The 72,089-nt window shown below is 37.1% G+C and overlaps 2 protein-coding genes across 2 annotated transcripts; one reads left to right on the top strand and one right to left on the bottom strand.

Moving 5' to 3' along the window:
- Positions 1 to 22,267: 22,267 nt before the first annotated feature.
- Positions 22,268 to 23,500, bottom strand: LOC141690697 (putative 2-oxoglutarate-dependent dioxygenase AOP1). Its single transcript, XM_074495472.1, has 3 exons — positions 23,130 to 23,500; positions 22,710 to 23,031; positions 22,268 to 22,507 (listed from the first exon to the last, which is right to left on the bottom strand). Exons 1-3 carry the CDS (start codon positions 23,498 to 23,500, stop codon positions 22,268 to 22,270), a joined length of 933 nt encoding a protein of 310 aa, XP_074351573.1.
- A 3,847-nt stretch (positions 23,501 to 27,347) lies between these two features.
- Positions 27,348 to 30,010, top strand: LOC141693879 (squamosa promoter-binding-like protein 8). Its single transcript, XM_074499070.1, has 4 exons — positions 27,348 to 27,572; positions 27,938 to 28,654; positions 29,187 to 29,338; positions 29,583 to 30,010. The coding sequence occupies exons 2-4, from the start codon at positions 28,047 to 28,049 to the stop codon at positions 29,717 to 29,719; spliced, it is 897 nt and encodes a 298-aa protein (XP_074355171.1). The 5' UTR covers positions 27,348 to 27,572; positions 27,938 to 28,046; the 3' UTR covers positions 29,720 to 30,010.
- Positions 30,011 to 72,089: the final 42,079 nt, after the last annotated feature.

Raw genomic sequence — 72,089 nt, 5'->3', positions numbered from 1 at the left:
AAGTTATATAACGATTTTTTAAAACAAACCGTTGTAAGGTCTATTATAATTAAAATAGAAACTTTAGTACGAGACTAAACACAAGTTACAAGTACCGGTCAAAACACCAGTTAACTGTTTAAATAACAAACCAAACACATTTATTTTTTTTTCAAAATTTTCTCATATCACTAAAACATATAGGTCTTAACATCCGTACGGTTGGATCATTCATAAACTTTTTTAAAAAAATAGAAACTTTAGTACGAGACTAAACACAAGTTACAAGTACCGGTCAAAACACCGGTTGACTTTTAAAATAACAAACCAAACACATTTATTTTTTTTTCAAAATTTTCTCATATCACTAAAACATATAGTTCTTAACATCCGTACGGTTGGATCATTCATAAACTTTTTAAAAAAAATAGAAACTTTAGTACGAGACTAAACACAAGTTACAAGTACCGGTCAAAACACCGGTTGACTTTTAAAATAACAAACCAAACACATTTATTTTTTTATCAAATTTTTCTCATATCACTACAACATATAGTTCTTAACATCCGTACGGTTGGATCATTCATAAACTTTTTTAAAAAATAGAAACTTTAGTACGAGACTAAACACAAGTTACAAGTACTGGTCAAAATACCGGTTAACTGTTAAAATAACAAACCAAACACATTTATTTTTTTATCAAATTTTTCTCATATCACTACAACATATAGTTCTTAACATCCGTACGGTTGGATCATTCATAAACTTTTTTAAAAAATAGAAACTTTAGTACGAGACTAAACACAAGTTACACGTACCGGTCAAAATACCGGTTAACTGTTAAAATAACAAACCAAACACATTTATTTTTTTTTCAAAATTTTCTCATATCACTACAACATATAGTTCTTAACATCCGTACGGTTGGATCATTCATAAACTTTTTTAAAAAATAGAAACTTTAGTACGAGACTAAACACAAGTTACACGTACCGGTCAAAATACCGGTTAACTGTTAAAATAACAAACCAAACACATTTATTTTTTTTTCAAAATTTTCTCATATCACTACAACATATAGTTCTTAACATCCGTACGGTTGGATCATTCATAAACTTTTTAAAAAAAATAGAAACTTTAGTACGAGACTAAACACAAGTTACAAGTACCGGTCAAAACACCGGTTGACTTTTAAAATAACAAACCAAACACATTTATTTTTTTATCAAATTTTTCTCATATCACTACAACATATAGTTCTTAACATCCGTACGGTTGGATCATTCATAAACTTTTTTAAAAAATAGAAACTTTAGTACGAGACTAAACACAAGTTACAAGTACCGGTCAAAATACCGGTTAACTGTTAAAATAACAAACCAAACACATTTATTTTTTTATCAAATTTTTCTCATATCACTACAACATATAGTTCTTAACATCCGTACGGTTGGATCATTCATAAACTTTTTTAAAAAATAGAAACTTTAGTACGAGACTAAACACAAGTTACACGTACCGGTCAAAATACCGGTTAACTGTTAAAATAACAAACCAAACACATTTATTTTTTTTTCAAAATTTTCTCATATCACTACAACATATAGTTCTTAACATCCGTACGGTTGGATCATTCATAAACTTTTTTAAAAAATAGAAACTTTAGTACGAGACTAAACACAAGTTACACGTACCGGTCAAAATACCGGTTAACTGTTAAAATAACAAACCAAACACATTTATTTTTTTTTCAAAATTTTCTCATATCACTACAACATATAGTTCTTAACATCCGTACGGTTGGATCATTCATAAACTTTTTAAAAAAAATAGAAACTTTAGTACGAGACTAAACACAAGTTACAAGTACCGGTCAAAACACCGGTTGACTTTTAAAATAACAAACCAAACACATTTATTTTTTTATCAAATTTTTCTCATATCACTAAAACATATAGTTCTTAACATCCGTACGGTTGGATCATTCATAAACTTTTTTAAAAAAATAGAAACTTTAGTACGAGACTAAACACAAGTTACACGTACTTATAATACTATTTTATTAGAATACTTTTTTGCTGGGTAATTATGTTTCTTACAATACTATTTTATGTAAATCTGTTGTCTGAATGTGTTTAAGACAAGAGTTTAAAATTTTTGAATTTCAGCCCACAATTTTTTATACCATTTTCTAATTTACTTTTTACTTTATTTGTTTTGCTGGCAACATTATATACCGTTGGATTAAAGTAGTTTAGCTGGAGTGCATCTGAGCCGTTAAATTATTTCACTTCCCTCTTCTTTTTTCACTCCCCACTCCAATTCCCTCTCATTCTCCATTTTCTCTTTTCTTTCCTCTCAGAGCTCTCACAAGTCACGATACAGGTTCAATCTCCCTCTCTCCTCCTCTCTCTCTCTCTATCTCTCTATCTCTCTATCTCTCTCTCCCCCTCTCTCTCCCTCTCTTTAAATTGAACATCGATATGGGTATTGATTTGCATGCTCTTATTTTTGTGATTTAGGTATGAAGGTAGTGTACTATAACTGATGTTTTTTGATTTATACTTGGGGCTTATTTATGATCTGGGTTTATATTTTATTTTAAATTGAACATCGATTGGGGTATTGATATGCATGCACTTATTTTTGTGATTTGGGTATGATGGTAGTGTAGTATAACTGATGTTTTTTTATTTATACTTGGGGCTTATTTATGATTTGGGTTTATTTTTTATGCCTTGAATGTGATGTTTTTTGGGATTATGAAATCTGATTAGGGTTTATTTAATAAGTTAATGTGTTTATATTTTGGGTTGTAAAAGTTGTAGATTTAGGTTTATTTCTCTGAAGTGATGTTTTTTTTTGGGTTGTGAAAGTGGTAGATTAGGCTTAATTTTTTTTGGCTGTGAAAGTTTAGGAAAGTGATGTGTTAGATTGTGTTGCCGTATGACTGTCTTACTGAGGGGAATCACGAGTTTGCCTATACTTGATTGCTTATCAACTATCAATATGTATTATGTGCATAATGCAGAAGAAATGAAAACGTTTTAGGTGCATTAATAGAGATGCCACATGAGTGTCCTTAGAACCTCCATTAATATAATTGTAATCAACTGATATTCATGTAGTTTTTTGGCTTTGTGTGAAGCAATTAGATTAAACTTAATGTTTTAAGTGTAGATTAATTATGGCGCCTTCAAGAAAAACAAAATCCGATCCTCGTAGAACTAGTGAAAACCTTATCAAGGCACTAAAAAAGAACAAGGCAGATGTAAAGAAAAAGACAGAGGATCCAAAAATGAGCAAGGCGGTTAAGTCCACACCTGTGAAGAACAAGACAGAGGAACGAAAAATGAGCAAGCCGATTCAGCCTGAACCTATGAAGAACAAAACAGAGGAACTAAAAATAAAGGCAGGGGCGCTAGAAAAGAACAAGGCGGTGTCTGAACCTGTGAAGGAAAAGCCAGTGGAGTCTTGCCTTCGGAATTCATCCCCTGAATCAGTAAAGAAGAATGGAATTTCTAAGAATCTAAAAAGCAAATTATCTAAAAAAAGGAAACGAGTGGAAGAAACAGCAACCAAACAAGAGGGACTTAAGCTTCTAAAACGCGGAGCAGTTACGATGCATAGGATTGTTAGGCGTAAGATGCTGGGAATTAAGCTTGAGGTACTATTTAATAAAAAGGGTGAGCCATATGGGGATGCTGCTAAAGAAATGCAGTCTTATATTGGGGTTCTTGCCAGAACAAAAGCCCCGATATGGTATGACAGTTGGTTACGTGTTCCGGTAGAAAGAAAAAACAAGATTTGGGATTGTGTGCAGGTAAAAGAAGTTGCATCTACAAAACCAACTAAGAATTTTACTTGTGTTAAATTATGACTACCAATTGTAGTTAACACACATGTGATAATAAAATTGTTTATTTATGTACGTAGATGGCATACATTGTACCACCATCAGCACGAAAGCTTGTTCTGCAATCGGCATGCCAGAAATGGAGGGAGTTTAAAAGCCGTTTAACAACTGAATATATCATTCCTAATAAAGATCAACCTGAGTTGTTAAAGTTTCCTCCGGCTGACTACTCCTTTATTGAGAAGGCACACTGGGATATTTTTCTTTCAGGCCGTCTAACTGATGAATTTTTAGTGAGTTTTTTCTTTAATCTTTTTTATTTTATAAAATTCCCACGTAGCATAAGTAAATAGCGAAAGAAACTATGCTGCTAACATTTATGTGTTTTTTTCTCCAAGGACATCCACGAAAAACAGAAACTAAGGAGGAGTCTTAATTTATATCCACATTGTATTTCTCGAAAGGGCTATTCTAACCTAGAGCATGAAATGGTTAGTTATCATGAAACATATTTCTTTCACGCGTACATCATATAATTTTTTTCAATTCTTTTGTTTCAATTTTATTGTATAATATTTTAAACATGTTCATACAGATGGAGACTCAAGCTGACCCTGAAATGGAGATAGATAGATCAGATAGCTGGATTCGTGCAAGGAAAGATAAAGATGGAAACTTCAAGTCAGAAGCAGTTAAAGAAATTGCTCAGGCGATTGTAAGTTTTTATTTCTGTTGTTAATATATTCTTTTATCACCAAATATCTGTTTTGTTGGTTAATTACTTCTAGTATTTATCAAATTTTTAGGGGAAAATGAAACAAAGAGTTAGTGAAGGGGAGGTGACTGTGGAAGGCAGTGATGATATCTTGACCAAGGTGCTTGGTAGCCCTGAACACAGAGGACGGGTGCGTGGACAAGGGCGCTTTGTGAAGCAGTCTACATACTTTCATCTTCCAAGGCAGAAGAAGACATGTAGGACAATAGAGGAGAGGATTCAAGAGGGTATTCAGAAATTTATGAAAGAAGAGACAGAAAGGATAGTTGAAAAGCGAGATGCCTTTTGGGCTGCAGAGTTTCAAAAGCTGAAAGCTGGTATAGGAGGGAAGCTTATTGAAACTGGGTTAAGTCCAAATATTGGATCTCAACAAGGAAGTTGTTCCAAGGGAGCACATGACATTCTGAAGGACTTTGATTTGCAAGGTGTAAAGAAAAAACTGGATCTCATTCAAAATGTGGGTATCGGTAAGGAAACACATATTGAAGAACATATTCAGGAGAAACCTTTGGTGGATGGCGAAGAACATATTCAGGAACATGGCGAGGCTCTCAAGGTTGTTGATGTTGAGGATAATCAAATGTTGGTTGAGGATGTGTGTCTGGAACCTAATAATGAGGATGTGTTGGAGGTTAAAGGATGCACAGAGTGGGAATTAGCAATTGGCTCCCCGACAAATATCGTTGCTTATGCAACAGTCGATACTAAGTGTCAGGTTCTTCATGGGAAACAACTGGAAAAAGAAAATGTACGGGTCTCAATCACTCGTGTACTCCAAGGATCTGAAAAGATTCCCTTACCAATCCAAGATGAGATCGTGACGGTGGAACAAGCTGTGGGAACATATATTGCATGGCCGAGAAACCTCATAATGGAAGTGAAGACAAGCGCCGCTGCAGTGAAAGGAAGTCCAAAGGTTAAATTTTCTCTATATATATACGCAAGTATATTTTTAAACTTAGTAATCTAATTTTTACAATATCAGGTCTATATATAGGTAAGTTTTTGTGATATTGTTTCTCATGTTTAGGTTGAATAATTGTTTGGTTCAGTTTTATATATAATAATTTTTTCCCCTTATTTCAGTGTTGATTTTGTGGTGGTTGTCACATATTTATTTTTGTTAAAATGTTGGAAATAGGTTTGATAATTAAATTAATAATGATGCAATTTTTAATTTGTTACGTATTAATGAATTAAATCTGTTTATATTATAATTCTTTTGAAACTTATGTTGTTTTTTAAAAGTAAAGAATAAAAACATAATTTAGATTTTCAATTACTTAACATGTCAACTTTCTTTAACTTTGCATTCTCTATTTTCTTTTTATATTTTCAATTCAGGGAGGCAAGAAAACTACTGGGAAAAAATGGAAGAAGGTAAAAGATTGTGTCCCGGAACCAGAGTATGTATTGGACATGGGTGCGAATTATCCCCCTGTTTTGAAACGTCTGTGGCTTTGGGCAAAAAATGCCCTAGCTGATGGACAAGTAAACTCTTTTTATCTATGCCAAGAAGCTTTTGGAGTAACCGCTAAGAAGGCGCTGTTTTTATCGGATGTGCACGCTTTGTGCTCTGGGGGTGAGATATCAGGGTCCACCATTTGCATTTTTATCAAGTAAGCATTTTTCTAAAGTTTTGTTGCCTTTATGAATACTTATTGAGTTTTTTTTTGAATTTTTCATAATCTGTATCTCCAATTTTTAACAGTTTATTGCAAGAGAATTTGAAAAAGCGCAAGATGGTTGACATGATAACGTTTGTTGATCCTGGGATGATAGGCGCACTTGGTTGTGGTAGTCCAGGAGAGAGGTCAAAATCCTTATCTATCAGATTCAGGAACGCTAAACCAGGACAAATTTTCCTGCTACCATATAATGCTGTGTTAGTACCTGTTATAATAAATAATATATTCCTTACTTAAAGATTGTTTTTTGTATATCATCATCTCTGTATGTTATTGTAAATTTTGTTGTTCATAAATTATCAGGAATCATTGGACGCTCACTGCTGTAAATCCAGATTCACAAACTGTTTATCACATGGACCCATTGAAGCGCAGGATTGCAACTGAAGAATGGACAGAAGTGATTGACAAGTGAGTACAATATTAAAATTTTATTTCAACTACAATCACTTTAATAATTAAATACAAATATGACTTACAATTGATCTATATTATATTTTCGTAGTGCCATCAAACTCTACCAGGAAAAAGCAAAGAAGTTCTTAAAGAAGAAAATATCTTGGGAGAATCTGGGGGTAAATATAGTATATTTTATCAATTTCTCTATTCTACAAGAATAGTGTAGCTAGACATATATAAAGTTTTTAATGTTCTCCAGGGGGTACCTGTCCAAACTGGGAGCAAAGATTGTGGTTTGTTTATAATGGGTTACATGAAAGAGATTTGTGCCGATATGGAATTAAAATTTCATGAGAAGGTAATGTTATAGTTATCTTTCTTTTTTCTATATCCAAGTGTATTGTGGTAAATAAATGTGATTTTTAGATCCATGTTTCAGTGGCTACGCAGAAGCAACCTAAGTTATGGCATGAAAGAACTGAACGAGATAAAGACTGAATGGGCAAAGTACTTCATGAAGAAGCATGCCACTTGAACTTGCATACAGTGCTGCTGGGTATTTTGAGTTGTGAACATATTTTGTGTTGAAATTTGGGAGTTCTAGTCATGGTAGTTAACTCTATTTAAACGTTGTTTCTAATTACTGGCGTTTTTGTGGATATGTTCACCTGAAAATATTTTGCTTTCTACTTGAATGGTCTTGTTTTGTTTAAGATAAAACTTGGTTATAAGTTAGTTCTTGGTTGCAATGGTTAAATATTGGTTTAGTGGATTCATGTAATGGAGGGTTGGTTGATTGTTGGTGTAATAGAAGGATTGATGGTTGATTGTTGGTGTAATGGTGACAATTTGCTTGTAATCTGAATGATAGTTTGGGTTTTAATTTTTATGGCATGTTCATTTTATAATGTTGTTGTGTTTAATTTTAATTTGAAAAACCATTGTTTGAGGAGCTTTTAGCCAATAAAGTTATACAATAACCATATTATATTGTGTCTCACACAACACTTATAAAGACCAAGCTCATCATGTTTTATAACATATAACAATGCTATTTAAAACTAAACATTGTTAAAAGAAGATTCACACAATAAAAAACCATTGTCTGAACAAAACTAACTATTATCCATTGTCCAACAATGCTATTAAGAATAAAAAGAATTATGCCTTGAAGACCACACAACACTTTCTACATTAAAATATAAGTGCAAAACATAATCATACAATACCAAGTGATAAAAAAATGTTGTATAAAGCAATTCCAACAATACAAATTTAAAATAAAGGTGTTGTCTGTATGGTTGTAAGACAACAAAATTTTATCTTTTGAAAATTGTGTGTTAAGGTGGAGGACAATAAATAATAAGGGTTGTGTGTTATGTTCTACTCCTAAACTTTTAGTAAGAACATACACAACGTTTTCAAGAGAACTTGTCTAAGTATACTTGTTACAACAGAATATATAGAAAATACTTGTTTGTTATGGTTGTAATACAACGGTGGTTATCGTTTGAATTGTGTGTTAAGGTAGAGGACAATATATATATCTGAATAAAGGTTGTGTGTTATGTTCTATTCTAAAACTCTTAGTGACCACATACACAACCTTTTTAACATTACTTATCTAATAAATCTTCTTACAACAGAATTTATGGAAAGACGTTGTTTGTTCTGGTTGTAATACAACGGGGACTCATTGTTGGTCGTTGTCTTCGATGACTCACACAACTGTTTCTAATCGTTGTCTGATCCATGTAAGAGACGGCGGCTCAATAGACAACGGGTTTTCAGGGAATCAGATAACGGGTTAAAACACTTGTCTGAGCCAGTTTTCCTTGTAGTGTTGGGACCTAACATAGGTTTATTCTTTGTAGCAAATCTTGGAGACAAATCTTTGTAGCTTGTTAGCTTACAAGTTAAACTACAAGGTTAGCTTCCTTAGCACACTATTTTGCTAGCTAGCTTGTTCATCCTATGGTTAGCTCACTATTTGATGAAGTAGCCATGGTTACTTCCTTACCATGGTTTAGTTAATGCGTTACGTTTATTTAATCATTTATTCGTTTGTTCGGTTACTTAAACGTTCTCCTAATACTTACTCGTAAATGGTTCGCGATGTAATTCCTTTCGTATTTATTCCTTATATTTTTATTTATCCTACTTGAATATAAATCCGTAGGATTTTAATCTCGTAATTATATTATGATTCCCGTAATCCTCGATAAGTCGTAAATACGGTCATTTTTCAAAGTTCGTTTTCTTCGAAAACTAATAGCGTTTACATACACTCATTTGGTACGTATAGTCGTAATATCAATTCCGAAACTCATTTTCTCATGCACTACATAGTGTGGGCTCAAAAGTTTTTCCCGTCTGTCAGGGTTAGTATTCATTAAACGTTTTACAAGGTATCAAAAATTCGAGTTATTACAGTCTTCCCCTCTAACAAGGATTCCGTCCCGGAATCAATTAAAAAAATAAGTGGGGATATCTATTCCTCATGGCGTCTTCAAGTTCCTAAGTTGATTCCTCAATATTTTGATTTCTCCGTAAGATCCTGACTAGCTTCACAGTTTTGTTCCTCTGCACTTGTTCTTTCTGGTCCATTATCCTTATCGGCTGCTCGATGTAGGTCAGGTCTGGTTGTAAATCTACCTGCTCGTACTCTATTACATGTCGTGCATCTGCATGGTACTTCCTTAACATGGACACGTGGAACATGTTGTGTACTTGTTGCAAATTAGGAGGCAACGCGAGCTCGTAAGCTAGAGGTCCTATTCTCCTCAAAATTTCAAAGGATCCTATGAATCTGGGACTCAGCTTCCCTTTCTTTCCAAATCTCATCACTCCTTTCCACGGAGATACCTTCAATAGCACAGAATCTCCTACTTCATACTCCCTATCTTTCCTGGTCTAGTCGGCATACTTTTTTTGTCTGTCCTGGGCTGCTACCAGTCTTATTATGATGAGTCCTACCATTTCTCTGGTCTGCTGGACTAACTTTGGTCCTAATATCTTGTGTTCTCCAACTTCATCCCAACACAGGGGAGATCGACATCTCCTTCCGTAAAGAGCTTCATACGGAGGCATTCCTATACTAGCGTGATAGCTATTGTTGTAAGCAAATTCGATCAGGGGTAAGTGGTCATCCTAATTTCCTTTGAAATTAATGGCACATACTCGTAGCATATCTTCCAGGGTCTGAATAGTCCTTTCGCTTTGTCCATCAGTCTGGGGGTGGTAAGCGGTACTCATGTTTAGCCTGGTGCCTACGCATTCCTGGAAGCTTCTCCAAAATCGGGAATTAAACCTTGGGTCTCTATCTGACACTATGGCTACAGGAAGCCGTGTCTTACTACAATTTCCTTCAAGTAAATATCTACCAACTTGTCTACGGTGTATCTTTCGTTGATAGGTAGGAAGTGTGCGGACTTGGTCAATCTATCTATGATAACCTATATGGCATCATGATTGGTCTTTGTTCTTGGTAAGCCTGTCACAAAATCCATGGCTATATGCTCTCATTTCCATTCCGGAATTTCTAGGGGTCGTAATAGTCCACTAGGTCACTGATGTTCAGCCTTCACTCTCTGGCATGTCAAGCACTTGCTGACCCACTCTGCTACTTCTCTCTTCATGTTAGGCCACCAATAATATTCCTTAAGGTCGTGGTACATTTTCGTACTTCCTGGGTGGATTGAATATCTAGAGTTGTGCCCTTCGTGCAGCAGCTCATCCTTTAACTCTTGCACATTTGGAATCCAAATTCGGGACACATACCTCATGATCCCTTTCTCATCCTTCTTGCATCTTACTTCTTCACCAGTCAAGGTTCCTCTTTCTTCATTCATCTTCTTTTCCTGACATATTCGTATCTTTTCAGTCAGCTCTGGCACTAGCTTAATCTCAAATAATCCTTCCGTTCCCCTACCGGTCATCCTCACGTCAATTTCCGTCTTCTCAAATTCCTTAATCAACTCCTCCGATGTCATTATCATCTTGAGTCTTTCCTTCCTACTAAGGGCGTCAGCCACCACATTGGCTTTACCCGGGCGATACAAAATTTCACAGTCGTAGTCTTTTATCAACTCTAACCATCTCCTCTATCTCGTGTTCAGTTCCTTCTGAGTAAAAATATATTTGAGGCTTTTATGGTCAGTGTAGATCTCACATTTCTCACCGTATAGGTAGTGTCTCCAAATTTTCAGGGCAAACACTATGGCTGCTAATTCTAGATCATGTGTAGGGTATCTGCTCTCATATTCCTTCAATTGCCGAGAGGCATACGCTATAACTTTGCCGTGCTGCATCAGTACACATCCTAATCCTTTAAGCGATGCGCCGCTGTATATCACAAACTCTCCCTTTCCATCGGGAAGAGCGAGCACTGGTGCTGACACCAGCCTCCATTTCAGTTCTTGAAAACTCTCCTCACATTTCTCTGTCCATACAAACTTTTCTGTCTTCCGGGTAAGTCTAGTCAGTGGAACGGCTATCTTAGCAAAATCTTGCACGAATCTTCGGTAATATCCTGCTAAACCCACAAAACTCCTAACCTCCGTTGGGGTAGTTGATCTTTCCCAATTGGATACCGCCTCTATCTTGGCAGGGTCAACAAAAACTCCTTTGCTACTCACCACATGTCCTAAAAACTGGACTTCTCTCAACCAAAACTTGCATTTTGAAAACTTGGCATACAATTTCTCATTCCTCAAAATTTCTAAGACTATCTTCAAATTTTCTGCGTGTTCTTGCTCTGTCTTTGAGTAGATCAGAATATCATCGATAAAAACTATCACACATATATCCAGGTACTTTTTGAACACTCTGTTCATCAAATCCATAAAGGCTGCGGGTGCATTGGTTAACCCAAACGACATAACTATGAACTTATAATGTCCATACCTAGTGCGAAAAGCAGTCTTCGGTATATCTTCCGGTTTGATTTTCAACTGGTGATATCCTGTTCTTAAATCTATTTTGGAAAAATGTACAACTCCTTTGAGTTGATCGAATAGGTCATCAATTCTGGGAAGAGGGTACCTATTCTTAACAGTTAGCTTATTCAGCTCTCGATAGTCTATGCATAATCTCATGCTGCCATCCTTTTTCTTTACGAACAGTACTGGCGCTCCCCATGGCGACACACTGGGCCCTATCATTCCATTATCTAACAACTATTGCAGTTGAGAAGCTAGTTCTTTCATCTCAACTGGGGCTAGCCTATATGGGGCCTTGGATACGGGTGCCGTCCCTGGTGCTAACTCTATAGCGAACTCTATTTCTCGGTCAGGTGGTAATCCTGGTAAGTTTTCTGAAAACACATCCTCAAATTTGTTTACTATGGGTATATCCTGCATATTAGGGACTTCCTTCTTGGTATCTATCACATAAGCCAAATAAGCTTCGTTACCTTTCCTTAACAATCTTTTTGCCTGAAGCATGGTTAGAAATTTCTGGTTCTGTCGTTGACCTTTAAACACTACTTCTTTTTCATTCTGCACTCTTATCTTTACTTTCATCCGTTCATAATCTATTTGCGCCCCGTTACTGGATAACCAATCCATTCCTAAGATTACATCAAATTCTCCTAACGCGAATGGGATTAGGTCAACCTCGAAGATCTTCCCTTCTAATTTCAACTTGCACTTAGGGTGTACTTGATTTACAGGAATTATTTCTTTGTTTGATATTTCCACTCATAAGATCTCAAGTAAGGGTATGGCATTAAGTTTTAACTTTTTAGCAAAATCTTGAGATATAAAAGACTTGGTTGCTCCAGAATCAAATAGGACATTTGCATGTTCGGAATTTAACAAAAGGGTACCTGCTATCACGTCAGTGTTTCGGACAGCATCCTGAACAGTCATGTTGAAGGTCCTAGCAGCTGGGGGTCGGTTGGATGCAGCTTTGCTCATCCCTGAGGCTGGGGGCTTCAACGTTGGGCAATCTTTCCTCATGTGTCCTTCCTTTCCACATTGGAAACACGTTACATTGGGTCGGGTGCAACTGTTGGCAAGGTATCCGATTTGGTCACACCGGTAACATCTCAGAGGGGCTCTTATCTGGGTACACACTCCAAGGTGCCTCTTCTTACAGGTTTGACACTCTGGTATTGGGGCACGTGGTTGGCTATGAAATGTTGCCCTAGATTGTCCGTCGCCCTGGCCAACGTTCTCACTCGGGGCCTTTCTAAATCTGGGGCCTCGTGCAGGTTGGGACACCGCTCCCCTGATGAACCTGCTCGGAAGGCTCCTGTTCCCGTTTCCTATTTCTTGGCTTCCTATCTTCCTCTTCCTATTTTCCTTCTCCTTCACACTCTGCTCACTGCCAGCTTCAACAATCGAGGCTTTCTATACTAAGGTGGCATAGTCTGTAAGCTCTAACACTGCTACTCGGTTCTGTATCCACTGTTTCAGACCAAGCTGAAACCTTCACGCTTTCTTTTCTTCGGTATTCACAAACTCAGGCACAAAACTTGACAACTCAGTGAATTTGGCCTCATATTCTGCCACAGTCATTTTATCATGTTTCAACTCCAGAAACCTAATCTCTATCTGGGTTTCTATAAACCTAGGGAAATACTTGTCTAAGAACAGTCGGGTAAATCTATCCCATGGAATCACAGCATCAGTTTCTAGGTTTCATTTGGACTCCCACTAGTAGTTAGCTTCTCCTTTCAGCATGTAAGAAGCAAAAATGGTCTTATATCATTCCTCAACACCTAGTATCTCGAAAGATTTTTCTATTTCTTTGAGCCAGGTCCGTGCTTCAACGGGGTCGGCAGATCTTAGAAACTCTAGGGGTTTGAGAGATTTGAAGGCTCTAAAGGCAGTAGCTGCAATCTGTTGGGCAGTATGTGGTTGTGGTGGAATAGGCTGCTGGTTCGGATTTGCTCTTAGCAGTTCCATAAATTCGTTCATGGGATTCTCTCCCTGATGGGTATCCTCAACCTCTTCTTCTACATATTCTTCCTCATCATATTCATTATAGTCTAAGTCTTCTTCACTTTCCTCATTCACTATAGGGTCAGGTTCACCTTGTTGTTGGTTAACAGATTCTGCGGGCTGTACCCTGGTTCCTCTTCTACGGGGTGGCATTGTTCTGATAATGAAAATTGGTCAACATAATTGTAATTATAACAGTTGGGGTTATTTTATTCATATGTAAGCATGTCATTTATTATCTAGCAGGTTTTATAAAGTGCAATAATATAGACATCATTTCTTAATAACTGCTTAGATATATATTAATAAGATCTCCCATTTATATCTTGGGGATGAAATAACTAGCCGAGTTCATACATGCCTGATTATAATCTATCACTACTAGTTCTGAATACTGAAATGAAAATACATAAGTCGTGTACCCTGAAGGGCTAGGAACGCTATCTACTACTAGCTATCGTATCAAAATTGGTGATAAGTCACCCAGCCTTCTTTAAGGTCTATATCTAGTCACTAGTCTCTCAGTCACTATCACTGCGAGTAAGGTCACACACCCTCCTCATCGCTCCTGCAATCATCAGCTCTGCATCAACTACCGGGATGTATCCTCTCAAAACTGTCATCCTCATCTGAACCCTGGTACGGAGCTCGATCCCATCGATCTCTCTCCGGGCTATGGCTGGGGAAGCAGCTCTGAAATCTCCTGGGTATCCTAGTCGGGTGGCTCTCTCAGCTGTCAGTGCCTGGCATAACTCCGCAATGCAAGCAGATGTCGCAGTGATCTCAGTGTTAAGCTGACCCACTATCCAGTCGTGTACGGCTACATGCATGGTCGTCGGTGGTGGTAGAGGTGAATCTGGGTCACTAGAGGATATGTTATGAACCTCATGGAACTGTGCGCGTATCGCCTCCTCCTCATCATCATCAGTATAGGACATAGGGCTCTGGATCCCTGGGGGTGGTGTAGGAGAGCGAATAGCCTGGTGAGGGTACATCTCTACATCTCTCCAGACTACGCCATTAGCTTTGGGGACAGGAAGTTCAGTCTCCTCCTCTAGGACATCCTCAGTAGGGTCATCATTTGAATCATCAATGGGTGGGCTCTCTGGCTCGGGAATAGGGTCACGCTCAGGAATCATGACATCATCAACCAGATCAACCTCCCTCCTAGGCTCCACTGGTACCTGACACAATAGGCAAGGTGTTACTAACTTAGAGTTGGAATTCCCTTGAGGGTAAAATGGTCAAGACTACCCATGTAGCCCGACGACGAACTCGACTTGAGCTCTAATTGATTATTTTATTATTCTTATGTCTACGTATTTTATGTCTTATCGTTTCCAAGATTTGATAACCTAAGGCTCTGATACCATTTCTGTGGCGCCCCAAAACCTGGGGTCAGGAGTCTCAGAAGCCACACTATCTAAACTCACACAACTCACACTACAATATGTAAATACTCACACTTCACGACCCCACAATTATCACACACACACTTACAGGTTATTGTCTTGGAAACGAACCATCATAACTAGAGTAATTGTTAATCATCAAGTGATATTTATTACAACCCAAAAGTAATTAATCTTACCGGGGAGTGACCTTTATGTAAGGCTAGTCCGCCGGCCAAATATACGTTTCTTATAATTTACCTTACATAAGTCATACTTATAAATAAGCTGAACTATAAACAACTGAAAACTAATCCAGCTTATTCTAACTACCTGTGGTACAACACCAAACAATCTACGGAACAGCTGGCCATTTCCTACCCGTTTCCTGTTGTGGTTTTCATGGCAGGCATCTTGATTCACTGTTGTGTTGTGTCAATTTAAGAAAATAAGTGTGAGCTATAATGCCCAGCATAATAATGTACAGTATGGAAATGACTGTATGATAACATCATATATGATAATTATGTTTTATTCGAAAATAGTTTTCCTTGGTGATACACACCTTCTTATGAAAACAATCATTTAAAGGATTTTAATATCCTGCGAGTAATCCCAGCACCTAGGCTTGGGTTACGGTATTGCATCACAATTCCAATTGGAAGAATTAGGACATTCGTTGGAGCCACCGCATACGATGATCAGTCGTACTGCGATAAAAGTAACCTTTTCTACTAGTAGAAGGATGATTCCCTTTTTGTTATCGGTTATCACCCTGGCCGCATTCGGGCCTTTTCTGTGTCCATCCCTCTCAGGTACACACTACGTAGATCCATAGGTACAAATTTTATCGTCTCCTACGGAACCAGTAGTCTAACCAATACACAAAGTACTTGGATTCTACCCCTCCCTTGTCCTTTAGGAAATCCTATCATATCTCAAGAACTCGAACCACATCGAAGTTCCTCCAAGTGTTTTGCTTGTTGATAGCTTTACTGTATATATATATATGTACTTCCGAAAGTTTCGGAGGAAGTACTAAGGATGTGAGTTGACCGTTGTCAACAGATAATCAATAAGGGGGAAAAGTTTCTCCTTGAAACTATATTCAAAATTTTAATAAGTCGGGATAACATTCATCGACGATTTGAAATTATTCGAATGATATTCCGAAATCAGTAAGTATGTTTTAAATCAGGATCTATGATTTTTAAATCAATAATAAACCCTTTAATAAAGAATTAAATGATAATCGATAATAATCAAACCTCGAATGAGTTTACTCTCTAAAAGATTTATTTAAAATAATATTCCTCAACTAGTTTGTGTTTACATAATTAATAATCTATAAAGATTAATCGTGTTTGAAATAAATTAACGTTGGAGTATACTACTCCCATAATAAAGGAATAAGTATATTATCTTTATTATCCGAACAATAAAATATAGTTGAGGGAATATGATCGTTGGGAAATCGTTTTAATAAAAGTTTGAGGTATTTTAATGTTTCGTAAGTGGACGATGAGTCCCTTTTAAACCGTACTACTATAGACTTATAACTGTCATATAATATCTCCGGAATGATTCCCGGGTTTTATTTTAAATCCCGACCGACTCTCGGTCTTATATAATATGTCACGCTTAAAGCAGAATAAACATTTCACGATATATACAATATCGCTATATTATGCGAAAATTCAACAACTACGTATCATGGCAAACATGGTATTTATGCGATGATAGTAAAACAATCCTTTCACAACACAATAGTAAAAATGGAGTTGGGTTTGTAAACTTGCCTGGGTATCTCGAGGTGGAGGATGCTCTAGGTTCCGCTCGAAAATCTATAACCATAAACACATTTCATTTTGTTAGGTTCCGTTCTAATTTACGGTAACTCGCACTCATGCGCTACTTATTATACACCCTCTCAACTCATACTACCCTTAACATTCCTTTAAGTCATAATCATATTATGGTCACTTCATTTTTCTAAGTATCGTAGGTTCATTCTCATTATCGTCGTCGGCTCCGCTTATGGATTCTTACGGTTTCTACTCGCGCGGTCTCGTCTCTGACATTTTTATAAAATTGAGAAATCATTATTTTCATTTGAAATTTTTATGGCAGTTATGAAACTCAATATTTTACTCTCTGTAAAAATTTCATAATTTATAAACACATTTAAGTCTAACCTTTATATTTTCATAGTTCATAATTCGTAGCAGTTTTTGTCGCGTAAATCACTTTTACTAAGACGACAATAACTTTTGATCCGTAAATCGGAATCAAGCGATTCAAGTGCCTAAACGATCCTTATAACATTTTCTATGACAAAGGTTATTTTTAAATAATCTATAGTTTACAACTTCGGGACTTTCTACAGAAACTTAAAGTTACGATTTGTTGGTTTTAACGAAGTTATATTTACGATCGGAGTTTCGTTTATGCCCTAACTAGTAACACAACCACCAACAATCATCATATCATCATCAACACACAAACTCCTCTCAAGAACATCATGTTCTTGAGGCAACAACAACCAACCTTAAATCTACTTAACTTAATCATCAAGATTTCATCAATAACACTCATTACACTAGGTTTACTACCACATACTAAATGGATCTTAAAAATGAATCTTAAATAAAGTTAGGCCAAAGATTTTTACCTTTCTTGAAACTTGAGATGTGTTCTTGAGGATGGTGGAGGCTTGGAAGTGCTTGGTATGATTTTTAGAACCTAAAACCACCATTGAAATCAAGAAACCAAAGAGAGGTTACTATTCATACTATTCACTAGTGAGTTTCTTGAATTTATTCCGCCCATCAAACCTTGATAAAAAGAGATGAAATAATTTTCTTACCTTAGTTTAGTTTCTAGGAGGCTTGGGAATTAATTGGGTGATTTTATAAGAGCTTGAACTTGGAGTTTGGAATTTGAATTCCTCATTTTTCTTCAATATAGCCGAATGGAGCTTGTGGGGGGGGGGTATTTATACTATTTTGGTTGCTTCTCTTGGATGCTTTGGATAGGTTGCTTCTCTTGGATGCTTTGGATAGGTTGCTTCTAGGAATGTGAGTTGATATCTTGCACTTGATTTTATTCTTCCTAGTATAGCATTCTAGGTTTATTCTTTGTAGCAAATCTTGGAGACAGATCTTTGTAGCTTGCTAGCTTACAAGTTAAACTACAAGGTTAGCTTCCTTAGCACACTATTTTGCTAGCTAGCTTGTTCATCCTATGGTTAGCTCACTATTTGATGAAGTGACCATGGTTACTTCCTTACCATGGTTTAGTTAGTGCGTTATGTTTATTTAATCGTTTATGCGTTCGCTTGGTTACTTAAACGTTCTCCGTAATACTTACTCGTAAATGGTTCGCGATGTAATTCCTTTCGTATTTATTCCTTATATTTTTATTTATCCTACTTGAATATAAATCTGTAGGATTTTAATCTCGTAATTATATTGTGATTCCCGTAATCCTCGATAAGTCATAAATACGGTCGTTTTTCAAAGTTCGTTTTCTTCGAAAACTAATAGCGCTACATACACTCATTTGGTACGTATAGTCGTAATATCAATTCTGAAACTTATTTTCTCATGCACTGCATAGTGTGGGCTCAAAAATTTTTCCCGTCTGTCAAGGTTACTATTCATTAAATATTTTACAAGGTATCAAAAATTTGAGTTATTACAGTGTTGAGCTTATGACATCAAATCCTGGTACAACAGTTAAAATAGGTGTTAACAGAGTGAATGAAATTTCAGTGTTTAAAAGAATATACATTTATTTCCAGTCATTGAAAGATGGTTTTAAAGATGGTTGCAGAAAGATCATAGGACTAGATGGATGTTTTCTCAAAAGCTATGTTAAGGAGGAAATTTTAGCTGCAATTGGTAGGGATGGAAATAATGGAATGTTTCCCATTGCATGGGCTGTGGTTGATGTTGAATGCACATAAACATGTGAATGGTTTGTCAAACTATTGAAGGATGATCCAGAGCTGCAAAATGGAGCATGTTATACTTTAATGACTGGTCAGTAGAAGGTATATTATAATCACTTGGCTTACTTACTTTTTTTATTATCTTATGAAGTACTGTATAATGACATTGTAATGATAATTATTTGCAGGGATTGAAGCATGCTATAGACAACATCCTCCCAATGGCAGAACATAGGTGTTGTGCAAGGCACATATATGCAAATTGGAAAAAAAAATCACCCTGGAACAGCTCTGAAAAATTTATTCTGGATGGCTGCCAAGTCACATACTGTTGAAGAGTTCAACATACACATTTATGAGATTAAAGGTATATCTCCTCTTGCACACTATGATTTGTTGAAGACAGAGCCCAGATATTGGAGTAGATCTTGTTTTGATACAGTTACAAAGTGTGATATGGTAGATAATAACTTATTAGAGTGCTTTAATAGTTAGATTGTGGAGGCAAGGTATAAGTCTATTTTAGAGTTATTAGATGATATTAGGTTGCAGGTGATGTAGAGGATTTATAGAAAGAGAGATTGGATGCAAGGTGTTGAAATTGATTTATGTCCTAGGATAGTGAAAAAGCTAAATTACAGCATTGAAGGGACTAGATTTTGTAAATCAACATGGGCTGGTGGTGATGGGTGTGAAGTAAGAGACATTGATGGGGGTCAATGGGTGGTGAATATGGTTTAAGGCACATGCACTTGCAGAATGTGGGAATTGAGTGGCATTCATTGCACTCATGCATGTCAAACACTGCAAAGTATGAACCAAAAACCATAAGATAAACTTGATGTCAGTTATCAAAAATCCAAGTATATTCAAGCATATTCACACCTGATAAAACCTATGAAGGGTGTACTTTATTGGCCAAAAACTGGATTCCCTGACATAAAGCCACTAAAAGCAAGAAGGATGCCTGGGAGGCCAAAAAAACAAAAAAGGAGAGAACAAGGTGAGGAGGGAGCAGGCCAAAAATTGGGGAAAAGGGAGTGTTGATGCACTGTAGTCAGTGTTTGAATACTGGTCATAATAAAATAACTTGTAAAGCAACTGTTGAGGAGATTTCTGAGATACAGACAGTTATAGCTGAAGCTAAGAAAGCACAGAGTGATACATCAAAGGCACAAGCAATAGCTAATGTAAATTTGGTGTTTTTTGTTTTTTTAAAGTTAACTTATAAGTTCAGCTTTGAAGTTAACTTATTCATGTCTTGCAGAGGGCTAAAAGAGCAACAAGTCAAAAAACAAAATCTACAAATGAAGGCCAAGCATCAGCTCAAGGTCAACAACAACCAAAGAGGAAGATGGGAGGGCCAACAAATGCAAGAAATGTGCAGGTTGTCGAACCACCCCCAAAGGTACAACCAGTTGGTGTTGGTGTATACACAAGTGCTAGAGATGGGAATACATACTTCTCAACTATTGGTGGATCTACTCTTAAAGTTTCAAGTTCAAATCCAACACCAGTTAGAAATGCACCAGTTCAAGGTCCTAAGCCACCACCTCCAACTACTCCAGTGTCAAGTTCACAAACACCAGTTCCATCCTTGAAGACTTTCAATAGGAGGTATAAAAAATACAGAGTTTCAGCAGCCATGAGCTAATTTTAGTCTCTAGTATTGTTTGCACAAAACTTTTGGTTTACTTTCAATTATGTTTGTGTAATTTAGGTGCTGCAATCTAGGTGTGAGGAACACATCTGTTTATTTCTATTTTGGACATGTATGAATGATCTGTTTTGGACAAGTAATGCAAGCATCACTTTCATGTTTATTTCTATTTCAATTCTTTTATTTCAATTTTGATTCAATTGGGTGCATAAGAAGGTTACAAATTCAAATAGGATCAAAAAATGAAAATTTTCAGTTAAGCTTATCATTACAAAATGCATTACAAATTCATTCATAAGCATGAACTCAAAAGTTCAGTTAAGCATATCATTACAAACTCATTTGGTTAGAGTAAATACAAATCCACATAGGATCAAAAAAATGAAAAATTTAATCATTGTCAACTGAAAATCAAGCTTTTTAATATGTAAATTCTTCATTTTTAACTGGGTTTTCACTTTTCCTACCTCCATTTTCTTGACAACTTCAATTTCTCCAATTTTGGCTTCCAACATAGCTACCTTCATATTTACAAAGTTCTCACTTTGTGCTTCCAGAACTGAATGATCTTCATCATACCACTGGAAAAACCACAATACTTATCTTTATCCTTTTAAAGTGGACACCCGAAAAACCTCCACCCTCGACTATTTAGTTTTTGAGACGTCCAAAGTGGAGATTCAAATCCGCATTTGCAAACGAATGGTGCTTACGAAACCAGCCTCGACTTCATTGTACTGCTACCTCCGTTTAATTTCATCTTAGTCGACCTGTCAAGTTTTTTTTCCCCAATTTATGTTATGAACCCTAATCCAACATATAGAGATTGTTAGGTGTATATATATGTATTTAAACTTGGGTAACGGCTCTTTTCTGATTTATTTTCTTTTTATTTTCATTTTTTAGCTCTCTCTGTTAGTATGTACAAATAAGCTGATGACATGTCAAAAAGGGAATGCCACGTATGCACGAATCTGACAGATTCTGACAAATTCCGACAAATTATGACGTCTGTCAGATATCACTTAACGGAAGGACTTGATGCAAACAATTGGAAACATTTAAGAAACCGGTTTGTGGAATTTTTTGTTCAGGGACCTATCGAATAAAATATGAATAGTTTAGGAAACTATCAATTTATTTTCCCCTAAAAAAATGAGTTTTATTGAAAGAAAATTAACGGGAACAAAAGATAATAAAGGGGTTGAGGTTTTCTACCGGAGAAAACCAGTGAAAATCCCCACGATTTATTTAAAAATGGACAAACCCTGGAAAAGAAGAAGTGAGGAGGTAGGCGGCTAGATAAAAATTGTTTAGAATTCTTCTTTTTAATAATGATGTTAACTAAGTTTAATTCTTAACCATGCTAGTTTAGTCCAACAAAACTGCAACCATACTATTCAAATTTTTTTGGTTAATTAATTTCACGCGCAGGGGACAAGAAGCTTGCTCGTCTACACAATGATAGTGCGAAATTTTATACTCTTCGAGTAAAATAACTGATCGCTTAAGCATCAATATGGGTGTTTGCATAAGCTGCTTAAAATTGTAGTGAATACTGAATGTACATTGCAGGTCCACTAACACAAAACAAAATCGAAAATGTACAAAGAGCCAGTTTCAAAGGCGATAAGCGTTCATAGTACACTCTGTCTTATGGTCGTCATCCTTGGCATAGAAATCCAGTAAATCATAATGATGAAATGGCTTATACTGTCGAGGGTGTTCATCGTCGACAAGTTCTTCCGGTGCTTGTATTATTCCATTCACGAATGAGAATAGCCCCATTGAATATCTTTCTTTTTCACCTCTGATGATCACTTGATGGAATGCAGAGTGTATTTTGTCATTGCTCCAGGCCTGCTCCAACAAAAAAAAAAAAGAGAAGCTAAAATAAATCTGACAGTAGATAGTGATCAGCTGTGATAAATTATGTTCATACAAATAAGACCTTAGACTTGAAAACCTGATTTGTATTGCAGATTCATATGGACTCGAACGAAACATGGAAATAGTATATTTCTAGTAATATCAAATATGCGAAAGGAAGATGATGACTTACCAACAATGCATCGCCAGCCATTACTAAGTAACAGTATGCTGGAATTCTAATGGGAATCCATTCATTAGCCTTAGTTTTTATTTCTATACCACCGACTTGATCCTCGTGGAGTATTGTTATGAAACTCTTATCAGTATGTTCATGAGCACCTACATTACTCTCATCCTTCCCTGGTAGCCTATATCTCATCATTCGTAGAAGATAAGTCATTGATTTAAGATAGGACTCGTAGTGTTTCTCGACACCATAGCTTTCAAATACCATCCGAGCCACCATTTGTTCTAGTTCTGATAGTCGATTTGCATGCAGATGCATGGTTTTACTGTATTATATACAATATCAACAAAACAAAATTGGATTAGTTCTGAATTTTAAAAAGTTACAAGAGGAAGAAACAGTTATTTCATTCTGTGGTTATACCAGAAATGGTCATTCCCAGAAGGAAACATAATATTGCTAAAACTCAGAATTCCATGAGAAGTTGTTGCATTATTTATCCCCAAGCTTTCATAAAGAGGAATCATCGGTAGTTTAAGATAACCATAGTAAATGTTGTCAGAAACATTCTTAATCTTGGTTTCTAATGGGAGGTCAAACAATTCCCTTGATGCACGAAAAACATCTTTGTTCATCTGCATATTTATCTTATCGAAAACAGCAACAAAACAACCATACTCTTCAAGCGCATGCCGAACTTCATTGCTTGTCAAGAGCCAACAACTTGAGCCAGGACAAAGGTTGTCCTTGGTGAAATTAATGATCGGAAGCTGTGGCTTTGCCTGGGGATCCATGGATCAAAAAATTCGCTAATTTTAAGTTGCTAATCAGTTTCGATAAGTCAGACTTTACTGTGAGCTCATATTTAAACGTTTTTCCCAGATATGCTTGTCCACTATCTACAGACAGATCCAACCAAAACAATATGTTAATTTTGGTTGGGAAAAAACGAAGAAACTCTGGTTTATATCTATCCAAGTAGAAAATATTTGGAAATTTTCGTAGGAAACTCCGCTAGCTACTACATATGGCATATAACTGTTATGATAAACAACATTGTTTTTTTTTTGAAAAGAACAACACTGTTATTATGCTTTGAATACTTAAATGTATGTGAATTTTTCTTTCTGGCTTGAAAGGACGGCAGGCGGCTGTAAAATGTATTCAATCTCGAACACTTTCTTGCACAAACAGGACCTTGACGCATGTGATTATTAAGTTTCAAAGAGTTATAAAGATGGAAAATTCAATCTGAATCTTAATAATCCTTTACACCAGCGAGACCTTAACATATTATGCTTGTTTTAATAGGCTTCCTTGATTCCGAATCCTCTGAGGTTTTAAATTGTACCTTAGCATATATCCGTTTTTCTGTGTAACAAAAGATTGTTGCAATCTAAGTATAAATTTCATAGTCTTCCTGATCCCGTGGATAAATATTTGAAATGCTTTGATATATATTCAATTTCAATATATAAAATGTTGCTCTTGCCTATGTCGGTAAATGAGACGAGATGCTCATTAGCAATTCAATGTTCGACTGATTAAACTCGACTCAAGCTCCATTTCTGTATAGACAAGTCTGAGTTTAAAAATTATTTAGAGCTCGATTTGAAGACGATACAATAGATTTAGAAATATTAGTCTGGAAGTTTTATATAAATAGAAAGAATTGATCACATTTGGCGATCATTGCGCCAAATGTGGAATTTATTTAATTCGGGGACCGATAGAAAGGTTTTGGCGTTGCAGAAAAACGTAGTCTATGATCATCTGGAAAGCACACAAAAATCGAATTGTTGTCTCAATGTGTTGTATGGTGGGGCTGAAATTTTACAATCATTTTTGTTTCGCAACATTAAAATGGAGGGGAGAAATTGACAAGGCAAAGAAAACAGGTTGTATGTAATGCAGAAGCATTACCAGGCTGTTTTTACCGGACTTGTATTAGTTCACTTTCGATGTAGCTGTTGTTTTGCATGTATGCGTTTAATTATTACCTAGCAAGGACCATATTTTTTGATATGGCATTGGAGAATGGAGTCACATGTTGAATTAAACTGTTCATGGTGAGTGACACCCACCCAGTTTCACCCGGAAGCAGAGTTTCGATTCTCGGTTCCTCAACCCCAGTAGGGGGTAATACTTGTCCTCCGACATGATTAATTTAGTAGAATCTTGCGGTACTCAAATCAAATGATATGAAAACAAATGTCGTCTGTCGCAAAGCCAGATCAAGAGGTGTACATATATTGCAACACTATAAATGAATGAAATTCTAATTACTGGTATTTTTAGATCAATGGAATCGTTTTTGTATCATTTTCAATTTTTTTGCAAATCTGGTATTTATGTATCGAACCGTGTCTGAAATTGCAGGTCAAGATGAAAATACTACGAGTACAATGGTTTCCGAAATTGTTACATACTTACAAAATATCATGTATTAGCCTTGTATTTTTTAAATGAAAATAAACTCCCTCCATTTACACCAATTAAACTATTTCATACATACTGCCACATTAGCTAGGATTATATATATTATTTTTTTTCAATACTTGTTTAAAATATAGTTTTATTATATGTTTTTAAATTATTTTTAATTTAAACTAAGGTTTTATGTTTAAACTTTTATTTAAAAAAAATTGAAAAAAATATTATGAAACTATATTTTATAGCGGTCTCGAAATACGTGCAAACAGTGCACGTATATATTTCAATGGGACGGATGTAGTATTACTTAATAACAATTTTTTGTACTTTTTTTTTTCTTGTTGCAATACTCATACTAAATTACGATAACAAAAATGTACTATCCAGAACTAGAAGTGTTCAAAATCATCCAATTACCAACAGCTTTAATAAAAATAAATATATATTTGGTGTATCGGAATAATTGAAGAGAGCATAATAAAAGAGAAGGCATTAAATCACATGGGGGGGAGAGGTAGAGAAGATGTGTCTGACAAACACCAGACAGTTCGTACAATTAGGAGTCAACCTCCATGTCAGCCCCCCTTGCTTCTCTCTCTTTACAGTTTACACCCCCCCCCCCCCTCCTATCCAGACCATTATCAATTTCTCATCATCTCACAGGATGATGCGGATACAGTCATTGGGTCATTACTCTTACACGTCTATGCATATTCATGCTCAGTTAATGTTCATCTTTCTGTTGTTTTAAAATAAGTTCAATATAAAGTGGAAGGTGATGCTGCCACAAAAACTAGATTAAATGACGCTGATCCACAGGTCAAGGCCCGGGGGATGTCAAAAATTTCGACTGCTACATTTTTTTGCTGAGCTACAACGAATAGTCACCTGTTGCCGAATAAAATATAAACCCTGCCAAGGGTTTATGATAGATTATCTAAATGAGGAGTAGCTGCCATTTATTTAAGTACAATTCAGTTCATATTTTTCAGCTTTAATTTCTTGCATCTCACTTGCATGTCAAGAGTTGCCACAACACTTTTGCTTGAGTTCTTGTATATTTCTCAAATACTAGTGTCCTCAGCTCAGCCAGTACAAACTTAAAATGTACGTGTTCTCCAAAAGTACAACCAAATCTAAACCTTTGTTACTTGTTGGTACTTAAAACTTTTGCTGTGAAGTACTCTTGTTCGTGCAATAGCTTCATAGTTTGATTCAAAAAAACAAATTAAGTAAATAAGATAAATGCTATAACAAGATAAATAACAACATTATCAATCAATCATCACTACTACAAAAAACCTACCATTTTTTGATGAAAATCGATCAACGTTTATGGTCGGGCAAAACAGACTGTATTTTGATGGAACTCGACTGAACGGATGATCGGTTTTGACTCTGTTTCTTGAAGTGTTGTATAACGCTTATTTTTGAGTTTGCACAGCAATTATTCTGTTTTGTCCGCTTCTAATTTAGATCAAGGGAATGAATCATGAAAATTCTTTATATTAAATTATAGGTGCATACAATGTATATCCAAAATAATGTAACAAACTGTAAATCTAGATTATATTGTGAATTAGGTTTCAAGAACATAAGGAGTGGCTAGGACCAGGGGTGGGAAAAAAAAGTCAAACCGACCGGACCGGATCAAACCGCTTTTTACGGTTTTTCGGCGGTACGACTTGGTCTAGGTTTGGTGTGAATAAAAACTTTTACGATTCGACCTGGTTTTCATCTCCAAACCGGACCCTTAAGGTCGAACCGGACCATTTCAATATATATTAATATATTTATTATAACTATATACCATTTTTATGTGTATATATATATATATTAATTACTTAAGTTTATTTTATACTTTAGATATATTTTCAAATTAATATCTTCAAATTTGTATTTTACATGTAATATTTGTATTCTAAATTTTTAAAAATAAATAAATTTTATAATTATGTATTTAGTTAGGTTTCAAACCGTTACCGACCGGACCGTACCGTTAACTTGCGGTCTGGTCTGGTCCGAAATTTCAAACAGTCCGGTCCGGTTTGATATTCTATAAAACCGTTATATATGGTCCGGTCCGATTTGATCGTAAAAAACCGATCAAACCGACCGTTGCACACCCCTAGCTAGGAGGGTAAAAAGGTAACATTCATTCTATAAATGGTTAAACACAAATTGTTTTAATATCTCTGACCAATGAAAAGTATTGAAAACTCATTAATCAGTTCCTTCTCAGCTCTCACCTATATTCTGAGATACAGTGTGTTGTAACTTGTGAGTGATGCCATGCTATAAATAGAGAGCAGGGAGTGAGAGAAAGACAGTGAAGGAAAGCTAGAGTAGCTACTAGCTATGTTTGCAGCCAACCCCTTAGTAGATCTGTAAAGTAGCTGTTAGATGCTGATCACCTGTTCCTCCAGTGATTTGGTAAGTTTTATAATGTACAGAACCTATCTCTATCTCTCCATGTTTGCAACTATACCTTAAGTATACACTGTACACACACATACTAACTCCTCACTGCTAATGCCACCCTCAAATTCACAATTCACCCACGTACTAACTCTCCTTCTCTATATTGTGTAAATACATTAGTGACTCGGGTACTCAAATTTAGAAGGTCCTAGTGAGTAAAGTGTATACTTAAGTTGGTCAAAATCAGTTTTGGGTAAAGTGTATACTTAAGCTAGTTTAGTTTTTGCAGCTTTTTCTTTGCACTTAATTTTATAAAATTTTATAGTAGCATGTACAAATGTCTATATCTTGATCCGAGTCTTCTTTCTTGATTTCAGATATTGCAGCACTTGGAAATGGAAATACACTATTACTAGTAGTACTTCTCTGATCTCTTTCTTTCTGCAGCAAGATACTAACAAGCCTACACATTTCATCAAAACCAAAATGTTAGACTATGAATGGGGCAACCCATCAAATATGATGGTAAATGGAGATGACCCACCCGACCAAGATTCGGGTCAAAACCCGCAACTCTATAATCATTACACTCAAAATCTCAACCAACATTTCATAAACTCTAATCATAACCATGAAAGTAACTATGAAAACCACCACCAATATTTTCACTACCCAACAACCCATAACACTCATTTACAATCCCACTATGACCCGAACTCTTACGGGTCATACCCGAACCCGGATCCGAGAATGGGATCGCTTGACCCGGTTCATGACCCGACCGGGTTCATGACTGTGCCAAAAAGTGAACCGGCCGGTTTTGAGTATAATCCTAGTAGGATTGGGCTAAATTTAGGTGGCCGGACTTATTTTTCTTCGACCGAGGATGACTTTGTGAACCGGTTGTACCACCGGTCCAGTATGATTGAACCCGGTTCAATGAATGTTCCGCGATGTCAAGCAGCAGGATGTAATGCTAATCTTACACATGCAAAGCACTACCACCGCAGGCATAAGGTATGCGAGTTTCACTCAAAGGCAGCCACCGTGATTGCGGCCGGGTTGACACAGCGGTTCTGCCAACAGTGTAGCCGGTTCGTTACGAATTAGCTTAAAAACCCTCCCCATGCACTTAAATTTAACTCTAAACTCCATGGTATTACACCTAAGTTTAAAAATGCGCATCAATATCTCAGTATCATGAAAATGAGCATCTAAACTCCATGGAGTTTAACGAGTACTTGGATGTTAAGAATGTGCACTTGAAAAATCGGCTGATTACTCTGATTTTGTAGAGTAGAACAAATTTCCGAATTTTATAACCTTGCTTAGTGTACTGTGTATGTTTGATTGAAGTCATTTGTATTTTAGATTGTGACAATAATGCCTTTGGAACTATCTTACAATGGTACCTGATAATTTTTGGGTTGATTCGTACGTGGGATGATCCATAAGTTTCTGCATTCGTGTTAACAAACTGCACTTATGTATGTTATTGCTTCTTATAGTAAAACCAATTATCACAAAAAATATATATATATTATACTGTACTGTGCACATTTATTTATACTAATTCTTACTTTGTTCATTCTAAATATTGACATTTGCAATTGGAAAATGTAACAGATTTCATCTGCTGACCGAATTCGACAATGGCAAAAGAAGCTGTCGGAAAAGATTAGCTGATCACAACCGTAGAAGGCGAAAAACTCAGCAAAAAGACGATCAAGATAATAAGTTGCAGCTCCAAATGAGTTCATCATCTGAAAACCTTACAAGTAGATAATTTCTGAATCACATCTACATTAATTTGAAATAGTCGTTTGTAATGTGTTTGTCGTTTCTAAATGCATAAAGATTTTCACATGTTATGTCCATCTCCTAATTCCTAAATACAATTTCGGTAGTTTAATATGATATAGTACATTTTTAGCCTTGTAATTAATCACAGGAGTGCTACTTAAAAATTTAGGTCTGCAGCTAAATTATGCAAATTAAACATGTTCTTGTTAATGGTTGTAGGATCTCCACCAGATTCCGGTGTGCATTCATCTTCATCAGTGACCATTGCAATATCGCCGCCACGGGCTTCATTTGACAAATTCCGGCAAAGATCTGACTATCAGGCCTCTAGTTCTTCAACAAACTCTTTGTTTTAGACAAATGTGTGAATTCAATCAATATTTCTTCAAGAGGAGGAACCGATTCAATATCGGCTTATCGTATTTCGTAATTGTTATATAGGATCCATTAGGTCAATGGTGTATTTGATCACTAGATTGAAGTAACAAATGTTAGCAATAATTAGCTATTTCATGGTAAAAAAATCAAAGAAAATTTAACTTTGTGTGTTAGTTATTTAGGGTTTGAAGTGAGGCAGGCTCATGCATGTAAGGTCTATTATATTTCCATTCTCAGCATTTGCAGTTGAATTATTTGCTTTTGTCTTCTCCGTTGATATTTTTTTTCTCTTTCGACATTAAAGTTAAAATTTAAGTTGATAAGATAATTTACTATGAAAATGATCATTTTATTTAATTAGGATTAAAAACAATCTTAAGCAAGATATACTTGAGTTTCGTTGATCGTTGATTATACATCCACGCACATGCTACAATATTTATTAAAGAAAATAATGAAGTTGAAATTATATGACATGTTAATATCCGCAAATCCAATTAATTATTATGATTTTAAAAAATCATCAAAGTTACCTGATGTGCAGATTAAAGGAATAACTGCAAGTGAGAAAGGAGACCGTAGCTTCCTTATTTGAGAAAAAGGATCAAGAAATCAAGCTGTCTCCTGTCCGGAGGCTATTTTTGATGAAACGTAATTATTGCTATTTGTGGGTCCCAGTAGTTATCTCTTAATACTGTTTGGCTGTATACATGTTATATAGATGATGATTGATGAGAGAGAGGGAATGAATGAGTGATAGAGATCTTCCGAGCTCTGATCTAACCACTGTGACATGATGTATCTGTGTCTTGTATCCTGTTGTGCACAATTCTATCAACATTCAAAATACTTCCCATGGCTACCTCCTTCCCGTTGATTTCTCTACGTTTGCTTTTTGCACCCATTTCAATGTTCAAATATCGTGTAGTTACATAATATTTTTTTAAATTTTTTTTTCTAAATAAAATTTTATTCAAGAAAAAAAATTCAAAAAAATATTATGCAACTATAAGATATTTGAACATTGAAAAGCGTACCAAAAAGTGATGTAGATAATTCAATGGAACAGAGGGACTAGTACTTTAGTACATTGATCTAAACTCCAACATTGGGCAAGATTTTTTACCTAAATTTCGACCGACACAAATCTCTATTATTCCAAGTTCAAATTCATATATTAATAATTTATTCTTTTAATATAATATATTATTATTTTAATGTGTAATTCACATACTTATTAATTCAATTGATCCAGAATGAATAAGATCATAATAACTTCAAACTTAATAAATTTATTAAATTAGAAAAACATTACAATTAAACAAGAAAAATAAATAAAATTTTAATATTATATTTAATCAACTAAAAGAAAAATAACAAATATTAAACTACTCCGAATTAGTATATTACTCCCACAAATGCTCGATTAATCTGTCTCGAAGAATAATATGAGTTTCTTTATTTTTTTTATTTTTCGATATCATTCAAGAAATTGTGGAAATCGAGCATTGTTGAATTAAAACAATTCATGATTTTTAATATATTTTTGTTAACTAACTATTGTATATATGAGTGAAAATTAAAAAAATATAATAAAAAACTACTTAATATATATATACATATAATAACATTCCATCAACACATGAATATATAAATAATAAAAAGTTAATATTTTATTACTAAAAAGATTTAGACCGGTGAATAGTATCGACCCAAATTCAAATTTAGGCTGATATTATCTACTGACCTAAATTAAAACAGAGTAATAGGTCATTGTTGAGTAGATTCAAATTTAGGCCAATACAACTCTTGGAGATAGATGGCACAAGAGCATGTCAAATAGAGTATAGTCATTCATGTTCTTAACTTTGATTTTAAGGGGTGAGATAAAAACACCCACTTCAGTGATGTTTAATAATTTCTTGTACATTTCTTATTTTTGAGGAACATTTTTATGTTTTTAAGGATCAGTTAACTTATTTTTTATAATAATATATAAAACTGATAGGGAAGAAAATAAGACATGGATATGTAATTAATGTTGCATTAATTATATCAGAATTAGGTTGAAAGTAAGGCCCATTTGAGAGGGCCCAAAACCCTGAATGTTAATTAATTGCGTAAGTAATTAATAAGGGATAAGTTAGCTGATAAGATGAGTCATACTTAGAGATGCACAAAAAGGTCGAGCCCGAAAATCTGGCACGGCCCGATCCGGCCAAAACCCGGTCAAGCCCGGTCCGGTCTCGGCCCGGGCTTCAGGCCTCGACGGGCCCTATATTTTTAGGCAAAGCCCGGCCCGGCCCGGCCTGGCTAAAAGCCCGGGCTTCGGCCCGTCCCAACCCGATTAAAAGCCCGAAAAAGCCCGGTTATAATCTGATTATTCTAATATATTTTCTTATATATTTATAAATTCACATTTACTATAAATATAAATAATAATTTAAACACATATATATTTACATATTTGTGATTAATAATATTATTTATGTTATTCCCTAACAATACAACAAGAATTACAGGGGGGGTTGAATGTAATTCTGGCTTCTTTTTAAGATTTACGAAAAATGGTTCTAACTCAATAATATATATGTGTTTGATTTGCAAAGTGCGGAATGAAAGAATTATATAAATCAAGACACAAGTAATAAAAACACAAGTCTTTAAAATTTTCTGGTGGATTTGAATGTATCCACTAGATATATATATATATATATATATATATATCGAGAGAACTTTGTGTAGCTCAAATAAGCTCACAGCTGCTTACAAGTATGAACAATTAAAACTTGCAGAGAAATGCTAAAGGATACAACTTACAAATGTTTCTCTGAGAATGTATTTTTTTTAGTCTAGTTAGTTGTTGTTCTACTTGCTGCACTTGGTTTATATATCACCAAGTTTACATAGCAAAAAGACAAGATAATAAAATAAAACTATCAAGTCTAACTCTATGCTACTCCATTACTCTATTCCAGTATATTTGAAAACCTTCATAGCTTGCATGAAAATGGTAATGCTTCTTCGTTCTCATTTTCCTGCTAAACAGGCTGCCACATTCCTTTTGCAAACACCCAACACATGTGACTGTGTTATCACTGTCAACAGATGTTTGAATTGATTATCCGTTGGGTACATGCTTGTTATCCGTCGGGTTGCCTTGTTGATCATCCGTCGGGTAGCTTTATTAATCATCCGTCGGGTAGCCATTTATCACTTGACTCCATTTCTTTGTGTATAATTACAAGACATCTTATATTTACATTTAATCAACCTATTCTGCACATCTACTAGCAGTCTCCATGACTCATAAGCTACTACAGAAACTTTACAAAGTTATTTTCAGAAATGTGCTACATGACTTATTGTTACATAAGCTACTCACCCGATGAATATCAATTAGTCATCCGTCGGGTCTATATTGAATCATCCGTCGGGACTATAATTGATCATCCGTCAGGTGCTACAAAATTCACTAAATTGAATCAATAAGGTGTTTTGTTTAGCGTATCATCAGGTACACAACATATTCCTAACAATTTATATACTTCATTGTATAAATAATGAAAGAAGATATAATAAGTACACTATATATATTTGGATATCATTGTTCTCATAACAATGATAAAACATATTACTCTATAAACATGTTTTTTTTCGAATTTAAATATTTTCAACGAAGTAATGTTTTCATAAAATATTCCATGTAAACTAATACATTTTTATGATGATCTAGTTGCTAACACATGTGTTCTTCGGAATCTCTAATAATACTCGATCCGATTTAAATTAGAAAAAAGCCCGGCCCGATCCGATCTGGCCCCAAAAAAAGCCCGTTTAGGCCCGCCTCGAGGGCCCAAACGGGCTCTGACATTTTCGGAAAGCCCAGCCCGGCCCCCTCCGGTCAAAGTCAAAGCCCGAAAAGCCCGGTTCGGTCAAAGCTCGGGCTTTTTAAGGCCCGGTCAAAACCCGGCCCGGTGGGCCTTTTGTGCATCTCTAGTCCTAGTGGAGAAATAAATCCTTGTAGATTGGCTTCCAAGGAACCTGGTGGGATAAGAAATCAGATTCCTACCTCTTAGGACTCCAAAGTCCTTTCTAATTCTGAGACTTGCCCACCAAATCTCATAACCCAAGTCCAATTCAAGGACTCCCAACATCTATATAAGGGGTCTCACCCCACAGATCAAAACTACATTTTTTGACTTGATCCTTGACATACAGCAAGTTACGTAGGCATCTTGTTAAGGCCGATCGAGTCACGAAACACAAGGGCAGTCAAATAGAGCCTCGAAGCTCACGTTCCCTAGTAATAAATATAACAATTATTATACCTTAGTTTTTGATCCATAACATTTGGCGTCGTCTATGGGAAAGCACAACAACAACCATGGCGAGAACACGGAGAGGAAGCAGCGCCCTAGAAGGAGGAACACCAGCGGGGACAACCTAAACGATTTCGTCAACCGTGGAGGTACCTTCGCATTCAACCTATGCCGCCACCCAAAGAGGAGCCCAGGTAGAGGCAACTGAACCTCAACCCCAAGGGACGATACCCCCGGCTCCTCAAGGTATGAATCCCCAACTTCAACAGCTACATACACCTGTGAATTCTCGATCCGTTGGGTATGAGTATTCAACTGTTGTGACCACTAACCCTCCTTATGGGATGCCCTTTTACCCCGAGGTTGGAGGAAGTGGACATGCTGGACGGAGTGAAGCACGAGGGCGAACACCCCCTACATACAAGGTTTGGCTCCTATCCCAGGGAATCAGGAATTTTCTGGTTCTTATACTGAGAGAGAATCTGAATCTTCAGATGATGAAGTGGCCCCAAGAAGGAGACGTGCTGGCAAAGAGCCGATGCCTGATGGTAACCAACGTCCCAGGAGTATCCGAGGGGTGAATCCCCAAGAAGTGCAGGAGAGAATCAAGGCTCACGAGGCTGAGATTCAAAGGCAGAAGCGTGACTTGGAGGCGCACCAGGCTCCGAGACTCCCACTACCACCTAGGGGAGAAATCCTCCTCCAATCATAGACCTGGATGGTTCGTCACAAAGAAGGGATGTAGTCCCAAGAGCTGATCCAAACAATCTTCTTCCCCTTGGAGATCCTGATGATCCTACTCCACCATTCACTGAAGAGATAATGAATGCCCATATCTCAAGGAATTTCAATATGCCCACTATCAAAGCTTATGATGGCACTGGAGATCTCGATAATCATGTTAGGACATTCTCTAATGCACTGTTGTTGCAGCCCGTGAATGTCGCTATTAAGTGCCGGGCCTTTCCTCAAATCCTGTCGGGAATGGCTCAAAGATGGTATAGTCGTTTGCCCCCGAACTCTATTAGGTCCTTCAGAGAATTAAGTCAGGCTTTTATTAAGCAGTTAATCAGCGGGAGAGTGTATGAGAAAAGTTCTGCATCCCTCATGAGCATTGTACAGGTAGCGAAGGAATCCTTGAGAGACTACCTGAATTGTTTCACAAAGGAAGCTTTAAAAGTCCCGGACCTTGATGACAAGTTAGCTATGATAGCCCTGCAACATGGAACTAGGGATGATTTCTTCAAGATGTCCTTGGCCAAGCGCCCCCCTGAAAGCATGTTGCAGCTCCAAGATAGGGCCGGGAAGTACATCAAAGTGGAGGAGAGCATGAGGAAGACAGTAGTAAGTAACGAGCCCACTGGAGGCAAGAAGCGGAAAACTAATCTGGAATATATCGCTAAGGACAAGTATCCTAGAACCGAGCAAAACCCTGATTCAATCCCAAAGAAGGGAGGACATGGGCAAACGTTCACTGAATACGGTAAGCTGAATGCTCCTAGAAGCAAGATCTTAATGGAAATCGAGAAAGATCGAGATATTCGTTTGCCTAAACCCTTGAAGGCTGATCCGGCCAAGCTAGATAAGAGCAAGTATTGTAGATTTCACAAAGATGTTGGTCATGACACCGGTGAGTGTAGACAACTGAAAGATGAAATAGAGTTCCTCATTCAAAAAGGAAGATTGAACAAGTATACTGGGGAAGGAGGAGATAGGAATAACAATGGGAGAAAGAACTTTGAAGATCTTTGGAGGGACCAAGACGATCAGGGGTGGAATCCCCAACCTAGGGGACCGGTTATAAATGCAATCTTTAGAGGACCGCGACCCCGAGGGCCTGTGATAAACATAATTTTTGGAGGACCAACTGCTGCCGGATTATCCAGGAACTCCAGGAAATCATATATCAGGGAGGTTATGCATATTATGGGGGAAGCCCCGAAGAGGGCCAGGACATGAGTAACTATGGTATTTGATGATTCTGACTTGGAGGGTGTGAAATTTCCTCATGATGACCTGCTGGTTATAACACCAATAATAGAGAACAACCCGGTGAAGAGGGTCCTTGTAGATAATGGTGCTTCAGTGGATATCTTGCTCCATGACACCTTTTTAAGGATGGATTATAATGATTCCCAATTGACCCCAACCGACATGCCGATATATGGATTTGCGGGAGTAGAGTGTCCCGTGGAAGGGATAATTAAGTTGCCAACAACCATAGGTCAGGAACCAAGGCAAGCAACGCAGATGTTGGACTTTATGGTGGTGAATGCTAGTTCAACTTACAACGCTATCATGGGAAGAACAGGGATACATGCCTTCAAGGCAGTCCCTTCTTCCTACCATTCAGTTATGAAGTTTCCCACCCGGAATGGGATTGGAGTAGAGAGAGGAGATCAAAAAATGGCTAGAAGTTGTTATGTGGCCTCTCTTAGGGAAGATGGAGTCGGGGGGGGGAGTTCTGCCTATTGAAGATCTGGATATTCGTGAGAATGATGAGAATAGAGGGAAGCCAGCAGAAGACTTGGTTTCGATTCCTTTAGCTCCCGAGGATCCTGAGAAAGTAACTTTCGTTGGAGCCACACTAGAGTAGCCCTTTTGAGGGAAGTTGGTGAAATTCTTGCAAGAAAATAGTGATGTGTTTGCATGGTCGGCAGCTGATATGCCAGGTATAGACCCGGAGCTGATCACTCACAAGCTGAATGTGGATCCAAGTCGGAAGATAGTGAAGCAAAAGAAAAGAAGTTTTGCTCTATAGAGGCAAAAAGCTATAAAATAAGAAGTAGAGAAGCTCTTAGAGGCTGGTTTCATCGAGGAGATACAATTTCCAGAATGGTTAGCAAACCCTGTAATGGTAAAGAAAGCTAATGGGAAATGGAGGATGTGTGTGGATTTCAATGATTTGAATGATGCATCCCCCAAGGATTGTTTCCCGTTGCCAAGGATAGATATTTTGATAGATGCTACTGCTGGACATGAGATGCTGAGCTTCATGGATGGGTTTAGTGGATACAATCAAATCAAGATGCACAATGACGACATCCCAAAGGTATCATTCATCACTGACTTTGGTGTTTATTGTTATCTTGTTATGACATTTGGTCTCAAGAATGCGGGAGCCACCTATCAAAGGTTGGTAAATAAGATTTTTAAGGACCTTATTGGCAAGACCATGGAAGTTTATGTCGATGACATTTTAGTCAAGAGTCTAGTAAAGACTGATTATATAACCCATGTGAGGGAAGCTTTTGAGGTCCTGAGATACCATAAGATGATGTTAAATCCTACAAAGTGTGCTTTCGGAGTAGGATCTGGAAAGTTTTTGGGATTGATGGTCTCCAAGAGAGGAATCGAGGCCAATCCCGATAAAATAAAGGCAATCCTGGACATGGAGCCACCAAAAACTATCAAAGATATTCAAAAGCTCACTGGAAGGGTTGCGGCATTGCGGCGATTCATCTCCAAGTCTGGGGACAAGTGCTTGTCATTCTTCAAGTCTTTGAAGAATGTTAAGGATTTTGTATGGAGTGAGGAAAGCCAGAAGGCATTCGAGGAATTAAAGAAATATATGGCCCAGGCCCCGTTGCTGGCTAAGCCAATTTTGAATGAAGTTTTATACTTGTACTTGGCCATTTCAGAGAATGCCTTGAGCGCTGTATTGGTTAAGGAGGAACTTAAAATCCAGAAACCCGTATACTATGTTAGCAAAATTCTGCATGGAGCTGAGTTGAATTATTCAACTATTGAGAAGTTTGCTTTAGCCATGGTAATGGCTTCAAGAAAGTTGCGTCCTTACTTTCAGGCTCATCAAGTTGAGGTGCTAACAACTCAGCCCCTGAGAAATGTTATTCATAGTCCCAAAGCTAGTGGGAGGCTGATCAAGTGGGCAATAGAGTTGGAAGAATTTGACATCAAATACAAGCCGCGAACGGCTATAAAAGCCCAGGCGTTGGCTGACTTCGTGGTGGAATGTACCATACCCAACCAAGAAGTCAGGGGGCATGAAGATACTATACCTCCAAACATAGAAGGTGATAAGGGGATAAAGAAAAGGATGACAAAGAAAAGGAATATTAGGTTCTCTATTTTGATGGAGCATCAAAAACAAATTCAAGTGGAGCAGGTTTGGTTTTACAAAGCCCCGATGGGTTCTTGATTGAATATGCTATGAAGTTAGACTTCCCAACCACAAATAATGAAGCAGAATATGAGGCTTTGATAGTTGGCCTCGGCCTAGCAGGGACGCTAAGAGTCAAGAACTTGAAGGTCTGTGGAGACTCGAAGTTGGTCATATCCCAGGTAAAGGGAGAGTTTGAGGCAAGGGATGATACGATGGCTAAGTATGTCCACCTAGTAAGAGCTGTGATGACTCAATTCAATGAATACCATGTTGAGCACATCCCAGGGGAGGAAAATGTTAAGGCAGATGCATTGTCAAAGTTTGCTTCGTCTGAGATAGAGGAAAGTTCAGGATGCATATAATTCCGTGTTTTGAATACACGAAGTATTCATGTTAAGCTCGTAGCTCCTATAGGGCTAGGGACTTCATGGATAGATCCCATTAAGGCCCATATTCAAACTGGTTGGCTTCCAAATGACGCGACTGAAGCACGGAAGTTGGATGTTCGAGCACTGAGATACTCCTTGAGGATTTTATATAAAAGATCTTATGTAGTTCCCTACTTAAGATGTCTCAGGCCCGATGAGGCACATTTGGCTCTTGAAGAAGTACATGAGGGTATCTGTGGGAAACACTTGGGGGGCAGAGTACTGGCTCATAAGATAACCCATTTAGGCTTCTATTGGCCAGAGATGATGGTCGATGCCAAAGAGTATGTGAAGAGGTGTGATCGCTGTCATAAATATGCACCTGTCATTCGACAACCCCCCGAGATATTGACCTCTATCAACTCTCCCAACCCATTTGCCATGTGGGGAATGGATATACTTGGACCTTTCCCCATGGCCATGGCACAAAGGAAGTTCCTGATTGTAGCCATTGATTATTTTGCTAAATGGATTGAAGCCAAGCCTTTGGCCAAAATCGCAACTAAACAGGTTGCACAATTCCTGTGGGAAAACATCATGTGCCGATATGGAATTTCCCGTATCCTGTTACCGATAATGGAACACAGTTCAACAATGAGGAATTCAAGAAGTATAGTGAGGAGAATGAGATTGAGTTACGATTTACCTCCGTAGCTCACCCGCAAGCCAATGGGCAAGCGGAAGTGACAAATCGAATAATCCTGGATGGACTAAAGAAGAGGATCGAGAAGTCAAGGAATAACTGGGTGGATGAAATACTCCCAATATTATGGGCGTATAGGACTACTTGTAGAGTCACGACTAGCGCAACTCCCTTTATGTTAGCATATGGGGCAGAAGCGGTTGTTCCTGTAGAGATATCACATTCGTCTCCCAGGATTCAAGCTTTTAGTGTTGAAGAAAATGAGGAAGGGCAAAGGTTAGCCCTGGATCTAATTGATGAAGTACGCGATGAGGCACATGCGAAGATAGTGGAATATCAGAAAAAGGCTTCATTCTACTACAACCTAAGGGTGAAGGAAAGGTTCTTCAAATAAGGTGACCTAGTTCTGAGGAAGGTGGAAGCTTCTGGTATTGGGCAGAAAAGGAAACTTGCCCCAAATTGAAAAGGGCCATACAAGGTCAAAAGTGTTCAAGAAAGAGGAACCTACAAGCTGGAGACTATGGATGGTTTTGAAGTCCTGAGAACTTGGCATGCACAAAACCTGAAGATTTACTATATGTAAAATGATTGAGCACGATTCACACTTGTCAAGATGACAAGTAGGTTGAAAAGCACCTTGAAGCTTTGCTTGCTTAGGATTTACATGTTTTAGTTTTATTTTGAGGATTATTAAGACTTGTGTAAGGGATGAATCCCATTAGTTTATGAAATTTAGGAGGTTTTTGAAATATGTTTAAATCCCTGTGGCATGGCAAGTGAACTAAGTGCATGAGATGAAAGCATAAAGCTCGATAAATAAACTGGTTCAAATAAATAGTACAAAGTCTGATAAAAAAAGTCTCAAAGACAAAGTAAAATAACTAAGCCACGCAGGGCTAGAAAATCTCTAAGGAGCAGAGGTGCCCTCAGCATCCATATCATCATCTTCACCACTCTCGCTGGATGTCTCAGTGGTCCCGGAGGAAGAAGAGCTATCATCTGCAGATGGCCTAGAGGATGACTCGGGATGAGGAAGACGCGGGTCCTGAGGGGTACGATCCGAGACAACCACACGGGTGTGAAACCTCTGTAGTAAAGCCTCATCGTCAGGGCAGACATAGTCCGCTGGGTTAATATCAGGACAACCCTCGTTCACGGTCCCAAGGGCCATGTCCCAGCCAGTCCAAAAGAACTCAGGGAACACCGAGTCGTCCCTCACCCTCATAGACTGAGTGAACTCCTCTGAATCCAAGTAGTTGCCAATCGCCTTATCCTTCTCAGCCCTTAGCATAACCAGCTCAGTATTGGACTCTCCGAGCTCTTCCTCCTTACGCTTCAACTTTCACTCCAAAGAAGCGTACTTCCTCTACTGCTTTCTAAGGGAATTGTCAGCCTTGTTCGAAGCCCTCTTCCATGATTCAGCTTGCCTCACAGCGCCTTGGAAGGAGGCATTAGACTGAAACGAAACAATAAACAAAGATATAAGGTAAGTAAATGCTACAAGTAAAAAGAAAGTGAAGTTGTAAGGAAGAGACGTACCGAGGCCAAGGACTGGGCTCTCATGAGCTTTATCCTCTCCAGGTCTGGGGCAACCACAACATCAGTGAAGTCCTTGGGGGTTACACCATGGTAAGACCAATGTTTTGTGGATCCAACCACAGTATCCCCTTGGCGGAATCCCCACAAAGGCTGGAAAGCGCCAGTGGCAGCGGAGGCAGGAGCAGCAGCAGAGATAGGGGCATTTTGAGCTTCAGTTCCCTGAGCAGAAACCTCCACCATGGGCTCCTTATGCTTCCTTAAGAAGCTAGGCTCTGTAACCTTCCTCTGAGTGTCCAGTCCCGCAAGGCAAGCCTTCTCCATCCTCGCGGTCTCCTCGACAACAGGCACGTTATCCTCATTAATTTCCTTAGCAGGTGCAAAAATAAGAGAAAAATAAAAATAAGTGGTGTCAATAATGCATGAAAGAAAATAGAAACGAGAAGGGAAGAAAAATACCCTGTTGAGAAACTGAGAAGAGCCCCACGTGGATAAGGGAAAACTCCTCTAAAAGAGTCCCGCTGACAGTGGCACCATCATCCCGAGTAGGCTAATCATAAATGATAGTTTTCTCGGTGGTTAGGTGAATGGATTTGAGGCTACCATCGCTAACCTTCCCGAAGGAAGATCTGAAGAGGGTGCCCCAGTCCCCATTCTCCCACCTTAATCCGACAAAACTACTCCTCCAATATTGGTTATTGTCGAGAATGGAAGCACTATTAAAAATATGTTTACACTTGGGACCTTTTTAATGTAGACCCAACCACAGATACTCTAAGAACTGTTATAACACTGTAAGATTTTCCTAAAAACTGCTACTGATAAAGGAAAACCTCCCCTAAGACAACAAACTATGAAACATAAAATGTTCCTCCAGGCGTTTGGAGGAAGCTGACAGGGGTTAATTTGCAAGTCTTCTAAAAGGTGGGGAATGAAAGGATAAAAAGGAAACATAAGCCCAGCATCAAGGGCATCTGTGTAAACAAAAAGAGTGTCGGGTTTCCAGTGGCAAGTACGGTCGCCACCATCAACTGGAACTAGTCTAAGAGGGGGACGAACATTATAACGTGCATTTAACTTATCATAATCTATATTGTGCCATGTGTTGCAATGATCAAAAGAGTCAAGATGTGCATTTGAGGGATATTTGTCCCCCTAGTGTTAATCATATCTGACAAAGAAATGTAAGAAGAGCAGATTTCGATATCCTTACCTCGTTTCGAAGCTGAGGCAATCTTAGCAGCTCTTTCAGAATTCGTGTATGCCATTGAGGGAGATTGAAGGAAACTTGAAACCTTGAAAGGGGAGGGAGGCCGGAAAAGGCTAAGAAGGTTGCCAGAAAATTCCTAAAAAGAGGGAGGAGTGTTGAGAGGAGAGAAGAGTGTTTGAGAAATGAAAAGTGTGAAATGAGAAGTGTGAATGAAATCACACTCCCCCTCCCCTCTTATATAGCCTCTCCAACCAAGCATTTGGGCCTGTCAAAAGCCCATTTAGGCCCAAGTTTGGAACATTCCAGAAAGATCCAAAAAATTCTGGAGGGAAAATATATATTAAATTATATATAAAATAAATTTAAAAATATGGAGGGCATTCTAGAACATTCTGGAACTTGGGCTTTGAAGCCCATGAAGAATGGCCCAACAAAAGGCCCAAGATCTGGAGAATTCCAGAATAGGCTGATCAAAGTATGTACATAAATATTTAAAGTTTTAAAGGACCAGCCCAAATCGTTTGGGCCTGAAAAAGAACAGCAAGCCTAGATGAAGGCCCAAATATTTGAATTGAAGGCCATGCAAAATAAAGGCCCGGAAAATTTATGGGCCCAAGGAAGCCCAAAATCAAGAGAAAAGCCCAGAAAGTGGATGGGGAAAAAATTATTATTATTTTAATTATATAATAATAAAAATCCTGACCCAATTCGATCAGAATTTCTATTAGTTTTCTGATCGAATGATTGAGGTCGAAATAAACTTCGACTAGAAAAATGTTGGCTGTTTATTAGGTCAAAAATTGGTTTGTCAAGAAAAATCTTGACTGAAAGGATCAGGATTCTGGTAAAAAATCTTGACCCTGAAGGAAATTTGACCAGGAGAAGGCCCAGGTTCCTGGTCGAAAGGTTCTCCTCGAAAAACTCTTCGACCAAGGCAAGGAGGAGGCATATTTCGGTCAAAAACAAAAAATCCTGACCAAAAAGGACAGGATCCTGGTCGCCAAAAAAAAGGGGGGGTGAAATCATGATCGAAATTCGACCAGGAATTGTGCTCGAATGAATCATGCCTGAAACAGCTTCGACTTGGGCAATTCAGGGGTTAATTCGACTAGGATCCTGGTCGAACAGGATTCCTGATCGAAGAGTATATAAAAAAAAAGAAAAGGAAAAAAGAAGAAAAAGAAGAAAAATCCTGGAAAAATTGAAGAAATTAAGGAAATTCCTTAAAAAAAATTCTGAAAAATATGAATATTTTTGGAAAATTGGGAATAATTCCTGAAAATTAAGAATAAGTCCGGAAATCAAGGATAAATTCTGAAAATTGGGAATAAATTCTGGGAAATTAAGGAAAAATCTCAAAATTAGGGGAAAAATTCCTGGAAATTAAGAAGAAAATCCCTGAATTAAGGAAAAATTCCAGAAAATTGGAAGAAATCCCAGAAATTAGGGAAAATCCCAAAAATTAGGGGAAAAGTCCCGGAGATTATGATAACTCCTAAAATAATAGGAATAAAAGCAAATCGCTATAAATGTGTAGGTCGCTCCACACTTTACGCAAAAACAATACCCTATAAGGGAACGAATGAACTTAACTTCTGCGAAATATAGTCACTGTTTCTCAAAAGTTGGAGGGAAAATGATAGGGAAGAAAATAAGGCCTGGGTATGTAATTAATATTACATTAATTATACCAGAATTAGGCTGAAAGAAAGGCCCATTTCAGAGGGCCCAAAATCCTAAATATTAATTAATTTCGTAATTAATTAATAAGGGATAAGTCAGCTGATAAGATGAGTCCTAGTGGAGAAATAAATCCTTGTAGATTGGCCTCAAAGGAACCTGGTGGGATAAGGAATCAGCTTCCTACCTCTTAGGACTCCAAAGTCCATTCTAATTCTGAGACTCGCCCACCAAGTCTCTTAACCCAAGTCCAATTCAAGGACTCCCAACATCTATATAAGGGGTCTCACTCCACAGATCAAAACTATGTTTTTTGACTTGATCCTTTACATACAGCAAGGTACGTACGCATCTTGTAGGCTATCTTTGTGATACCCTTCACCATAAGAGCACACAGTTGCATCATCTCTGCATCAACATCCACTTCAGATAAATTTTCAGGTTCTGAATCATCATCATCAGAATCTGATGACTCTGAATCAGACTGTATGATGAGAGCCTTTCCTTTTGCCTTCCTAGAGACAATTGGCTTTTCTTCAGTCTTTAAAGCAACTGTCTTAGACTTCCCTCCATGCCTCTTCTTTCTTTGCTCCATCTCAAGTTCATGAGTCTTGAGCATCCCATAGATTTCATCAAGAGACATATCAGCAAGTTCATGGTTGTCTCTTATTGTAGTAGCTTTCAAATCCCACTTTTCAGGAAGAGCTAGTAGGAATTTCAGATTTGAATCTTCTGTATCATATTCCTTATCCACTAGTGACAGATCATTCAACAGCTTTGTGAATCTGTCATATGTCTCAGTTAGTGACTCGTCAGATTTTGAGTCAAAGTGCTCATACTCCTATATGAGTATTGTCTTCCTGTTCTTTTTTATGGCATTGGTTCCTTGACATCTCACTTCCAATGCATCCCAGATTTCTTTTGCAGTCTTGTATCCAATCACCCTGTTTGACATGACATTGTCAAGTGCACTATGAAGCAAGTGTCTTACTTTTGCATCCTTGCCTAGTGAAGAGATGTCTTCAGTGGTGAGTTATCTCTTTTCTTTGGAAATCATCTTTTATGGCTCATTCCCAACTAAAACAGAAAGCTTTGTGGGCTTGTATGGACCATCATAATTTTTTTCTAAATATTCTGGATCTATAGCTTCCAGAAACATGGCCATCTTCATACTCTATACAGGGCACTCAAACACCCTGAGTATAGGAACCCTGATGATTTCATATCTACTGGTGTTTTGAATGGGTTGAACCTTTGCAGGTTCATGAGGGTCTTGTGTTTTTGATTGATCAGACATGATTGATTGTTTATTTGGATCTTAACTGTTTGTAAGCTTAACAGATTGGCTCTGATACCACTTGTTAGGCCTCAATGATACTATAGAAGGGGTTTGAATATAGTATCTACAATCAATATATCAAACTCTGTTACAGTAGGTTTAATCTACTCTCTCAGTGATGTATGATATCACTAAGAGCTGCTAGGGTTACAATGAATAATATACTCGTGAATGATAACACTTATAGTGTAAACCCTAATCTGTGTTTATATACTACACAGTTACAAGATATCTCCTAACTGATATGATAATGATTCTGTTTCCTAGAATACATCAATAAGAGATTATTTACTTGTTTAATCCATATCCTCTCCTGTAAATCAGCTGCTTTCCTTATCTGAAGTGTACCCACACTTAAGTCCTGATATAAGTCTGACGCCTTAAGTTTTGATAACTTCATGTCTTCAGTAAGTTCTGATTTCCAGTTAAGTTCTGATACTAAGTTCTGAAACTAAACATTTCAGATTAGACATGACATCACAAATATATCTAACAGGATCGACTTAAGATAATATTTGACTTACTCCAGAAAAAATGAGGGAGGTTGGCTATTTATAAGTAATGGAGGAAGATACTTATGCTCTAGAGATTTTTTTGGAGAAAAGAGAAGAGCAGGGATGTGAGGAGAAGAGTAGAGAAATAGTAGAAGAAAATAAATAAGTCGTGTACTTTTGAGTTTTTGTAAAAAAGAGAGAAAGTGATTATGAAAAAGAAGATAATGTGAGAGGATTTTTTCAAATCTTCCATTTTATTTTGGGGGAAAATTATAGAAAATTTTCTCTCTTGATCACTTCTCTTCTCTAGTCAAAAAACTCGGGAGCACTCCTAGGAAGGAAAATTTTAAAATTATCTTTTCTCTTCTCTTCTATTCTCTCCATTTTTAAACTCTGGAGCACAGAGTAAAATAAGGAATCTGTTAGGTCACACAACACTGTAGAAGGGGGTTGAATACAGTGTTATTACAATCAAATCGATCTTGAACACAAGTAACAGTAAACAGGTATATTCAATATAATAAACTCTATTACAATAGAACTGTTCTCTCTCAGTGATGAACAAATATTACTAAGAGCTGCTAGGTTACAATGTATAATCTTCTCGATAATGATAACACATATAGTGTAAACCCAAAGTCTACGTTTATATAGTACACAGTTACAAGATAACTTCTAATTGATATGAAATATAATTTTGTCTCCTAAAATATATCAATCAGATATCTTCTACAAGTCTTCTAGTCTTCTAACTCTTTATATGAATATCTTCTTTTGTTTTAGTATCGATCTTCTACTGTAAATCAGCTTCCTTCCTTATATGAAAGTCCTCCCGTACTTAAGTTCTGAAATGACCTTAAGTTCTGATATGAAGTTCTGACTTCCAGTAAGTCCTGATTTGTCCTGTTGTTACGTTCTGAAAACAAAACATAAATTATATTAGACATGACATCTCAAATATATCTAACAATCTTCCCCAACTTATAAATTATGCAAAATATACAAGTTAATAGATTTGATGATGTCAAAAACATTTAAGTACAAATGTAATAAGAGTTTAACTAGATCACTAACTACAACTTACAGTCCTTGTAGCTTTTACCAATCTCACTAAGTTAATCTGAATCCATGATGATTCTTGACAAAGTGTGATATCAGCTTTTCTTTTTTAATCCTCAGGACTTGAGAAAGTGTAGTCTTGACTTGTTTCATCTCTTCATTCTGGCTTCCAACCTGGTAGATTGCAGTCCTTAAAGCAGATATACGGTTTCTTTCTAAACCATCATTCAGTCTTATTACCCTAGGATGAGAAGAATCTTCATTGTAGCACAAACATTTCTCTTTCAGTATCTCTTCAAGCTTAGCAGAATTCTTCTTCATTGGAATTTCACTTCCATCATTTTCAACAATATTAGGAACGAATTCTGTAACTCCTGAACCAGAAATTCTTGCTTTATCTTTGATGGTCTTCAATATGAACTTTGACCATCTCCTGGTAATATCAGACTTTACCTCTAAAAGGTAATGAAAGAATTGAAGTTCTTTCAATGATTTGTTCAGCACATCTGATTCTGACATATGATATGTCCTTCCATCTTCAAGAAATAGAATCAGATTTTCCTTAACATTGTGCTTGTTTTGAACATACAATACCACTTGAACAGATATAACTTTATCAAGATGTTTATGTGTAACATCTTCAAGTGGTATGTCAGTCAATAGAAATGGATCTCTAGTAGCAACTTCAACTCCTGTTTTAATCTTTGCTTCATCAGAACCTAGTCCAGCCCTGTCTTTTGGTTCTCTAGCATTTAACCCAATAGTCATGAAAGTAGACAACAGTTGGCTTTGCTTTGGATCTGATGGTTTAACATTTTTCCACAAAAGTTTCTTTTTATCAGCTACTTTCAATTTGTCTAAATCAACTTGAGCACTGTCAGAGGTTGACTTGATAACTTTATCAGAACTTGCTGTTTCAGTTATAGCTTGCTGTTCTTGACTCTGAACAACTTGAGCCTTGTCAGAGGTTGTCTTTGATTCTTCAGAAATCTTCTTTCTTTTCAGAGTTTGAACATCTTTATCTTTAGCAAGAATATCATCAGTACTTTGAACCATTTTGCACACTAGCTTTATCAGAATTTGAGGAATTTTCATCTCCAGTGGCTTGGTTGGTTCATCAACTTTTCCTTTCCCTTTGTCTTTGGGATCAATCTCAGTCTGTGATTTAGTATTGGCTTCAGATGCCTCAGTTTGTGACTTCTCCTTGATCACAATGCCTTTTTCCTTAGGCCTTGAAGGTTTCTTTGCAACAGAAGCTTTTGGCTTTAGATTTTTTTTTCAGCTTTAAATCTAGCTTCTTCCTCCTTGAGATTTTCTAAATCCATTCCTGGATTATGCTTCAGAAATAATCTTCTAGCAATTTCCTCATCAAGTGTTTGAATCTTGGGATCCTTGTAGTAGGCAGTAGTCTGCTTTCCCTTGAGCTTCAGAGTTTGCATGAACTTTTGAGAATCTTGACTTCCACCTTGTATCAGAACATCAGGTTTTGTCAGACTTTGCTCATCAGAACTTGATATCAGATTTTGAGTTTCAGTACTTGCTATTAGATTTTGAGTTTGAGTAGCTTCAGAACTTGTCTTCTTTTGAGTAGAAGATTTGCTTGCATCAGTACTTAGTTTCCTTGAAGAAACCTTGTTGCTCTGCCCTTTACTTTGAACTTGACCTCCACCCTTGCTAGGGTTTCCCTGGTCATCAGCTTCATCATCTTTCTTCTTCAGTAATTGATCATTTGAGCATTTGAACTTAACTATCTTCTCCCCCTTTTTGGCATCATCTGGTAGTAGGAGTGAGAGAAGAAGTTCTATTGATGATTGAATATCATTCAATTGAGCCTGTTGAGAAGCTTGATTTGCCAGAACCTCAGAAATTTGGGCCTGTTGCTTCTCTTGTGTTTTCTCAGTTGCTTCTACCTTTTCAGAAATAGGTCTGATAAACCTATTTTTGTCAAGCTTGGTCTCCATTTCTAGCTTTTCAGCTTTTTCTAGAAGCTTATCGACCTTTTCTTGAGTTGCACAGTGTAGACCTTGAAGATTCTTGGTAGATAGAGCAGTGATCTTGAGTTGTGTCTTGACATCAGAATTTATCACAAGCTCATCAGCTTTAGCAATGTGCTCTGTCAGAACTTTAGAGCTTGGAATGAAATGAGTTTCATTCCACTTCTTGGTCCACTCTACACCTCTGTGAGTATCCTCCCAAGGAACATGTGTAGCTTGCTCAACAAACTTCTTAACCAATGCTTCCTTTCCCAGAATGGGAGCTGGAGTATCAACAGAAACACTGGCTTCAGAACTTGAATAAGATTCATTATGTTCTGACAGCACTACAGTGTGTGAAGCAACTGGAGATTCAGCAACAACTTCATCTAAATTCTGAGCATCAGAATTTATCTCCAGATTTGGTGTAGATGGTGTAGATGGTATCTCAGCATCAACATTTAAGATAGGAGAAGGAGTTGGAGATTGCTGAGTTTCTGTTGGTGCAGCGTCCAGATAAAGAACACTGGGTATATTCAGATTGTGAATATCTATGTCAAAATTTGTAGATTATTCTTCAGCATCATCTGTAGCTTCAATAGGAGAGACATGAGGTGTTACCACTGTATCAGGAACAATGTCTTTGTCTTTAGCTGTAGGTTCCAGAGATTCAATGATAATTGGCTCTAGTGAGATCAAAGATTCCTGGTCTCCTTCCTCAGCTTCAGTTGCTTTAGCAGCAGAATTTACCGATCTATTTCTCTTCAAAGTATCAGAACTTTGAGCTGCAGTTTCTTTCTGAGAAGTAATATTCTCAGCTTCAATTGTCACAGGTTCTGATGCATGAACCTGTGCTTCCTTGTAATTATTCCATCACTATCAGTTTTGTTTCTGAACACCCACTTTGTGCCAATAACTGATCTATTCTTTGGTCTTCGCACTAGGGTCCAGAATTTATTTCTTTCAAATTCATTTAACTCTTCCTGCATTGCTTACACCCAATAATCATCTTGAAGAGCTTCTTCCACTTTCTTTGGTTCAGTCTGAGATAGAAAAGAGTGATAAAGACATTCATTTGATGTTGTAGTTCTAGTTCTGACACCTGCTTCAGGATCCCCAATAATTAAGTCAGGTTTGTGTGATTTGGTCCACTTTCTTGCAGATGGAAGTTGATTTCTAGAACTGGATCCTCCCCCATGATCCATGCTTTCTCCATCAGAATTTTTTGATGCTCCCCCTAAAGTTATGCTCTCTAAATTTTCAGAATTTGAGTTGGTTCCTTTAGGATTTGAAGAATCAGAGTTTCCAGAATTATCAGAATTTGGCTCATCAGAACTTGATGAATCAGAACTTGAAGAACCAGTGCCAGGTTCTGATGCTTCTTGAGAGTCTTGAGTTGTGGTGGGATCTTCAGCTTGCTCCCCCTGGACAGGTGCATTTTCCTTTGGAGTTGTTACCACAGTATAAATGACATCAGAACTTAACCCGTCAGAACTTACAGGATCAGAGTTTAAGTCATCAGAATTTACAGAATCAGAATTTAAGTCTTCATTTTCAAATCTCAGCTTATCGTGATTATTTAAATCTTCAAGTCCAGTAATCTTCTTATCATCAAAAGATACATTGATAGATTCCATGACAACCCTTGTTCTTAAATTGTAGACTCTGAAGGCTTTTGTCGAAAGTGGATATCCAACAAAAATTCCTTCATCAGCTTTTAGATCAAATTTTGACAGCTGTTCAGGATGAGTCTTAAGAACAAAACACTTACATCCAAATACATGCAAGTATTTCAGATTTGGCTTCTTTTTCTTCACCATCTCATATGGTGTTTTTCCATGCTTGTTTATGAGTGTAGCATTCTGTGTAAAATAAGCAGTCTGCACAGCTTCAGCCCAAAAGTAGGTAGGTAGCTTCGCTTCATCAAGCATAGTTCGTGCAGCTTCAATTAGAGTCCTGTTCTTTCTTTCTACAACTCCATTTTGTTGTGGAGTTCCAGGTGCAGAAAATTCTTGTTTGATTCCATGCTCTTTGCAGAACTCTTCCATGATTGAATTCTTAAACTCAGTGCCATTATCACTTCTTATAATTTTAACAGAATCTTTGACCAACTTATCTAGCTGTCTGACATGATCAGTTAGAGTAGATGCAGTTTTATTCTTCTTGTGCAGGAAATACACCTAAGTGTACCTTGTGAACTCATCCACTATAACCATAGCATATTTCTTCTTTGCAATAGACATGATATTGACTGGACCAAATAGATCAACATACAGTAGGTGATAAGGCTCAAGAATTGAGGATTCAGTTTTGCTCTTGAAAGAAGATTTTCTTTGTTTTGCCTTTGGACATGAATCACAAAGGCCATCAGGAGCAAATACTGATTTTGGCAGTCCTCTCACAAGATCTTTCTTTACAAGCTCATTTATGTTGTTGAAATTTAAATGAGAGAGTTTTTTGTGCTAATTCCAGCTTTCTTCAATTGATGCTCTACTCAACAGACAGATTGCAGAACCATCAGAACTTGTTGAAAGTCTGGCTTCATAAATGTTACCATGCCTGTAACCTTTCAGAACCACTTTTCCTGTAGAATTGCTTACAACTTCACAATGTTCTTAAAGAAATCCACATGATAACCTCTGTCACAGACTTGACTCACATTTAGCAGATTGTGTTTAAGTCTTGAGATAAGAGCTATTGATTCAATGATGACATTCCCAAGATTGATATTGCCATATCCCAGAGTTTTTCCCATATTGCCATCTCCATAAGAAACTCCTGGGCCAGCTTTCTCCACAATATCTGATAGCAGGGCTTTATTTCCAGTCATATGTCCTGAACATCCACTGTCCAGCACTAGGATATCTTTCCTGTTGCCCTGAATCACAAAGACCACTAATGGTTAGTTTTAAGGACCCAGACTTGCTTGGATCCTTTGGCCTTTTTAAGTTTGTTAGCATTTGCAGCGGATTCAGTTTCAGAGTTTATGCTAGCATGCTGTTTATCAGAACTTATATCAGACTTTGCATCAGACTTTACACTAGAAGGAATTAAAGTAACTTTCTTCAAAGAAGGTTTTATTTGATAATAATTATAGTACAAACTATGATATTCCTTATAAGTATAAATGGAATGCCATAAACTACCACAATGAAAACAAGGATTTTGTGGCTTAATCCTAACAGATTGACTCTTAAATCCTGATCTAGGGGGTAAAGAGTTTATACTTTTATTTTTCCTGCAAAAAGAAGCAAGATGTTTAGAGTTTCCATAGTTATAATATTTCTTTCTAGGAGCATTAGGAACAGGCATATAATTATTGCTTTTGGTCACACCTTCCTTTCCATTCCTATTTTTCCTAGCTTCCTTTACCTTGTTGACATTCTTAATCTCTTTCAGCTTATGGTTAAGCTGCTTCTTTGTCATTAAGCCTATGTTGACTTTAGCGGGTTTATCCTATTTTAATTTGTCAAAAGTTGACTTATCCTTAACTTCTGTCACAGACTCTTTCATCTTTTCAAAATCATAATTTACAGTTTTAGCTACAAACTTAACAGGATTTACCTTTGGCTTAGCAGTCTGTTTAACAACAATTGGCTCAATTTGTTCAGTTCCTTTTTCACTTTTATCATCTCCATAACCTAAGCCCTCTCTCCAGTTTCCACTACTTCGTAAATTCTGAATTGTTCTGCCAGAGTTAGTCCAAGTTCTGATAATCTCTCTTTCCTTTTCTAACTCAGTTTTTAGAGATTTATTCAATTTTAGTAATTCATCTCTAACATAAAAAACATCATCTCTTTCTTTCTGAGTTTGATGGAACATAACTAAATCTTTTTCTAAATAATCATTCCTTTTCTTAAAAGTAAGATTTTCAGAAGTTAATCTTTCACATGTTAAAGTTTGATCTCTATAACTAATATACATGGTTTTAAGATATAATCTCAACTCAATAATATCATTATTATGAAAGGCATAAGTTGTTTGAGGTACCTTCAATTCATCAGTTTCAGGACTGCCATCAGAATTTGCCATCAGGGCATAGTTCACCTCATGTTCAGAATCTGAAGTGTCTGTCCAGCTTTTCTTCTTTGTGACCAGTGTCGTGCCTTTATCACTTTTTCCTTTCTTGCAGTCAGGAGATATGTGGCCTCTTTCACCACAGTTGTAGCATTTGACATTTGAGTTATCTTCTCTGTCAGACTTTCCTCCCTTGCCTTCAAACTTTTTGAACCCTTTCTTATCAGAACTTCCACTTTTCTTGGAAAACTTCTTGTCTTTTCTGAATTTTCTGTAGGCTATCTTTGTGATACCCTTCACCATAAGAGCACACAATTTCATCATCTCTTCATCAGCATTCATTTCAGGTAAACTTTCAGTTTCTGAATCATCATCATCAGAATATGATGACTCTGAATCAGACTTTATGATGAGAGCCTTTCCTTTGCCCTTTTTTGAGGCAACCATATCAGGAGATTCCTCCTCAGCCTTAAGAGCAACTGTTCTTGACTTTCTTCCATACCTCTTGCTCCTTTGATCCATCTCAAGTTCATAAGTCTTTAGCATACCATAAATTTCATCAAGAGTAGTTTTAGTAAGGTCATAGTTGTCTCTTATGGTAGTAGACTTCAAATCCCAATTTTCAGGAAGAGCTAAAAGGAATTTTAGATTTGAATCTTCAAGATCATATTCCTTGTCCACCAGTGACAAATCATTCAAGAGTTTGACAAACCTGTCATATAAGTCAGTTAAAGACTCATCAGCTTTTGAGTAAAAGTGCTCATACTCTTGAGTGAGTATAGTCCTCCTGTTCTTCTTGATTGCATCAGTTTCCTGGCATCTTGTCTCCAAAGCATCCCATATCTCCTTTGCCTTACCCTTGCATCCTTGGCAATAAATGAGATGTCTTCAGCTGTGTACTCACCTTTCTCCTTTGGTATGGTCATTGATGGTTGATCAGCAACTACAACAGAGAGTTTGGTAGGCTTATGTGGTCCTTCATTAATTCTGTCAAGGTATTCTGGATCTGTAGCTTCCAGAAACATAGCCATCTTCACTTTCCATATGGGATACTCAGAAGGTCTCAGTACGGGAACCCTAATAGTGTCATATCGACTGTGGGTTTGAGTCTTTTGAGTTTCTTCAGTTTTGGTGGGCTTGGTTGGAGTTTGTGCTTCTTCAGACATGATTGTTTGGATCTTTACTGTATGTGTGTTAACAGATAAGCTCTGATACCACTTGTTAGGTCCCACAACACTGTAAAAGGGGGTTGAATACAGTGTTATTACAATCAAATCAATCTTGAACACAAGTAACACTAAACAGATATATTCAATATAATAAACTCTGTTACAATGGAACTGTTCTCTCTCAGTAATGAACAAATATCACTAAGAGCTGCTAGGTTACAATGTATAATCTTCTCTATAATGATAACACATATAGTGTAAACCCAAAGTCTGTGTTTATATAGTACACAGTTACAAGATAACTTCTAATTGATATGGAATATAATTTTTTCTCCTAAAATATATCAATAAGATATCTTCTACAAGTCTTCCAGTCTTCTAAATCTTTTCATGCATAAGTTCTTTTATTTTAGTATCGATCTTCTACTGTAAATCAGCTTCCTTCCTTATATGAAAGTCCTCCCGCACTTAAGTTCTGAAAAGACCTTAAGTTCTTATATGAAGTTCTGACTTTCAGTAAGTCCTGATTCCAGTAAGTCCTGATTTTTCCTATTGTTAAGTTCTGAAAATTAAACACAAATCATATTAGACATGACATCTCAAATATATCTAACAGAATCGTTATGATTCTCTTGAAACACATTTTTTAGGCTCCTTGCTAAAATTAATAGCCATTGAATTTGGCCTAATAAATTGGTTAAACTTTCGTCATCCTAGACCTAGCTGGCTAGCTTGAGAAAAGCCCTTAGTTTAAAAGGTGATATGAAAACATAAAAAGGGGTAGAGGAGATGATTTCTTCTTCTTCTTCTTCCCCACAGAATAATTATCTAGGAAGAGGCTTATCATGTACAATTCAAACACAATTGCCCACTTTCTTCAAATTTCTCTAACTCATACACGTCCATGTTATATATTCCACACAGATTTGGTCGTGAATCATTTCACCAACTTAACAAACAAAATATCCTTCTCTCTATACATGATGTTTGCCATACATATGTTAGTATTAGTTCAAAGAAATGTCTCTTTCCCTCTCTCACATATCACTTCATATATTTTTGTCTTGTTATACTGTGACTATAAAATTTGTTTGTTGTTACATCTATCCTTGGATTTGGTTGTTAGAGCTACATTCAAGCATATTTTCATGAATTAGTACTTGAAGACAATAGCTGTAGTTAACGATAATCCACAAATAAACCATCTAGGTTAATACAAATTATTGTCTTATTTCATTTGGTTAAGGTCATATTTGTCGCATCTGATGATTAATTAGAATAGGGTTAATTGGTTAACAGCTGCAATCTAAAACTCAATTTTCTAATGCTACCGTGAATTGCACGAGCAGGAGCAGCAACATAGTTCTAATGTTTTATATATGCAAGGCATAGAGCAATGCCAGTTCCCTATTTGCATGACTGTACCGGTAATTACGGAAGAGCATATGCTAATTCGGATCGATTTTTCTAAAAAATCAGAACAACAATCATATTTCTTTGATTTTTAAAATAAAAAACCGTAACCGCCGATTCGATCCGTTTTCGGTTTCAACAATGCTTCCCTCCTCACCATGTCAGTAGAATCAAGTATTTGATGGGCACAATCAAATCTAACTGTATATTTTCCAATTTTCAGGAAGGATGTTTTTCTTGGGTCACTTTCTTTTCATGTTTATTTTGATAGAAAGAAAAATAAGTTAAACCACAAAACCTTAAATTAGTCGGGTACTAGAAGATTAGAACTGGGGCTAAAAATTTCAACAAAACACTGCAAGCATTCAACAACTGATTAAATCTTTTATTTAGTCAGATTTAGAAAAAATTGAATTCGATACAACTGTACCCCATGTCATTAAAAAATTACACAAAAATTACACAAAAATGTCAGAGGTTGATGTCTTGATGAATTGGTCAGGATTTGCAGTTTCATCTGTAGCTTGCTGTTCTGAAATATCTTTACTCTGAACAACTTGAGCTATGTCAGAGGTTGTCTTACATTCTTCTGTCATTCTCTTTCTCTTCAGAGTTTTAATTGTTTCATTTTCAGCAGCAGTATCATCAAAGACTTAAACCATCTTGCACACATGATCCATCAGAATTTGAGGAATCTTCATCTTCTGTTTCTTGACTATCTCCCCAACTTTTTCTTTTCCCTTGTCTTTGGGATCAATAGTAGTTTGAGATCTAGTCCTTGATCTAGGAATCTCTGTGGCAGATCTTTCTCTTATTACTATACCTTTCTCCTTAGGTTTGGGAGGCTTCTTTGCATTAGAAGCTTTAGACTGTAGTTTTGACTTTTCAGCATTAAATCTTGCTTCTTCTTCTCTAAGTTCCTCTAAATCCACTCCTGGATTATCCTTAAGGAATAGTCTCTTTGCAAGTTCCTCATCTAAGGCTTGAATCTTAGGATCCTTGTAAAAGAAGGTTGCCTTCTTTCCCCTGAACTTAAGGTTTGCATGAATTTCTTCGAGTCTTGACTTTCACCTTGAATGAGAACATCAGACTTTGTCATCAAAATTTGATTATCAGAATTTGTTGTCAGAACTTGATCTTCAATTTCAGAACTTGTGAGCAACAAGGTTTGATCTGTAGCTAAAGTCTTATTTCCTTCCTTATCACTCCTCTGAATAGTAGATTTATCAGAAATCTTTATATCAGGTACTTTCTGAATAGGAATTCTGTTAACTTGCTTTCCTTGACTTTGACCTTTGCCCTTGCTAGGGTTTCCCTGGTCATCTTCAGAATCATCCTTTTTCTTCAGTGCCTTGCTAATTGAGCATTTGGACTTAACTACCTTCTCCCCCTTTTTGGCATCATCTGTCAGGAGTAGAGAAAGAAGGATTTCCACTGAAGATTAGATCTTATTTAACTGAGTCTGTTGAGCAGCTTGATTTTGTAAGACCTCATCCAGTTGGGCCTGCTGCTTGTCTTGAACAAGCTCAATAGCATCCACTTTTTTCTTGAATTGGTATGATAAACCTCTTCTTGTCTAGTTTGAGCATCATGTCTAGCATCCACTTGTTAGACCTTGAAGAGTTTTAGTATTGAGAGCAGTGACTTTAAGTTATGTTTTGAAGTCAGACTTTATTAGCAACTCATCAGCTTTTGTAACATGATCTATCAGAACAGTTGGGAATGAAGTCAGGTTCATTCCACTTCTTTGTCCATTCAACTCCTCTGTGAGTGTCCTCCCAAGGAACATGAGCATCTTTTTCATCAAATTTAAACAGTGCCTCCTTTCCAAGAATTGAAGTATTGACTGGAGCACTTGCTGGAGCACTGCCTCCAGAATTTGATAAAATCTCATCATCTTTTGATAACACCACAGTGTGTGTAACTGAAGGAGATTCTGGAGCAACTTGATCTGTTTCCAAATTCTGATCTTCAGGTTCCAAATCCAGAATCGGTGTAGTAGGAATTTCATCATTTAGTATTGGAGAAACAGGTGGAGTTGACTCTTTTACTGATGGTGCTTCCAGATACAAAACAGTTGGAATATCCAACCTGTGAATGTCAATTTCTGGACTTAACTCTGAATCTTCAACTGAGGCAGTTTCTTTGAATGGAGAGTGAGGTGGAGAAATCACAGATTCTTGTACAGATTCTGATCTGTGGACTTCAGGAATTTCAGATTCCTGAATCAGAACTTCTTCAGCTGTTGGCAGGGCTTCAATCATAATAGGTTTCGATGAGATCAGAGATTCCTGATCCCCTTCCTCAGCATCTTCAGTATCCTCAGATTGAGTTTGTGCAATATGCACACCTTCTCTAGTCTTCCTTGATTTTGATTTTCTAGATGGAGGGGTGACATGATTTGTATCAGAATGTGAAGACCTCTTTCTTTTCTGAATGCCAAAAGCTTCAGCTGATTTCTCCTTATAAAGAGTTGACTCTTCAGCTTCTAATGTCACAGGTTCTGATGCAGGAACCTGGACTTGTTCATCCTCATCAGATTCATCTCTCAGAATCAAGTTTTTTCTTCTCCTTGATGGAGATTTAGGCACAAAGATAGTTCTTTTGGTTTTGGGCCTAGATGGTGTAGCAGATTTAACAACTAGCATTTATTTAGATGTACCAGAGTGTGGTTTAGATTTGGACTTGAGAGGTGAGGTTCTGATAGTAAGTGATGATGGTTGTGGTTGAGAGGATTGTGCTCGTTGAGTATTGGAAGGCTGAGTTGGTGGAGGTTGTTATTCCTAGTGGACTAACAATGAGATTTACAGAAGGGGGGTTGAATGTAAATCTCAAAACTTTTTCAAGTTTTGAGCAGTTTTAAAGGCTTTGTGTTCAAGATAAACAAGTGTGTGAATTGCTTTAAGCTAATACAGACAGATATATATTCAAGCACTAATGTAAAGAACACAACAGACCTTAAAAACTTTTCTGGTGGATTGTTGTTCCACCAGAGATGGTATTTCAGAAAATCTGTGATTCAAGGTGTTGATCACAGCTGCATCCTAGTACAAACTAGATAATTTTTCTCTCAAGATTTTTCTAAACAGCACTGGAAAAATTCTTTTCTAATTACTAGCTGCTACTTGGTTTATATATCACCAAGTGTACAAGTGAAGACAAAGATAAAAATACAATAATAAAATAAGTTCTCCACTTGTTTCTTCTCCATATCACTCAAGTACTTTGTTGACTATTGCCTCTTTGTACTAGAGTAGAACGGCTGCTTTTTCTGATGTTCCTGAAATTAGGCTTCCACATTTCAGTTATCTCTGACAACCCATGTGCCTCTGTCTGCTGTTACAACTACCACTTATCAACTGCTATTTAACAGAACATCCGTTGAAGCTTTCATCCGTTGATGGCTTTATCCGTTGATGTGTCAGCAGTTGAAGCTCTATCCGTTGAAGCTTTAGAGACATCCGTTGAAGCTTTGTTTCTCATCCGTTGAAGGTCTTTAAGATATCCGTTGATACCACTTCATTTATACAAAATTACAAGGCATGAAATATTTACAATTGGCCTTCCTATTTGCATATCTTCTAGTAGTCAACATGACTTATATTTTCTCTCAACTTCTAAGAATTATATCTCAAATACAGAGACTGAAATGTGCTACAACACTAGACTTATTTCTAAGTAAAGCTGCACCATCAACGGATAGCCAAAGTGGTCTTATCCGTTGAGGCTGCAAACACTAAACTTCTACTTAAGTGTTTTGTTAAACATATCATCAAACTAATGCACATATATTCCTAACAATCTCCCCCTATTTATGTCTATAAGAATTGTAGACATAAATTCAGGGTTAACTTGATGATAACAAAACACTTAACAGATATATGAATTGAAACTAAGTAGAAATTTAAAAGTGCTGCAAAAGTGTATGTACTAGGAGGTAATTGAAGATTTACAGAATTTCCAAGGGTGCTCCTTTAGTCTGAGCAAATCATCTTTTTTTTCTTTGTTCCCTTGTTTTCTTTCCTAGCCCTTTGTCATTTTCCTCAATTTGGAGTTGGAGTTGTCTGTAGAATTCAGCTTCATCTTCATCACTGATATCCAACTTAGATTGCATTTCCTTGAGAGTTTCATTGCTGGCAATCTTGAGTTGGTCTTCAAGTCTGAAAAATCTTCTGACTCCTTTATCATCTCTGAATTCCATCAACCAATGAGGTGATTTGTGAATTGTAGTTCCCCTCTCTTGAATGAGTAAGGTTCTGGGCAAAGCATTGGGCTCCCTCCAAGTTTTCCTTATATTGGCAATCTTGTTGAGAATTTCAGTCTTGGCAGTCCTGGTAAAGCCAGAATCCTTTTGTATGGCTGAAAAGACTCTGATCAAGGTAGAGTAGCCTTCATTCAGAATCCTGTAGAGAGGCCATGTTCTTTCCCCAGCTCCTTTGTATCTGAACATCAATCTCTCTGGTAGCTGTCTGTAGGCAGCTATTCCCCTTACATCCTCCAGCTCATCCAGATAGAGTTCAATGTCTGCAATTTCTTTTATGTCACAGATGTGAACATAATCATCTTTAGAAATGGGTGGCTTAGGCTTAGGTTTTTGTTTTTGAGTGAATTTCTTAGAGGTTAGGGGAGGTGTAGATTTGGATTTTCTTTTCTGTTTCTTTGGTAGTGGAAGAGTGGTTAAAAAGGTAGGCAATTTGATGGTGTCCCAATCAATAGGTTCCTTTTTTTGGGATGATTAGTTCACCATGGATGTTTATAGTGGGATCAGCAACACAAGGTTCAGGTATGGAAGGTAGTGGTTTAGATATTGATTTAGTTTCTTCAGTGTTATCTTCACTCCTTCTATGTGCCTTGGCCTTTCTTCTGTTTCCCTTCTGCCATTCCTCTCTTTCCTCCATACTCTCACTAAATATACTCCCAAAAACCTCATCTAGGTTTGCAATCTTGTCTTCACCCCTGACTTCAATTCCTTTCTCTCCTTCAACTTGACTTGACTTTAGCTGTTGTTCAAGCTTTGCTTGTGCTCTTTTGTCAGCCTTGAGTTTTTCAGCTTCTTTCTTCAACCTTTTGGTTTCTTCCCTCTTGGCCTTTAGGAATTTGGGATGTCCTTGCATCAGACAGATACTCTTTTCCTCTCTAAAGATAATGGCCATTTTCATTCTTTCAACTATGTCCTTGGTCTCCTTGTACTTTATGATGTTAGCACCCAAAACTTTGTCTTCATCAGGCTTTGGAAGAGGAAAGTCCACTTCTTTCATCTGAGCAAAGTCTAGGGGGTTCTTTGTGGAGTCCTTGCTGGATCTAGTGTTGGGCTTGAGAACCATAGGTTTTAGATTCTTGAAAGAAGTCTCTCCAACCTTATTCCTCCTTTCTGGCTTGTGCTCCATAATGATTGGTTCAACCTTTGTGCTATCTTTCACAGATATTGATTTATCTTGTGTTGAGCCAAACATTTGTTGCACCCTTTCATCAATTCTCCTCCTTTGCTCTTTCACTTGAATTTCAGCTGCTGCTAGCTGAATTAGGTCAATTCCATCAGGCTTTCCTTTGATCTGCATAATTGGAGAAGTAGTGATGGCAGGAACTAGCACTTTAGATATCTGGATTTTTGTAGATGGCTCTCCTTCCCCTTCCCTTTTTCTCTCCCCTTTTTTTGTTATCAGCAAGGAGAGGGGTCAAGCCTTGTGCCTTTACCAGCTGCATAAGTAGACTTGTTTGAGATTGTTGGTTGTGAAGAATGCTGGCCACAGAATTTTCAATAACTTGGACTTTGTCTTCTAACTTAGCCAGCCTCTTTTCAGTATTTGAATCCTTTTTCAATCTCAACAATAAGTCCTTCATTGTACCATAGGGCATGACTGAATCCAATTTTTCAGAATTATAGGATTTCAAGTCAGCAATATCCTTCTTGAGTTCATCCACACTCTGATTCTGGCTTACTTGCTGCAACTTCATGAGATGCAGTGAGTCCAGGTGAGCTGTAAGGATTGCCTTGGTACCAGCATGTGAAGTTTTCTGAATGGCATGTTGGATAGTACTGATTTGTTTGACTAAGGAGACATTGAATTGCCCTGGTGTAGACTCCTTTATCAAGGCCCATTCAGGTAAATTTGGAATAGAACTAGGGCTTTCATCTCCCCCTAAGTTCATGCTTCCATCAAAAGAAACAGAGTCATCATCATCAGAATTTACTCCAAATTCCTTAGATGACTCAACAGCTATAGAAGGCATCTTGTTAATAGCAGCTTTATCCCTTTGAAGAGATTCTGTTGTATGTACTAGATGTAGTGTCTTTTCTGCCTCCTCATTGCCCTGAGCAGCCAACAAATGATAGGCTGACACAGGATGAGTAAAAGTGTCAGCATCCAAGGAAATGTTATCAATTATAGCTTTGTAATGTTGCTGAAATTGTCTTTCCTTTTCAGCATCATCCACAATCATTGACTCATTAGCAATGGCTGGATCCACCCTTATATCTGCTGTACCTGCCTTTCTCTCTTTTTCTCTATATTCTTGCATCAGGGGCTCCCCCTGGCTCACACTCCTCACACCCTCACCTTCACCTACTAAGGTGGTACTCCTCTCACTTACTTTTGCCATGCTGGAAGAAATAGCATGCTTATTTGAGCTCTCAATCTCTCCTTTTGCCTGGGAGCAACCCAGCCTCTCACTCAAATTGTCACTCCCTTCCCTCAGTCCTAAAAGTGATTGTACAGTAATCATGTCTTCTACACTTGGAATTGTTTCAGTTGTGTGTGTAGAGACTATCAACGGATATGGAATAGCCGTTGAAGGTGACACTGATGGTATCAACGGATAACTGCTGTTAAGCTTATCCGTTGAAGAACAACCACTTGTCAACGGATGAGTGATATCCGTTAAGAAGGAAAAGAAGTAGAAATTGAAAGTGATATAACTGTTGAATCTGTGTGGATTGATTTGAGTTTTGGTGACACAGATCCTTCAATTACATCTAAAAGAATTTGCGGGTGATCCAACAAATCATCTAAAAGATGATGATCACCTGTTTTTGAGTGGGGCTCCTCCCTGAGTTGTAAAGAGGGAGAATCAGGAATTGATGGGAATAACATATCCACATCCAGAGATGGTGATGAAGTGTGTGTTGATTGATGTGTGTTAATTGTGAGAGAATGGGGCTGTGACTCCATATTTGTTGGAGCCACATCAAACTGAGTTTGAGAAGGCATAGATACAGATGGATGTATATGTGTAGTGTGTGCACCCTATGTAGAAGATTGGGTTCTAGCCCTCTTTCTTCTAATAAAAGCTTTTGTTGGTGAGTGTTTGGCTTCTGTGTCCCTCCCTCGTTTGTTTTGTGTTCCTGATTGGGAACTATTTTCAATAGTTACATCCTTTTGGGAGAATGCAGCTAGGGATGTGCTAGTAACCTTTTCAACCACCACAGCTTTTTGAGAAACTGTGGCTTGGCTAGCTTGGGAAACACTTATCTCTCCTTCCTTATCCTGGGGGTTTCTTTGATGTTCACCCCTCCCCTCACCACTCACACCCTGTTCACTCCCCTCAGGGTTAAGGGTAGGTGTTACAACTGTTGTCTTTTGAGAAACAACAGAGGTGGTTTTCTTTGTCTTTGATTTTGAAATTTTAGTTTTGGTGACCTTGGTAGGAATCTGTTAGGGCATTGTCACAGATTCCATGGGCACACTAGAAGATAAAGAAATAGAGGGGTTGGAAGAAGTAGGAGTTGTAGAAACAATTACCTCATTTACCTGAGGTGCATCCATGATTGGTAAATATACCAATGGTACACTGCTGTTGAGATCCATTCTCAATAAATCTGCAAGAACTCTTTTCTCTTGTGCCCAGCACTTGAGTTTATTATTCTCATTGGTTATGACCAAACCTTCAGCAACATGGTTAGCCAATAACATAAAGAATCTAGCATAATAGATGTTATTAGGTCTATTAGCTTTGTTACCTAATCTAGTACCCAATTCTAGCATAACATAATTGCTAAAGTTAAAATACCTATCAGAAACAAGCATATAGAGCATATTAACAAGAGATGAAGTTATGGCATCAAAATTACTAATTTTCCCAGAGAAAACCTTGATAAAGGCATCCCCAAGAAAACTCCATTCTTTTCTAAGGCCTTTTCTTTTAATACCCCCTAAACTAGCAGAGTTAAGAGAATAACCTATGGAATCTAACATGCTGGATACATCATTATCAGTGTGTGGTGTTATGGCATTGTTCTCAGGCAATTTAAAACATGCTAGTAAATCATCACAGTTAACACAGTGATTTTTACCTTTGAGAGTGAAAGAGATGGTCATATCTATGGAGTTGAACTCAGCAGTTGTCCAAATCTCCTCGACTACTTCACAGTAAATCGTTGGGGCTTCCAGCATTGCATAGCTAAGTTTACAGTTTTTGATGAAGTCCATCATTTTGTGATAATCTGAGTGGGCTTCATTCTTTGCTACCAAAGCTATGAAATTGTTCTTCTCATAGATGAACCCAGATTGAGACATAATTTTTACTACAGGTGCCATTGTTGTAAGTAGAAGTTGCATAGAATAACTTGAAGGTTTTGCAGAGAGTAAATGGTAAAAGCTTTGAAGTTTCAAGAAAGCGTAAAGTAAAAATGAAAAATCAGAAGGGCTTTTATACTTTCTCAAATTAAAAAGCATAAATAAAAGATTAAACAATAAATATATGTAAGTGAGTTTCAGCCGTTTAAGAATAAACTGTAAGTATTCTAAAAACTACCTTTAAAACAAATACATACAGCTGTATGTATGAGTATCAATGGTTAAGAAAATAGAATCAACGGCTGTAAGACACCTGAATCGACTGATGTGACATTTCAATGGATAAAGTAAATTGTCATCCGTTGAAAAGTACTACAGTTTTATCCGTTGACGGATAAAAATTCCAGAAATGTATATGTCTTTCAACGGATAATGAACATCCGTTGATGGAACAATTTTGACTTTTAACGGAGAGGAAATACCCGTTGATGGAATAATCTTTGTTAAGAAGTCAAATTTGTTCTAGCAACTAATACATTTCAGGCTTCAATTCAAATTACAATTAGGACATAAATTCTATGAGTAATTAAGCATACCTAGCTCACTTACCAATCTTGTGAATGTTGATTCATCAAGTGGCTTGGTAAATATGTCTGCAATTTGTTGTTCACTTGGAACAAAATGTAGTTCCACTGTACCATTCATGACATGCTCTCTGATGAAGTGGTACTTGATATCAATGTGCTTGGTCCTTGAGTGCTGCACAGGATTCTCTATTATGGCTATGGCACTTGTGTTGTCACAAAAGATAGGAATTCTATCAACATGAAGTCCATAATCAAGGAGTTGATTCCTCATCCATAACACTTGAGAGCAGCAACTTCCAGCAGCATTGTATTCAGCCTCAGCTGTAGAAGTAGAGACTGAATTTTGCTTTTTGCTAAACCATGATACAAGCTTGTTTTCCAGGAATTGGCAGGAGCCTGTTGTACTTTTCCTGTCTATTTTACAACCTGCATAGTCTGCATCTGAATAACCAATTAGATCAAAGCCAGATTCTCTAGGATACCAAATACCTAAATTTGGTGTACCCTTGAGATATATGAAAATCCTCTTGATAGCAATTAAGTGAGACTCCCTAGGATCAGCTTGAAATCTAGCACACAGACATGTAGAAAACATTATATCTGGTCTACTGGCAGTTAAATATAAAAGTGAACCAACCATGCCTCTATAACTTGTAATGTCCACAGACCTTTCAGTCTTATTCAATTCAAGTTTGGTGGCAGTGGCCATGGGAGTTTTTGCAGATGAACATTCCATTAAGTCAAACCTTTTTAGAAGATCATGAATATATTTAGTTTGACTAATGAAAATTCCATCACTAACTTGTTTAACTTGTAAACCAAGAAAATAGGTTAGTTCTCCAATCAGGCTCATTTCATACTTACTTTGCATTAGCTTAGCAAACTCTTTGCAAAGATTATTATCTTTAGAACCAAATATTATGTCATCTACATAAATTTGAACAAGTATACTAGAGCCATTAACATTCCTAAAGAAGAGAGTTTTATCAACAGTACCTCTAGTGAAGTGATTCTCCAAAAGGAATTTTGATAGGGTTTCATACCAGGCTCTAGGTGCTTGTTTCAGTCCATAGAGTGCTTTCAACATATAATACACATAGTCTGGAAAATTTGGATCTTCAAACCCTGGAGGTTGACTTACATAGACTTCTTCCTCCAATTTCCCATTTAGAAATGCACTCTTGACATCCATTTGATAGACTTTGAAATTGGCATGGGCTGCATAGGCTAGAAAGATTCTGATGGCTTCAAGTCTTGCAACAGGAGCATATGTTTCATCAAAATCTATTCCCTCTTGTTGAGAATAGCCTTTAGCAACCAATCTTGCTTTATTCCTTATGACAATGCCATTTTCATCCATCTTGTTTTTGAATACCCATTTTGTGTCAATAGGACTCTTGTTCTTTGGTTTGGGTACCAGCTTCCAAACTTTGTTTCTCTCAAATTGGTTCAGCTCTTCCTGCATAGCTAATATCCAATCTGGATCCAATAAAGCTTCTTCCACTTTCTTAGGTTCCTCCTGAGATAGAAAACTACTATACAGACATTCATCTTGAGTAGTTTTTCTTGTTTGCACTTTAGATGATGCATCACCAATGATCAGTTCAAAGGGATGATTCTTGGTCCATTTCCTTTGAGGTGGAAGATGTGCTCTAGATGAGGTGGCCTCAGTATTGTCATGATGTGAGACAGAGTGTTGATTAGTTGAAACTCCCCCTGAGTTGTTGGTTCTTTGCAGGGAATTTGGAGTTCTATCAACTGATGATGTAAATCGATTATCCGTTGATGAACTATGATCAACGGATGCTTCATTTTGTACTTCAACGGATGATGCACTATTTCTTTCAACGGATACTGCATTGCCTCTATCAACGGGTGCAGAATTTTGTGCATTATCCAAGGACATATTTTGAATCCCTTTTGAAGTGTCATCTCCATCAATCTCCTCTTCACTATCGTCACAATATATCTCAATGTTGTCAAATTTGAGTCTCTCATGGTGTCCCTCATCTGTTAGTCCATCAATCTTTTTATCATCAAACACAACATGCACAGATTCCATAACAATGTTGGTTCTTAGATTGTAGACCCTGTAAGATTTTCCAGCTGAGTAACCAACAAATATCCCTTCATCAGCCTTTGCATCAAACTTTCCTTTATGGTCAGATTGATTCCTCAGTATAAAGCACTTACATCCAAAGACATGAAGAAAGTTTAGAGTTGGTTTTCTTCTCTTGAACAACTGATAAGGAGTCATTCCTTTAGCTTGATTGATCAAAAAATATTCTGAGTGTAGCAGGCACAATTAACAGCTTCAGCCCAGAAATATGTTGGTAACTTTGATTCTTCAAGCATTGTTCTGGCAGCCTCAATCAAAGATCTGTTCTTTCTTTCAACTACCCCATTTTGCTGAGGTGTTCTTGGAGCTGAGCACTCATGCATGATTCCATTTTCTTCACAGAACAGCCTTATTGACAAATTCTTGAACTCAGTTCCATTGTCACTCCTGATATTCCTAACCTTCAAGTCAGGATGATTATTGACTTGCCTGATGTGATTGATAATGATTTCACTTGCTTCATCCTTTGATCCAAGAAAATAGACCCATGAAAACTTTGAGAAATCATCTACAATCACTAAGCAATATCTTTTTCTTGCAATTGACAATACATTGACTGGTCCAAACAAATCCATATGCAGCAGCTGTAATGGTTCATCAATTGTTGTTTCAAGCTTCTTTTTGAATGATGCTTTCCTTTGTTTGCCTTTCTGACAAGCATCACACAAACCATCCCTTGAGAATTCAACTAGAGGAATTCCTCTAACTAGGTCCTTTTTGACTAGATCATTCATTGTCTTGAAATTCAAATGGGATAGCTTCTTGTGCCATAGCCAACTCTCAACTGAACTTGCTTTGCTGAAGAGACAAGTAATAGATTCTGCATCTGTAGAGTTGAAGTCAGCTAAGTACACATTCCCTTTTCTAACTCCAGTTAGAACCACTTTGTTGTCTTTCTTGCTGGTGACAACACAGGCTTCTGAATTGAAGGAAATTGTATTCCCTCTATCACATAGTTGACTGATACTCAGTAAGTTGTGCTTGAGACCATCAACTAATGCAACTTCATCAATGATGACATTCCTTGTTGAAATCAAGCCATATCCCATAGTAAACCCTTTGCTGTCATCTCTAAAGGTTATGCTAGGGCCAGCTCTCTCCTTAAACTCAGTGAGCAGGGAGAAATCTCCTGTCATGTGTCTTGAACAGCCACTGTCCAAGTACCATAGATTTCTTCTTTTTCCCTGCACACCTTAAAATCAATCAAGTTGATTTTGGTACCCAAGTTTCCTTGGGTCCATTCATGTTAGCCTTTCTCCTAGACTTCATTCCTCCAGCATCTTTAGACTTAGGTAACTTTGAGTCAACCTTGATCTTAGATGTAGTTGGTTGAGGTGTAGGGTTAGTCACAGAATCATTTAGCACATTTGGAATTTGATAAGGCATGGATTGTGCAAGCATGTTATTCCACATTGGCATATTGTATGGCATTTGAGGCATACTAAATACAGCAAGATAAGGATTGTTAAAATATGACATGTTTGCAAAATGTGCATAAGGATTCTGTTGAGACATAACAGGCATAACATGCAGAGGTGATGCAGACATATTAGGAATGGAAGAGGGTACAGGTATGGGAGTTTTCTTAATAGATTTGCAATTAGCAGATAGATGATTAACACTACCACAATGCAGACAGCTTTTTCTAGGAGCATACTTATCAGGTGTGTAATTGTTATGTTTGTTAACCCCTACCTTCCCATTTCTATTAGATTTCCTTTTAGTTTCCTTTTTATCCTCAACCACTTTGAGCCTATTCTTTAACTGTTCTAAGGTCATGTGTCCTATATTCACCTTACTGAAATCTTTGGATGTGCTTGCTTCTCCTTTGACAAAGTTCTTGGAAGTTGAACCAAACTTTTTGTTGAGTTTCTTTAGATTTTCACTTTTAGAAACATCTGCCTGTTTTAATTGAGGAACCTTCAATGGATGCTCCTTTTCTTCCTTCAACGGATAACTTTCATCATCCGTTGATTCCACATCCGTTGACAGCCCATCAATTAATTCCAGTTTCTTTTTGTTTTTATCCCAGACAGTTTCACAGAATGATTCAATTCCTTGGACCTTGGAAATTTGAGCACTAACATCCCTAGATGTCTTCCAGGCTTTAATCACCTCTTGCTCTCTCTCTAATTGATTGGAAAGTATTTCTACTTTCTTAACAGATTCAGCTAGTTCATTTTCAACAGATATACAATGTAGCTTAGTTTTCTCTAGGTCAATCAACTTATCTTCTAACACAGCATTTCTATTACTTAAAAACAGATTGTTCTCTTTAATCCTACTATTTTCTTTAGCAAGAGATTTAAGAGACACACGCAAATGATACAATTCAGTAGACATGTCATTAAAAGCATCATTGCACTCTTCTTTAGTAAGCTGTGTTAAATCAGTAGTGATTACCTGGTTGCTTGATGAACTAACTTCATTTTCCTCAGAATCAGCCATGAGAGCCAAGTTGACATATTCCACATCTTCATCCTCTTCTTCTCCATCAGCTGCCCAATCTTTTTCTTGAGTAATGAAAGCCCTCTCCTTTTGTTTGAGCAGATCAAAATATTTCTTTTTGTAATCTACTTGGTCAAATTTCTTCTTTTCAGAAGTTGGCTTTCTGCACTCACTTGCAAAGTGTCCACTTATACCACAATTGAAACACTTGAACTTGGATTTGTCCACCATGTTCTTATGAGGTTTAGTGGCTCTAGTGTTTTTCCTAAATTTCATCTTTGCAAATCTCCTGGACAGAAATGCAAGATGCTCATCAATACCATCAGAGTCATCTTGGCTGGAGTTGTCTTCATTCTCAGCAACTTGCTCCTTACCCTTGCTTGATTCTGATTTGCTTGTGCCATCTTTGGAGTTTGATGTAGATCTCACAGTTTCTTGTCTGCATTCTTTCTCATTTTCAGCTACCAAGGCAACTGAACCTCCTTTCTTTCTTCCCTTCTCCAATACCTCATCCTGTTCCAGCTCTAGTTCATAAGTCTTCAAGATTCCATATAATCTTTCAAGAGTGAAGTCCTTATAATCTTGAGAGTTTCTCAAGGAGACAGTCATGGGTTTCCATTCCTTTGGCAAGGATCTTAAAAATTTAAGATTTGAATCCTTCACCTGGTACACTCTACCATACAGCTTCAGTCCATTCAACAGCTTTTGGAATCTATTGAATGTGTCATTTAAAGATTCATTTTCTTCAAAATGAAAATACTCATATTGTTGAATGAGAAGCTGCATTTTATTTTCTTTTACTTGTTCTGTACCTTCACACAGTAGCTGAACTGTGTCCCAAACCTCTTTGGCAGTTGTGCAATTTATCACATTATCAAACATATCCTTGTCAAGACCATTAAACAAAATGTTCATAGCCTTCTTATCCTTGTGGACTTCTTCTGTGTCTTCCATTGTCCATTCTGCTCTAGGTTTTGAAATGGATTGACCAACAGCAATTGTGGCCGTAGCAACTGTGGCTACTTTGTGGGGAATGTGAGGACCATTCTCAATGCAGTTTACATAACCTTCATCTTGGGAGAGTAGATGAAGGTGCATTTTCACCTTCCAATGGTGATAACTGTCTTTGTCAAGAACTGGGATTTTTACTCCAATATCCTTCTTACTCATCTTTGTTAGTTACCAAGATCTTTAAACTATTTGTGTGTCAAGAGCTTGCTCTGATACCAATTGTTATTCCTAGTGGACTAACAATGAGATTTACAGAAGGGGGGTTGAATGTAAATCTCAAAACTTTTTCAAGTTTTGAGCAGTTTTAAAGGCTTTGTGTTCAAGATAAACAAGTGTGTGAATTGCTTTAAGCTAATACAGACAGATATATATTCAAGCACTAATGTAAAGAACACAACAGACCTTAAAAACTTTTCTGGTGGATTGTTGTTCCACCAGAGATGGTATTTCAGAAAATCTGTGATTCAAGATGTTGATCACAGCTGCATCCTAGTACAAACTAGATAATTTTTCTCTCAAGATTTTTCTAAACAGCACTGGAAAAATTCTTTTCTAATTACTAGCTGCTACTTGGTTTATATATCACCAAGTGTACAAGTAAAGACAAAGATAAAAATACTATAATAAAATAAGTTCTCCACTTGTTTCTTCTCCATATCACTCAAGTACTTTGTTGACTATTGCCTCTTTGTACTAGAGTAGAACGACTACTTTTTTTGATGTTCCTGAAATTAGGCTTCCACATTTCAGTTATCTCTGACAACCCATGTGCCTCTGTCTGCTGTTACAACTACCACTTATCAACTGCTATTTAACAGAACATCCGTTGAAGCTTTCATCCGTTGATGGCTTTATCCGTTGATGTGTTAGCAGTTGAAGCTCTATCCGTTGAAGCTTTAGAGACATCCGTTGAAGCTTTATTTCTCATCCGTTGAAGGTCTTTAAGATATCCGTTGATACCACTTCATTTATACAAAATTACAAGGCATGAAATATTTACAATTGGCCTTCCTATTTGCATATCTTCTAGTAGTCAACATGACTTATATTTTCTCTCAACTTCTAAGAATTATATCTCAAATACAGAGACTGAAATGTGCTACAACACTAGACTTATTTCTAAGTAAAGCTGCACCATCAACGGATAGCCAAAGTGGTCTTATCCGTTGAGGCTGCAAACACTAAACTTCTACTTAAGTGTTTTGTTAAACATATCATCAAACTAATGCACATATATTCCTAACAGAGGTTGAGAAGTAGTAGGTTGTGTAGGTGTAACATCAGGATATATGGTTGTGTATGTGTGAGGATCAGAATTTACTAAGAATTGTTTGACAGATTGGGGAATTTGGAGGGGTCTTAGTATATCCTTCTTATTATCAGCAGATAATAGGTCTGTGAAAGCCTTTTTGTGAAGTATAAAGGGTTCAATTATCTCAATAAAGGTTTGAGGTGCATCAGGACAACATAAACTATATATAAGCTGACAGAATCTAGCAAAATATACTATGTTGCTATCTTCTTTCATCCTCTCACCTATAAACCCTAGCACAACACTAGCATAATCAAAATGAGTTTGATTAAGAAGAGCATACCTGATTTGTTGACTCATGATTGGAATAGCATCAAAATTGGAGCATTTGTTGGAAAAGGCTTTGGTAACTGTTAGGAATATATGTGCATTAGTTTGATGATATGTTTAACAAAACACTTAAGTAGAAGTTTAGTGTTTGCAGCCTCAACAGATAAGACCACTTTGGCTATCCGTTGATGGTGCAGCTTTACTTAGAAATAAGTCTAGTGTTGTAGCACATTTCAGTCTCTGTATTTGAGATATAATTCTTAGAAGTTGAGAGAAAATATAAGTCATGTTGACTACTAGAAGATATGCAAATAGGAAGGCCAATTGTAAATATTTCATGCCTTGTAATTTTGTATAAATGAAGTGGTATCAACGGATATCTTAAAGACCTTCAACGGATGAGAAACAAAGCTTCAACGGATGTCTCTAAAGCTTCAACGGATAGAGCTTCAACTGCTAACACATCAACGGATAAAGCCATCAACGGATGAAAGCTTCAACGGATGTTCTGTTAAATAGCAGTTGATAAGTGGTAGTTATAACAACAGACAGAGGCACATGGGTTGTCAGAGATAACTGAAATGTGGAAGCCTAATTTCAGGAACATCAGAAAAAGCAGCCGTTCTACTCTAGTACAAAGAGGCAATAGTCAACAAAGTACTTGAGTGATATGGAGAAGAAA

Source organism: Apium graveolens, chromosome 10 (assembly GCF_009905375.1).
Source record: "Apium graveolens cultivar Ventura chromosome 10, ASM990537v1, whole genome shotgun sequence".
NCBI classification, from domain to species: domain Eukaryota; kingdom Viridiplantae; phylum Streptophyta; class Magnoliopsida; order Apiales; family Apiaceae; genus Apium; species Apium graveolens.
Note: the sequence above shows the minus strand (reverse complement) of the source record. Positions and strands in the feature narration are given on the sequence as shown.

Excerpts from the sequence above, each read along its gene's own strand:
- LOC141693879 (XM_074499070.1), top strand. The coding sequence starts at position 28,047 with ATGTTAGACTATGAATGGGGCAACCCATCAAATATGATGGTAAATGGA. Across the intron at positions 28,655-29,186 it reads TTCTGCCAACAGTGTAGCCG|ATTTCATCTGCTGACCGAAT; the intron begins GTTCGTTACGAA and ends AAAATGTAACAG. Across the intron at positions 29,339-29,582 it reads ATCATCTGAAAACCTTACAA|GATCTCCACCAGATTCCGGT; the intron begins GTAGATAATTTC and ends TAATGGTTGTAG.
- LOC141690697 (XM_074495472.1), bottom strand. The coding sequence starts at position 23,500 with ATGGATCCCCAGGCAAAGCCACAGCTTCCGATCATTAATTTCACCAAG. Across the intron at positions 23,032-23,129 it reads TCTGGGAATGACCATTTCTG|TAAAACCATGCATCTGCATG; the intron begins GTATAACCACAG and ends TATATAATACAG. Across the intron at positions 22,508-22,709 it reads TGGCTGGCGATGCATTGTTG|GCCTGGAGCAATGACAAAAT; the intron begins GTAAGTCATCAT and ends TTGTTGGAGCAG.